Source organism: Cupressus sempervirens, chromosome 1 (assembly GCF_028749045.1).
Source record: "Cupressus sempervirens isolate cs-2001-9-10 chromosome 1, ASM2874904v1, whole genome shotgun sequence".
NCBI lineage: Eukaryota > Viridiplantae > Streptophyta > Pinopsida > Cupressales > Cupressaceae > Cupressus > Cupressus sempervirens.
This window is the reverse complement of record NC_143118.1, coordinates 877,817,587-877,889,675: the sequence shown is the minus strand read 5'-3', so window position 1 is coordinate 877,889,675 and position 72,089 is coordinate 877,817,587. Positions and strand designations below refer to the sequence as shown.

Below are 72,089 nucleotides of genomic sequence, written 5' to 3'. Positions count from 1 at the left end.
TGCATGATGTTACTAATGTGTGTGATGCATGATGTGATGTTTTTATATGAAGTATAATGATATGCATGATGGTACTGATGTTTGTGATACAGGATGTGATGTTTTAAATGGATGTAATGATGTTTTAAATGGATGTAATGATGTTGGTATTATGTGTAGCAATGCATGTATTTTATGATATGAAAGATGTAATAAATATGAAAATGGATATGATGATAATGCATGTAATAAAAATTAATGTAAGAAGATAATGATAATGCAAATAATAACTAAAAAAAGGAACCTATGAAGATGCGAATGATAACTAAAATGAATCTAAAAAGACTAGGGTAATGCAAATGATAACTAAAAATGAACCTAAGAAGACTATGTTAACTCAATGGATAACTAAAAATGAATCTAAAAAGACTAGGGTAATGCAAATGATAACTAAAAATGAACCTAGGAATACTATGATAATGATAACTAAGAAGACTATGATAATGCAAATCAACCTAAGAAGACTATGATAATGCAAATAAACCTCAAAAGACTATGATAATGCAAATGATAACTAAAATGAGCCTAAGAGGACTATGATAATGCAATAGATAATGAAAAATGAACCTAAGAGGACTATGATAATGTAAATGAACCTAAGAAGGCTATGATAATGAAAATGAACCTAAAAAGGCTATGATAATGTAAATGGTAGTGAAAATGAATCTAAAAAAATATTATGACAATGCATGAAGTTAATGGGTGCAACATAGATCCAAGCATAATAATAGGGAAATGAATGTGGGAGTAGGGGGATGGGTAGGATAGACCTATAGTATATCACTAATTGACAGTAGCTTTGGATAGTGAGGAAAAACAATGTGCACAACTTTGAACATAGTTTGAAATGGGATCTAAGGAGAGATGATGGGTGAGGGGATTGGGAGGAAAGGAAGGGGTGATAGTTTGAGATTGGACCCTTGTAGTGAGGTGGAATGGGGGGGGTAGAAAAACAAGAACTTCAAAATCTTCAGGGATAGGAACTGTAAGATAGGTAGGATGGATGCATACAATAAGATAGGTTTTTGTAGGATATGGACCTAAAAGAGAAAATGGGTTATGTACGAGGAGACTATACAAGAAAGGATTGAATCTGGGATGTACAATAAACTATTTGAGATATTTACATGGATCACTATGCAAAATATTAGAGTGATGGAACATTTAGTATGACAGGTTAGCGGTTTTATTTATTACGAAAAAAGCTCAAGATGAGGAGATAGCATGAAACAAGATATAGTACACTATTTTACAATACAACGGGTATGATACACGAATATGGCACAAGAGAGAGGATATATGTGATATAAAACATGTGATAGGATACATGGATATGATAAATGTGGGGAGTTCCATGATATAATACACTGCTTTGATTCAACTTCCAAGCTCAGGAATGGGGATGGGGATAGTAATGGTGCGGTGATGGGATTGTTCCTAGAACACTTTGGGAAGATGGGAAGATAGACGATGAAATATGGGGAGAGATGGTGAGCGGATGTAGATAATTGATAGATAATGGGAAGACCAAGTACACATAGCACCTATTTGCTAGGTTTTCACCAAGGTACCTATCCAAGGCACTTGAATTGCCAAGTTTTTACCATTGAACGCCTATTTCTCTTTACTATTTTATTTTGATTTTTTGGATGTTTTCATGAATTTTTTTTTGTTCTTTTTGCAAGATTAATAGGATACACTAAGGGCCATGGGCATAGAACTTATTGAGGTGAATGATGTTGGTGGGATCATTCAGTGTTTCATATTCAAGTGTTGATAGCTAATATGCTCCTGAGCCAAAAGAGGTTGTGGTAACATATATGCCAAGCCATGTGGGCTCAAACTTGCCCTTATTTTCTTGATCTTCTTGGACTTTCATATTTTCTTTGAGGACCATGTCACCTACTTGAAATTTCCATGGGTGAACCTTCTTGTTGAATTTGTACTTGAGGCGATTCTAATAGACTATGAGATGGTCATACGCCTATTGCCTTTTTTCATGAAGTAGATTTAGCTATGTGAGTTTGGCAACTCTGTAATCCTCATCTGAAATCTATCCTCATAAAGAGATGTGCAAGGATGGGAGTTCAACCTCAATAGGAAAGACGAATTTTGCACCATAGACCAAGGAGTATGGAGTTTTTCCTTTGGATGTGTGGAATGAGGTGCAATAAGCCCATAATGTTGGGTTGATTTGCAGATGCCAATCATGGCCGAAATCATTGATAACTTTCTTGAGGATTTTGAGTAGGTTTTTGTTATTTACCTTAGCCTGACAGTTACCTCGTGGAAAGTATGGGCTGGAAAAATGGTGATGAATGTGGTAGGAGGTACACAACTCTTCCATATTGAGGTTTTCAAATTTACTACCATGGTCTATAAAAATAGTAGCATGGATATCGAAGTGGCATATAATGTGATAGAGGATGAATTTAGATACTTGAACTCCTATGGTAGTGACAAGTGGGACTTCCTCCACCCACTTGGTGAAATAATTTGTTATCATGATTATCCATTTATGACCTTCTAAAGATAGAGGTGAAATAACACCAACAAGGTTGAATTCCCAGCATACAAGCAACCATGGTGGCATAATTGGTTGAAGATCTTAATCTGCAGCTCGTATTAAATTTACATGTTGCTAACAAGGTAGACATTTTGACAAACTCACAAGTATCATGTTCAATGGTAGGCCGATAGTATCCAACTCTAAGTATTTGTCTACTTAAGACTATACCACTCGTGTGAGTACCACAAATTCTGGTGTGTACCTCTTTGGGAGCCATTGCATCCTCATTTTGGTCTAAACAATGAGAGAGAGTATCATGATAACCTCAAAGATATAGGGTGTTAGATATGATACTATAGCAGGATGCTCTATTAATGAGGCTTTGGTGTTGGGTTCATGTGAGATGGGGAGATATGATATCATTTTTTAGATAAGTGTGAATTTTGTGGTACAATAGGGATTGGGGACCAACCAAGATGCATACCCATGTCAATTCATCATTCTTGTATGCGGGATTGTGTAGTTGCTCAACTAAGAACTCATACTATGTAGCTTCCTGAGGGATCTCCAAGAATGAACTAAAAGTGGTCATGGTATCTGCAGACCTTGGTACCTATGTAAAATGGATCTAAGTGAAATATTGCTTTAATTGATCAACCAATTCTTTGTAAGGTTTGAGTTTGTCATCCTTTGTTTGGTACTCATCAAGGAATTTCTTGATAATCAATTATGAATCTCTGAAGAGTTGTAAATTTGTGATGTTCCATTCAACTGCTATCTTGAGCCCTGCAATAAGAGATTCATACTTCGATATGTTGTTTGTGTGCTGAAACAAAAGTTTAAAAGACTTAGGAATGTAGTCATCTTGAGGGGTGACCAACAAAATTCTTGCTCTAGAGCCATGGGATGTATAAGATCCATAAAAGTATAACTTCCATGATGGTTGTTCTCCTATCATGTAGAGTTTTTCATCTAGAAACTCCATAATTAGAGGGTGATCAATGACTAAGGGTGCATCAACCAAGTGATCTATGATAGCTTATCCTTTGATTGTCTTTATATCAACATATTGAAGGTAAAATTCACTAAGGAGCATGACCCATTTTGCTAGGTGCACTAAGTGTTGTGTGTGATAACATGTATTTCAAAGGATCAATCTTGGAAATGAGTTGCACACTATGACTCAACATGTAATGGTGGAGCTTCTGAGTGGAAAAAACCATAGCTAAACAAGCTTTTTTCCATAGGCATGCAATTAAGCTCATAACCAACTAGAGTGTGGTTGATGTAGTAGATGGCTCATTCATTCCCTTTATCATCAAGTTATGCATATAAGTGTGCCTATTACTATTGGGGTAGCTATTATACACAATATCAATAGTCTCCCGGCAACTGGTAGAACCAAGATGGGTGGGTTGGCCAAATATTGCTTGATCTGCTTGAAGTCTCACTGACATATAGGATCCCATCTGAAACTTTGATACTTTTTTAGCAAATGTGTAAATGATTGGCATTTATCTGCTAGCTGTGAGATGAACCGTCTTACTAATTGCAACTTTCCTTAGAGGGAGCGAAGCTATTGCAATGTTTTAGGAGGAGACATATCCATGATGGATTTGACCTTCTGGGGGTTGATTTCAATATTGTGCCTTGATGCAATAAAACCTAGGAGCTTGCCATATGTGACACCAAAGACACATTTCTTGGGGTTGAGCATGAGACAATACTTGGCCAACTGATCAAACACTTCTTCAAGGTGAGATAGGTGATCAAGGGCATTAATAGATTTGACCGATATGTCATCCACATAGTCTTCAAGGGTTTTATGGATGAGGTTATGGAAGATGACCATCATAGCTTGCTGATAGGTTTTCCCTACATTCATTAAACCAAATGGCATCATGCTATAAAAAAAGGTTTCTCAAGGGGTACTCAATGTTGTCTTATGTTGATCTTCTTCTGCTATCTATATTTACCTAGAGAAACCATCCATGAAAGATAATAGCTTGTGGCTTTCTGTGAGATCAACAATCATATAGATATTTGGTAAAGAGAAATCATCTTTGGGACAAGCTTTATTGAGGTCCCTGAAATTAGGGAAAATGTTTATATCACCAAAGGGCTTGGTGACAGGTACCATTTTAGAGATCCAATCTGAATAATCAATTGGACGGATGATATTTGCATCCAACATCTTTTCTAACTTCGCTTTGACCAATAGAGAAACCTTGGGATGCATCTTTCCAAGTTTTTACTTGACTAGTTTGACCTTTGGGTCCACAACCAAATGGTGTACCACTAGCTTCAGATCTAGCCCTAGTGTGTCTTGATAAGACCATGCAAATTGACCAATATTTTTGCAAAGTACCTCAATGAGAAGGTATACTTGTTCTGGTGGTAAGGATGTTGCAATGTATGTGATCCTTGGTGTCTCTATTAGACTAATGTTGATCAGTCTAGTGTCCTTTGTTAGGATTGATGATATTGTAGGCCTATGATCTTATGGGGGAAGGATGAAATTTCCATCCTCAAGTGCCTTAGAGAGGTTCTCACTGTTAGATACATCCTTTATTTGTATTTCATTTTTTGAATGATTTGTTAGTTCTCTAGAAGAATTTTCACTATGGTATGCCTTTTTTTTTCTTTTTTTTTTCTTTTTTTCTTTCTTTTGATCATTTATGTGACTAGAAATTTCATCCTCCCCAAAGTAATCTATAGGGTCTAATTTGTAGATGTAAGCTAATTGTGGTGGTGGCTTTTTGTGTGGTTTCTCAGCTCTAATGAATCTAAGGAGTGCATGCTCCATAGAGAATTCATCAACGTGGAATACACTTGGTTGGCCCCAATTAATGAGTACAGGATGAGTGACGGGCATGTCTATGAGGTTGATGGATAGTTCACAGAGCATAGAGGTTCCTAAGATAAGTTCATCAAGGAAAATATTGTCATAGGCTTTCTTTTCAACTTCATTAGCGATGTCTTCGACTTCTACAAGGTTGTTTTGGATGTTTAAAAAGACATGACCATCTTTAGTGGCGCCCCTAGTTACAGGGAGTCCATAGTAGAGCCCTTTCTTCTTCTCTTCTTTCTATGCCTTTACTAGTTTTCTAATGCCTAACTTTTCACGACCTAAGCCACCTCCTTGATAATCCCACTATTTGGTAGCAAGGTGATGTGAGTTTGGATATTTTTGTTTGAAGTAGTCAAGGAGCTCTTTACCCTTTGGAGGTGGGTCTTTGTATAACCATGTACTAATATTAGGGTTTGTTTCCTCTCTATTAAGGATCTTGTTGGCAACAAATGTGGTAGTCCCAAGTTGTGTCTACCTTTGGCCCTTGATAGGTCAGGCACCCCTGAGTATGTGGGTCAAGAGGTAGAGCACCGATAGAAAAGACATATGAAAGAATATATTCACCACAACCTTGGTAGTTGATCTTAATAGTGGAGAATGTGGAGGCTAAGATGGTGTCAAGATTGTGGCAAGTACCAAAGGGGCTAGCCATGGTGTTGCCAATATCGATTTTAGGGCAATGGTTGTCATATGATGCTTCTACCACAATGCAATAAGCAAAGGGTTCAGGATTAGTGTGGATGGTTATCTCAATGCCATGATGTAGAAATTTGATGCACTAATAATAAGTGGAGAGGATGACCTTCATAGCATGAATCTATGGTTGGACAAGGAGGATGTTGAAGGGTTAGTTAAGGTCAACTATGTGATAGATTATTTCTTGAAGTGGTTGTGCCAAATTTGATTGGAAACAAGATGGCTCCTTTGGTGGTCTGCTCCAAGTTGTCATAGGCTTTAATAGTGATGACTTTGTTTATGATATTTGCCTCAGTATATCTTGCTTGTTTGATGAAGTTTAACGTACATAGATTCAAGGTTGATCCATTATCTATCATGACCCTTTTGACGGCAAAGTCAAAAATCATGATAGCTATGTAGAGTGGAAGGATATGGTCTAGCTCAACAGCTGGGATGTCAGTGGTTTTGAAGGATAATGTGCATGATGTGGAGAGATGGCCTACCAAGTTAAAAAATTTGTGGCATTGATATCAATAGGGACACCAGACTCATGAAGAAAATTGTCAAGGATTTCCTTGTAAAGTGGACTAGTGCATAGGAGATCCTGAATAGAGATTTGGGTTGGCACATTTCCAAGGTGTTCTAGGATATTATACTGTGGTCCTATTGGGGTAGGCATAGATGGTTCGACTATGTTGAGTTGAGTTCATCTTGTGGTAACTGTACATTGGTTATCTAGGCCTTTAATATTAATCACATTTACATAAGGCTCTATCTGAGATATGTTGCCGATCAAATTACCATAGTCTAAGAATGTTGATGTATAGTTCTACAATTTATCATGGTTATCACCTTGTTTGTTCTAAACATTATTTGGTTTGTTAGTGTTGTTGGTAGTGGTATTGTTTATAGGAGCCCTGCCTATTTTTTTTTGTGTGGGGGAAATGCATTTTGGTAAATCAATAATCTAGCATTCAGAGAGACTTGTGCCCCCATTGTGATCTACTTTTGGTCGACAAGATCTTGCACATAGTTTTTAAGTTGCATACACTTGAGGGTGGGATGCCCTTTAACACAGTGAAATTTGCAAAACTCAATTTCATTATACCAGGATGCCCTTGATTGATTGTGATCTAAAGGTTTCATTTGTGGATGTTGGATAAGATTGTTTTTGGCCAAATTTTTTTAAATGACATCAAGGGGCTCCCCCAAAGAGTTGTATACTTGGGACTTCCTTTGGAAGTGCGGCTTTGGCTCAGCCATGATAGTAATGACATTGGTTTGATTTTGAGGATTGGGTGTTTGCACATTGTGTTGATTGTGTTGTGGTGTAGGTTGTTGGTGGGATTGTTGGTATGCACTATGTTGATAGGTTGACTATTGTTATTGTTGGGGTATTTGTTGATAAATAGTGGTGCATTGGATGCTTTTCCGACTACATGAACTTCTTGGGTGTCTGTGGCACCATCGATGACTATGTTCTTGTCCTTGTTCCAATAATGTAGTTTGTCATGGTATTACCCCCATTCTTGAGTGTTTTCTTTGTAAATCTTGATAATTCCATTCTTGATAAGTCCTTTCTCAAGGCCTATAACCTTTTATTTGATATCTTTGTATATTTGGAGGCAATTCATTATCATAGGATGGGTGAGACTGGGATGAGCATTATCGATAAACATTTTGACAAGGTGCTACTCTAGGATAGTACAAGAGATCCGAGTTGTCAGGGTTTTCCATCTTTGCAAGTAATCAGGAAGGCTTTCACCCCCTTTTTGTTTGGTGTGGACTAAAACAACCACAAATAACTCATTCTACTCTAGGTGAGAATATTAGGCCACAAAGGCTTCTGATAGTTCAACAAAGATTTTAATTGTGCTATAGGATATTTGATAGAACCATTTGATAGCGGGGCCTCCTAAGCTTTTAGGAAAGAGGCACATAAGAAACACATCATTATAAGCCACTTCTTGGCAGTACATGTAAAATTCTTTAACATATGTGACTAAATCTCCTTTTCCCTTGAATTTATCAAATTTAGGGACCTCAAAATGTTTTGGAAAGGGTGTCCTTATCATCATTCTATCGAATGGTTATGGACAAAAAGTTTCAAATTCAAAATTCTTGGATTTTGTTTCATCTTTGGGTGCTTTTAGGGCACTTTTCATCTCATCTTGCTTAGGGTTGATAGGTATTAATGCTAGTGCCCCCAATTCTAGTGCCCAGGGTATGTATTAGATTGGATGGGTGAATATGAACAGTTTTGATGGGCATATTGTGGCAGGTAGAATGTGGATTGAACTACAGTTTGGATGGGATTTATTGGTTGTTGGGGTGGCGATTGGATGTACTATTGCATCTATTGGGTAATCTGTTGGTACTATTGTTACTACTAGGGTGGAGAGGTATGGGATTGTTTCCTAGATGGACGATTCTATATGGGTGCTTGGACATACTGCTATTGCGGTGGTTGTTGTTGGAGAGGTAGTGGTGGAAATGTTGGTGCTATGTTTTGAGGTTGCACACTTTGTCCAACATATGTTGATTGCACTCCTACCTGAGAAGGCAATTGGGTGCTAGCGAGTGCAAAATGGTTGGTGTAAGGAATTATCCCTATTGTTGGTTGTTGTTGTTGTAGTGGGATTGTTTGGCTACTTTCTAAGGGTGGCATAGAAAAGTAGTTGGTGATGGGCAGTAATAGATGAATTGGTGGTGGTAATGGTTGATGTGCTTGGAAAGTTGGCATGAATGAAGTACTAAGTGGGAAGCTTGTGGTCAACCCTTGTGTTTGTCCAAAACTCCAAGGACCAAGTTGAAATGGAGTAGTGGTGTTTGGCATGGATGTAAATGGATTAGGAGTGACAAAAGGTGGGTTAATAGGTCCAACTAGTCGCATCCCTATAGTAAAATGTGATGTTGACTGGGCACTTGTTTGGAATATGTTGGGTGTACCACTAGTGGGTATGTACAAAGTGGAAGAAACAATTTGGGAGGCAGAGGGTTCTATAATATTGAATGGAATGGATGTGAATTATGAAGTAGTGGTAGCAGTAGTGCTGGGAGTAGTTGCAGATGTGGGTTGTGTGATGGTGGGTTGCTGAAGTGTTGTGTGGACTAGAGATTGTGTGATGGTGGGTTTACTATTTTGGGGAATAGGAGCACCAAGTTGGGTTATGGTAGTTGCAGATGTGGGTTGTGTGATGGTGGGTTGCTGAAGTGTTGTGTGGACTAGAGATTGTGTGATGGTGGGTTTACTATTTTGGGGAATAGGAGCACCAAGTTGGGTTGTGTGATGGTGGGTTTACTATTTAGGTCCATGGGTTATGGTTGTACCATTTGATGTCCTCCTTTTGGTATGAAAAAGGGGTCATTAGAATCATATGGACCAATTAGTGGTGGTAGTCTGCCAAATAAGGGATGGGCAGGATTAGATATGTTCAAAGGCAGTGGTCTACTAAAGCCAAAGACACCAACATTGACTCTTAGGAAGTTTTTCATGATGGTTTCCCTATTCCTATCTATGATGGCATTGATAATGGTTGTGTGTCCTGGTTAATTCATAAAGGTGACTATGTCTAGTGAGGGGCCTAAATCTTCTGGATTGTGTGGCGATGGATCATGTGTGATTGCAAATACCATTGGGTATGGTTGTGTGCTAGCTGAACTACTACTAAGACTAGGATCCATGTCTTTCTTCTTCCTTTTGTTCTTAGCAAGACGTGTGGTAGGTGGCATGAAATGATGATGTTCCAAAGGATGAAATGCAAAATGGTAGGACAATGCTCGTGCAAGTATATGTGGGTGGATGTTTTGCTTAAATTTCCAAGGATATAACAACTATGATGTAGGGATTTTCTAGGATATAAAAGATGTATGATAGATGTGTAGGGAGGGTCTTACTCATAATGATATGATACCTAGGAAGCCTAAAGGAGGAGTGATGTGATGTCAAAGTAAAAGAGGAGATTTTTTCCCTATGTGTAAGCTCGAGATGTGATGGTGATGTCAACTCTAAGATAGACATGTGACCTTTCAAAAGACAAATGATGATTAAGTGTGGAGCCCAATCTTTTTCTCAAGGTGATGAGGGACACAAATGACAAAGATAGATTACCCTGAACAATGCTTAGTTAAGGAATAACCAATATAGTGTGATGGATGTAGGATGTAGGGTAGACAATTCTCAACAAAGTGACATCAAATGCTTAAGTATGATGGACATGGTGGAGAACTTTGGTCTATGATTCTGATTTGGATGGGGTTGGATTTCTAAAAAAATATGAGCTAAAGATGATGAATCTATAAAATGCCTAAGGAGGATAAAAACTTATATGATGCCCTAAAGGGACAAATCTGTGATATGATATAAGTGCAAACGTGTGTTTGGAAGAAGAGGAACCTAATCAAAGTGGGTGTAGCTAGTGCAGTAGATGAGGCTTTGATTGACTCCATGTCTTAAGGTCAAGTTTTGAACTTTATGGTCCCACTTAGTTTGTAGAGAAACTTCAATACCTTCTCTCTCAATTTGATCTAGTTTAGCAAGTCTTGAATTGGGTGTGTGTTTCTTGTGTTCTACTCCTATCTCTCTATAAAATGTTGTTTGTGGAAGTTTGACTTTTGTGAAATTGAGTTTTAGTTGGTTTGACATGAGGTTTTTAACTAGATTTATCTCAACTTTGGGTTAAGATAGTGACTACACTAAGTATACCTTTTACTTTAGGTTGGACAACATGAATCTTCTGGATAATAAATGGGTCGAAGTAGATAAGAAATGATTTTGATCAAAGGATGGTATAATTACTTTTATTTTAAAAGAGTAAAGAGGTGAAGTAAAACCAACTAGACTTAGGGTTGTTATGAATAGACTTGCTAACAACCATTTTGAAACAACAAGGATAAGACTCATTCGATAAATGGATATGGTGTATTGTGAGAAAACAATCTCTCAAAGGACAAAGTAACTTTGAGAGAGACAACAAGTGATCTCTTTAGAAAAAGGATTTGATAGTAACCAATGTGTATGTTTTACTAATGTTTTTCATGAGTCTTATCACAAGTAAAACAATTCAAACACACTTTTATCCCTAAGGTCAATTTGGTTTCAATGTGTTACTCATTAGGCCTGTTGAGCGGAGCCCATCTTGATTTTTTTGGATCTAGTGCGATATTTCCCTCTAATCAAAGAGGTGAGTCAATACAAGAGTTTATTGACAAACTTACATGTCAATTATCCTTCAAGGTATGACAATAGAAGCCCCACTTTTGCAGGGACAATGACTCTTAGAGATGAAACCTAAGTAGCCTTATGCCTCTACCAGGGAAAACACATATGTTAGGTAACTTCATAGAAGCCTTATATTCTCTTACACCATGAGTAACACACAAAGGATAAAAAGGGTAGCTACTAATTTGGTTCGTAATTAGATTTTTGGAGTTAGCCAATCAGTTGTTACGTACGTGATTCACTTAAGAAGCTATTCCGGACATGCTGAAATTGTGGGAAATTTCTCCCACCTCAAGCTACCCATAGAAACGCATTGCCTGAACTTGTGTAATGGAGCAAGAAAGTTTACTCATCTTCTCATTTATATATCAGTGAGAGGATTTTACCAGTTTGAGCTTCTATCCAAAGGGGATATGCTTCCTAGAGGATGATGAACTCACTAAAAGAACTCCTAGGTTGTTGCAGATGATCTTGCTAACAACTTTGGGTACATGTGTCACATATTTAAATGGTTCTATTTTGCAAGAAAAAGAGAACTCGAAGATGTGCTAAAAGGCACGAGCTTAATACACATAAGGCACTTGGTTCATTCTATTTTTGACACTTTTAGTTTTTTCCTATCTATGACTTAAAAGAACTTGTGGTTAGCATGAAAGGTTCATTCCAATTAGACAGTGATGGTCAACACAAGAAATCGAGTAAACATAAGAAATTAGGCGTGTGAAAACTTTGAAAAGAATGGGAATAAGAACAATTTTCCTTTAAGTTATTCAAGATTAATTGGTGAAAAAAGAAAATAAATGTGGGTTGTGAAAAAATAGTTACAAAATGATCTTACTAGAGAGTGATCCCGCAACTATTGTAAGTGTTCACACCGATAAGTTTAACTGCACATTTGAGGGCAGAACTTCAACAAGGTTTTCTATGACTAGCCTTTTGTGCACAGTGATCTTGCATGTATTTTAAGTGAATCCACTAGCATGTACAAGTGATCTCATGGGGAGAATGAAGGTAGGAATAAAGAAAGGGGACTCAAATTATCATGTGGTAGATAGGACAAGTTTAGAAAGTGATCCCGCCTTTGCAGGTTTGTGATCCTACAAAGATTTTCCTTCAAACTCATAGTCACAAGTTTGCAAAAATAAAATGTTTTTAGGTTTGGGTGTGTGAAAATGGATGAGATGGTTGGGAGCATGTTGCTTGTATTGGGATTGATAAACCTACAAACAATGTTAAAAACCTAACACGCAAAGCAAGAGGCACAATATGTCAGTTTTTAGATTAATGAACATAAGTGCAAACACATGTTTATGGAGTTTGAAAGGGATTACTTATGATATTCTTACATGATAGGGATTACTTTGCTAAACACATGTTTATGGAGTTTGAAAGAGAGGATAAAGTATTACCAGTCTAGTTATGGTCAACAAGTTTGTCTACTAACTAGGATGGTCTTAGTTTCACCTTGTTTGAAACTAAGTTTTCTTTTTCTCTTAGAAGAAGAATTCTACCATTTGTTACAAATTTTCCACATCTCCTTGGAGCATTCTTAACCATCAATGGGGAGACATACACTTCTATCCTTACACAACTATTATTAGGGTTTTTAGTTTTCCAGGAAGACTTTTGGTACTACCCAAATATGTTCCATTAAGGATTGGGTTCCTTGAAGTAATGAGGCTAATTGACATGCTCCAAGAGAGTGATTTCCTAGCTAAAGCTCAAAAATGAACTTTCTTTCTTGATTTTTTTTAAAAAGCACCATTTTGTAATGTAAAAGGGGGATAGAATGAGCTAGTCCAATTGCTTAGGCCCTATTCGATGGGTGTTAGCTCCAAAAAGTTGAATAATATGGAAGGGTTTTATGAGATGTTGATTAATGGAATAAAGGTTGCATCAAGGGGTAAACATGAATTTGGTTTTCCCAAAGATATCATCAAAAATGATGAAGAGATGGGATCCCAGAAGAAAAAGAAAAGATATTGGCATGCCATTAAAGATCTATGGGATGGAATTAAGAAGACAAAGCCTAACTATGACCCATTTCCAGATGCAAAGACATGGGACCAAAAACTAAGAATTATCTTTAATAATTTCTCAGAAGTATATGACATAATGAATGAGAAGCTGGGTGGATTCAAAGTATCCATGGTTACCTTTGTGGAGGATGAAGGAGGTTTAGATTTTTTATTAAAGGCTTTTGATATGATTCCACAGAAAGAAAGGGGTCAAAAAAGGAAAAGGGAAGAGGAAGGAGATCAAGAAAGAGACACATCCAAAAGATAGAAAAGTGACATTGAGTTGATGGTCTATTAGAGAAGGAAATTAACCAAAGGTAGGGGTACATACAAGTCATCTAACAAGAGAAAGAAGTTGAAGATTTCGATAGAAGAACCCCTTTCCCTTAATCTCCAAAACCACCTATCCTACTTTCACCATTAGGAAGACATCATGACTTTGTAGTTGAAGAAAAGGGAGCCTCTAGTAGTGTAATGACTTCCCTAGCCATAGATCAAAAATCAAAGGAAAAGATTCTTGAAGAAGAGTACGAAGAAGAAAAATTATATTTACATACCAGAAGAATTGTTAATAGGGGCTCCCCTCCAAGTGCCAAGAGAACTAGTTTCCAATATTGCCACAAAGGAGATAAAGGAACTTTTCCCCATAGATGTAAGAATAGAGGCATGCAAAGAATTTGTTGAAGATGATGAATTCATTAAGTCAGTAGCCTTCAAATAGTTGTTATGCCAATATTATAGAACTAAAAGCCTACAAAAGGTGGATGTGTAGAAGGCACAAAAACCCAGGGTTGACTCTAAGGAAATTGTATAGGGAAATTGAGATGGAAATGATGACTAAATTTGAGGCAATCACTATAGGAGAAGCGAGGAAGATTGTAAAGGATTCGGGGGTCATTTTACTCCCAAATTTGAGCATAGTAGATGTCATAGCCTTTGACTCAATTATACAAGAAATGAGGTCTAAAAGACTAAATGTTAGAGAAGGTGATAGGCCTTGTAGAGGAACATATTACAATGAGTGTATGCAGTAATATCCTAGTGTGTAAAGAACATTAAAATTAGTCTAACATTCACAAACTAAAATAATACAACAAACATACAAGAGGAAAAAGGAGACACATTAGAGGGATGCAAAAAAAGTATGGTAAGCTCCCCAAGTGCAACCTTGATGCTTAGATATGTCCACAATGACGATTGGATGTATGCTCAGATATGCTCAAGCTTCAAGATGGATAGTAGCTTTCAAAAGGGTAAAACATGGTGTGTAGGGTGAGTGGGAATTCCTACATAATAATGGTGTGATTCAATGATTTATTCTTCAAAGGGGAATTATGAGTTTGCTTGAAAGTTGATGATAATTGTGAGAGGGGAAGGGTCCAAATAATAGGCCAAGGATGTAGGGATGGAGGGCCAAGATGCAAAGATGGAGGGCCAAGATGAGGGAAGGCTAGGATTGAAGGAAGGGGAAGCACATGGATTGTGATTTCTCAAATCCATAGCCTTCTGACAAGTGTCACAAGGGGATTGGATGAGAGAAGAAGGTCAAAATGGGTGGTCAAAGGGAGTTATGATGGGGAAGGAGTGTGGAAGAGGGATGTAAGAGGCTTTAAAGAGCCATTAATGCTTTGTAATATCATTAAACTCTCTTAGATAAGAATGTAAGAGGGATGGGATGAGAGTTTGACTTTGGTTTGGGTTAGGAAGTCTTAACCCTTGCTCAAAGTTGTGCACATATTTAGGAAGGGGATTAGTTCTAGCTTAGGAGGGGATTAGGATGCAAGAGGGTTAGCATTAATGAGATAGGTTAATTAGTTGGCTAAGCAAGGTTAGCATAGGTGAATGTGTTGGATTTGCATAATGATAGGGTTTAGGAATAGTTAGGGATTGGGGGTTAATTTATTAAATGATTTATTTAATAAAAGGGGATGTGGGATTAAATTGAATAGGTATGGTGCAATTTATTTACTTTAATAGAAGGATAGAGATTTAATTAATAATTTGACTTAGGGTTGTCATATGATTTTATCAAATTGGACTATAGTTAATTAAATTAATTAATTAACTAGGGGATGATGATTAATTAACTAAATATTAAATGCTTAATCAATAATTTCCTAGGAGATGACTAAATAAGATTACTTAAATGATGTAACCAGATTTAGGTGTCTATAGTGAGGATCTAGGTGCCTTAGTAACATGGTCATTCTATGATCCTTCTATAGGAAAAAAAATTATTGATGAAAATAATGATGTCAAAGGCAAAATAGTTTTACATAGAGTTGAAGATGCTAAGCTTTCTAAAGCAACATGTGGCATGGGTGAATATGCATCATATGTTCATAGTGTTGCTAAAAGAAAAGAAAAGAAATATGAATACTACAAGAGAGATTTAATCATATGGTTGTTGCTTATGAAAACCAATCCAAAATAGATACTAGCTTGCAAACTTGAAGTAGTGTATTGGAGTAAAATGTAGCACAACTAGAAGTATCTCAATAAACGAATGAAGAAAATGCAAGCACTTAAGAGAAATTGAGTATAATTCCATTTACTCCTACAAGTGCCATAGTGCCTCTGCAACAAATTCCACTAGATGGAGACAAAGTTGTTGATTCTTTGATCAAAGAACTGGTGTATTTGCAATTAAAGCTTGAAAATAACAAAAGTGACTTTGACTATAGTAAGGAGCGTATTGTTAGAACTAATCTGATGTACTTGTATGATAAATAAATTCAAGGATGTTCAAATTCTACCAAGTGTGTGAGTTGTTATATTTGGCTATCAAGAAGTTAGAAGATGATAGGACATTTATAAAACCCACCGATCAAAAATGGGTCAGTAGGATAGAAAAAATGAAGCAAATTGATTTATGTATGAAAGTAGACCCCAATGCTCCACAAAATGCCATGCTTATAGGTAAAATTGTCAAGTCACTCAAGAATTTCTTAGTTTTACCTGACTATGTTGAAAATAAAATGATGGAGTTCAAATAACTTGGAGAATTTTGAAGATACATTGGTGCCACCAATTTTAAAGGAAGATAAAAATGCAAAGGAATTTGTTGAATGGAGAAATGATGCTATTACCAAGGTGAATGACATGTTAAAAATCATAGAAAAAGATATGAATATGGCACTTTTTCAAGAGTGCATTTCAAAATTAGTAAATTCCTGGGTGTTTTATGAAAACTTTGAAAAGGAAGTTACACAAGTCACAGTGAAATATAATCCATATAAACAGGTGGCAGATCATATTCTTAAGCATGAGTGGCCAACTAAAGAAGAGTATGAGGAATAAGTTAAAAGGTACATTCCAATTGATGATTCAAATGATGATGCCCCACTATAAGAGTAGAAACAAACAAAGATATTCTCTTTTGAAAGAGATAGATAGTTTGGAAAAGGAGGCAAATAATTACGTGACCCATAAAGTGTTACATCATGTTGCTACGAAATAAACTACTCGCACTTCTTCTGATGAGTCACATGTTTTGTTATAACTAGATTATTTTGTCAAAATAAATGTTGACATGTGTTTTTTCCTTCCAACCTAAAGCTTGTTGCAATCCTTATTTTATAAAAGGATTTCCAAGGCTTGGAAAAGAGGTCCGAAAAAATCTATTGGGCTAAGTTTCTTTTTTGCAGTCGGTCCATTATACTGCTGTCAAGTTTCATATACTTATTAATGGAGAACCTAGGAAATATAGGGATTCAAAATCTATTTTGAGTTATTTTCTAGAAATAACATTGGGAAAGTAAACTCTAAGAGGAGGGGAGTATGAATCAGTGCTTCAAAAATTTAAGCAATCACTTAACTCCTGCAATCAAGGAAACTTGTCATTCTAATTGAATATTCTTCAAATCTCCACCATTCATCTTATTTGATCTTGATTGTTGATTGATGTTGATATTCTATAAAAGGAACCTTCTTCCTCTCATTTCAAGAGGATGCATTTGTTGAGTAATAAAGGTCTATCATTTTGAATACTCAAATACTCATGCATACAAAGATCTTCATTGTAACTCATTTTCTTTCTCATTTAGATTACAATGCATAAATTTAGAATAGTTTTTCTTATCTCATTCTTAGCTTAATTTGCATAATCATCTAGACTAATTCATATGTATTTGTATAAAGAAAATCTAAAAAAATATAGACTAATCTGCATACATTCTAGCTTAAATCTATATTCATATAGCTTTTAAATCCTTCATTCTAGTTGGCCTGGTTATTGAACTCTCAATTTTGAGAGCACATAGTAAAACCATGTCTAGTTAGAAGGCAACAGATTGCCTTGTGCAGACATTCAGGATGAATAACCTCATGTTCATTCCTGGATGTACCTGAGAAATAATGATCATGTTGAAGTGTGTGCTTGAATTAGAAACCCATATTTAACGCTCACTTTTCTGGTGCCCACCGTGGGGCAGCAAAATAAATTTTCTGGCCTCATTTACCTTTTTTTTCAACATTCTGCATTCAATTCTCGTACATTTTAGAGAAATTTTGCCTAGAAATTTTTTTTCTTGCATGAGAATTCAATTTTCTCGCATGGTCCCGTGTACTTGCTCGCATAGAGAAATGCATATGCTCGCTTGAAGAAGTCATTCTCTCGCACGAAACAAAGAGAATTCTCGCATAGCTCTGTGCAAAGATTCATGCAAGCCTGGATATCAATATTTTCAAATTTTTGCATTCTAACATTCAAATTTTACTATTTCTTACTAACCTTTATTTTTTGAAGCATTCTTTTACGATTTCTGGAACAACATTACAATGGTTTGCAGGACGCATGTCAAAGATACCTTGAAACAAACACGCAAACTTACTAACTGTTTGATTGTAGGAAACTTGTCAAAGATCACTTGTCGAAGACATTTCAAACCCACAAAACATTCTATCTTCTTTTACATGCTTTAATTCACATGGTTTAATTAGGCCTTGTGAACTTTTCTAGGGCTATAGACAAAGAGATAGGGGATTATGCTCTTTACTATTTGGAAGTGATGCCCAAGAGTAAATCAGAAACCTAGACCCCTTTAGAAGACCACACCCTTCGAAGGAAAGGAAGGTAGTGATTCTCCCAAGTGAATCTTATAGTGAGGGGATTATGCTCTTTTCCCTTTAGGAAAATTAGAGACCTAGAAGCTTCTAAACAAGTTGGGATTGATAAGCTATCTCGGTGATGAATATGTCTAGCATGTTTTGGTGAAGTGAAGAGGTAGAGGAGTACGCTTTTTCCCCTTTGGGAAAATCACAAATTTGGACCCTTGAAGCCAAACCAAGTTTGAGTCAACCTTTAGCAGACCTATTCGAGTGATCCAACCTCTGGGAATGACCTAAGTGAGCACACACAACAAATGGTAAATTTTATTCAACTCTAGGTAGTCATCATAGAAATGGCAACATTAAAGTCACAAAAATTTATAGAAATTGGAAATTAATTAACAAATGCAGCTATTAAATCAATAATTAGTATCACAACCATTGAAACATGTTTAGATATTGAGTCCTCTCTCATATATCTATTTGTTGTTGAAGATGTTGTGGTGATTTTGTTATTTGTTGCATCTTACCCATAGATATTTTAAAACATTATTCATTCTTAATCATAGCACCATGTTGTTGAAATGCCTTGGTTCATGCTTTTATTCTATTTTGTTTCTTTCATTGAAACTCACGAGTACCTTATAATCCATTTGAGAAGAATATTATTTCTTCTTTTTTTCACATATTTCATTATTATTGCACACCTTCTACACTATATGAATACAGGGATTCAACCCTACCTTTTCATGATAAATCTAGGGATTTTACTTTGTGTGATGTGTTGTACAGTACTATTCTCCTTTTATGTGAATAAATTCTCTAACATTTATCTTTTATTAGCATCTTTTGTTGAGAATCCTAATGGTGTACTTATTGATTATGTATTATCTATTGATGACATTTAACCTAGTGATGTTCTTTATAATGGTTTTATTTCATCTATAACTAGTAATGTACATTTATATGATCGAGATTTTTCTTTATATTCTCATGATCTAGTTGATAAATCTTTGAGTATCCTTTTTGCACAGTCATTGGTCTAACCTTCTTTTAGGTTGTTTTGGACACCTTGACAAAAATCATGATGGCATGACTTTAAAACCTTGGTTATAAATAGAGGATTTTCCAAGTAAGTTGCCATAAGAAATTGGGCATGGTTTACATAAGATCAAAGTTAGGGTGGTCAACTATTAAGTCCTCTCCTCTGAGGTAATAATATAGGCAATTACCAGTCATAATAATAGATCTAAGAAAAAATCACAACTACAGGGTGGGAGGGTACAAGCTCGGTAGAAAGAAATGCAAGCTCAAACACTAGCATAGAAGCTCAAATGAGAGTTACTCTAAATCTTAGCAAAATCTATAATAAAAATTACAAGAATAAAAATTTATCATTGCAAAATTTTTGATGTATGTAAAGGGTCAAAACTTTTAAGAGGGTCAAATGCAAGGTTCAACACTTTATGAGAAAATAAAGTTACCTATATGTAAAATATATAGTAAATAATTGCATATCACACAATAATAAATATTTTGCATTGGATATTAAAATTGACATTTGAAACTCTTACTTGATCAAGTCTATAAATGTGACAAAATAATAAATATTAATGTGTAATTTAGACTTAGAGATGAAAACATTAATGTTAGATAACAATTATATTTTGATTCCACATATGAAATGAACAAAATAAGAAAATATGAATTATGCATTTTTTAGAGATTTTTATAACTTTGGTTTAAACTTGTGCTTGTATAAATGATATCTACATATAGATTTGAGTTTGACTTGCATGGATAAGCTTTGATAGCATGATTGAACCTAATGCCCACAAACCTTCAATCCTAGATTCTATTGATTTTTATTCCCCATAAAATTTTGGCATTGTCGACGAAGAGCTTTAGGAGCTGCTAAGTGGAATTGTGTCCATATGGCAAGACCTAAGTAATTTGATTCAATAGTTTTTCTTTTCTAAAACAAGAAAGACAACATGTAAGGAATGTGTACATGGTATTTTTCTAATATTAGTAACTTGGAATTTGAGGAAAAAATGTAGAAGGGTGATGCAAAGACCCATTATAAAATATTGATTCAACCTTCATATATCACTCATTCTATCACTTGTACATGATCTTATTTACAGAGGAGTTTTGTTCCACTAGGTTTTCTCCTTTTTTGTTTGTGAGAGGTTTCATAATATTTGTTGTGTACACATGTACCTAACATGGCCTAGTTGTTGCAACCCATGTTGGATTCCCCTAAGTTACACTTAAATGGGGGGGGGGGGGGGGGGGTGGGCGGGGGGGGGGGGGGGGGGGGGGGTCGTCTCTTGTGAATGAGGTTATTTCATACCTAGTCATTAGTGTAAACCTATTAACATATAGAGTTTCTAGGATCTAAGTTAGTTGTTCTTATATATAAGGTGTCATTTATAAAAGTTGGTTATCATAGAGCCATTTCCCATTATTTCATTTTAGTCATTTAGGCATTTAATATTTGTATCAAGGGTAGTTGTAGATACTCCATTGCGCCTTTCCTATATAAGTAAGGTATCTCAATATACAATATATATTCTTGATGCATTATCTTTTGATTCCATCTTTTGTAATATTTTATTGATTAGATATTTTGGGGTGTTTAGGAGTCACCTGGATACTCCTACATGCGATAGTTTTGATGTGTTTGACAAAGGGATAATATAATTGAAATATACTAATGTGATATAGTGTTTTGATAAGTGAAGGAATGATTAAAGGAGCAACTAAACTAAACAAGTACATCCATCTTGATATTTTGTACCTCACAACTCAGACCCCACTTGATTAGTTGACCAAGTGCAACCCCACCCCCCCACCACACACCCCCCCCCCCTCGTTTCTTTAATTCTTCATCCTTTTTCTCTTTGTTTCTTTTTTCCCTTTTTTTCTATTTGTTTTGTGTCTTTGTAGGATTTAGGAGTTTGAAGGATCAATTTCAAAGATTCCATATCCTCAAACCTCAAATTTTTTAGGGACACCAACATCTACAATCCTTAAAAAGTCTCATGGATTCCAACATTCCCCACCCTTTAAAGTTTTGGGGATGTAAATATACTTGACCTAAGTTGCAAAGTTTTGGGGATGAAAACAACCCTTACTCTCAACTGTTTTGGGGATTCCAACATCCCCGACCCTTGCATGTTCAAGGAACGACAACATTCCTAACCCCCAAAAGTTTTGGGGTCAATGTTAGCATCTAGAATCCTCAAAGTAAATGATTGATCTCATAAAAGGAAATTTAAACTTGATACTTTCTACAACCAATTAGATCTTAGGGCAATAAAATATGAGCTATTCTTTAGAATGTGATGGTGTGTTTAGGTTGTTTACTTTTTTCCTTTCTTAGTTTGCTTCCTTTTCTTAATTAGTTAGTATAATAAAACTTTTAAATGGTTTACTAAATCCCTGCCATTGTTCTAAATGATAAATAAAGACCCCAAGCATTAACAATATTGCTGAGAGGGTAAATTATTTCAATGTTGCTTGACCCAAGCTTTTTGCACATTTCTAAATTCATAGAGATGGATTTTTGATATTTGTTTTATGGATTTTAGGTGGGTTAGTAAGAGAAAGATGTAAGAACGAAAGCGCCCCCATTTTTTGCCACTTTCAACAAAGTATGAGCATGAAACATCTTCCTAGATTCTTGATAATGTGACTCCATATTTTCCCCAAGGCAATACAACACATGGATCCTTAGTTTGTTATTAGAAGAACTCAAGAAAACCCTTAAAAAGGTGAATTTGGGTGAGTGAGTTTTAGCTACTCAAATTGGAGCCCCATTCCATTATTTTAAGTCACATTTTGGCATGAATAAGAGTCATTTTGAGTTCTAAACTCAATAAACTATTTGTCTATCCATTATGTAATAGTTCAGGGATAGTTTTAAAACTATCATTTTAAATTTATTTAGATCCACAAGAGTTACAAGAAACTCTAGTACATATTTGGTAATTCAACAATGTAAACTTTAAATTGAGATTTATGATATAATGAGAGTTGAGATATTCTAATTTGAACACATAATATATTTGGTGTTGCAAACTCAACTTGTATAGTTGTTGACTTTGTAAATTTAAAAGAGCTTTAGATTTAAGAGCCACATGTGGGTTCATGGAATTTTACTTTAAAACACTTGATTACATTTGGTTTTAACTCCTACAAGTTTCCTTGTGGTGATAGATCGTCTAATTTGATTAAAACTTATTTCATGTTCTAAAAGATAAGTTTATCATTCTCATGTACATAGATGTTATGACTACAAGTTGATGATCTTAGAGAAATTTTATGTTGTCATACATTTTGATGATTGCATTTTTATTTTATGAATTGTAGATTCTCAATTCACATAATCACAATTATTTAATCCTCCCTTCTATATACAAGTTTAAATTTCCAATAGTTGATGTCCTCAAGTGTTGTTAGTTCTTGAATTTTCTTTGAAATCTCTTAATCTTTTTACATTTTTTTAAAAGAATACAGAGTTAATGTAGTTATTAGTGGATTTGGAATTCATTTGTTGTCTTGTAGGTGTTCCATATCCCAAATTATGAAAATCTTCCTAAAAAACAATGAATATAAATATGTTAAACTTATTTTTAGTCATAATTTGTCAAACAAAAAAATACCCACCTTACAACTCTCACATAATCTTCATTACTTTATGCAATGTGGTTATGACTTGGCCATCCAAAAACTTGAGAGTAACCAAGTTCACTCTTTCGAGAGAGGGGTTTAAATTTGCAAATTCCTATCATTGCAGTGTGTAAACATTACTATCAATAGATCTTAGATGAAATTTCTAGATGGTGAAATGGCTTAGGTGTGATCTATCCTTTTATAATCACTTAAATATACACTTTAATTCTCTTTAACTTGCAAGAGTTGTCACACAATGAATATTCACAAATGAGTAACCTTGTATTTGAAATATGTGTCTCATATTTGATTTGAGGATGAAAATGACACTAATAAAAGTCTAAAGAAGTGTTTACTTATGTTTTTGATAGTATGTGGAAAATGGAGTTAGTAATGTATCAAATCAATCAAAATCATGTCCTACAAATAATTAGAACATCCACAAAAAGTGACATAAAACAATACACACTTTTCACCATTACATTTATACATAAAAATAATTCATTCCAAACATATTACTTAAACTAGTTACTAAGAAGTGATAAAACATTACAAAATCAATGCAACATCAATCTTTGATATTTGAAAGTTAATAATTAATTTATTTAGTACTTAAATTTTGAAAAGTTAAATATTTATTAGTGATATCTAAATATTAAATCAAGTGGTTATTCTTACTCGCATCTTTATTTATTGATTAAGTTCAACTTAAATATACTATATTCCCAATGCAAAATCAATCTTTCATTAATCAAAAGTGGGGGAGGGATCTCCTCTTCGATATTGAGTTAGCTAGCCTTTTGTGTTGGATTGGTCAAGTGCGAGAGTCCAATCCTCTCTCCAAATAAGGTTGATCAAACCAACCTCTCTCTAATCAAATGTGAGCACCTTCTTTTGTTAATCAAGCAATACAATCATATTACTATTCCTTCCTTAAAGAAACTTGTTAAAAAAAAGTGTGTTATGATAATACTCTCAGCATTAAATGAAAGTGCTTAATATATTTTGTTCTATGAAAAAACAAGAGGACACATTTGCATCATGTTCCTTCCATAATGCTTTTTATTGAATTTGGAACTCTTGCAAATTACAATAATAGCATTAGAATCTTGACATTTTTTAACAACAGTAACTTAGAGTTCTTTGAATAATAATTGTTGTAATATTATATTAAATCTTCTAACAAATTGTATTAATAAAGTTTAATCTCGAAGCATCTATATTTAGCAAAATTATAATATATTGCTTAGTTGATCAAGATTGTAACAATAATCATTTATGCATATAACAAAAATAAGATATGTATGGCAATGAGTTTGTAAAAAATATGGTATTTGAAGTTAGAATTAACACTTAATGTACAATGATGTTTAATCACTATACTAAAATTAAATAATATCTATTATAATAATAACTATATAATTATCATAGCTATACAAGTATTATTGTTGAGAAATTAAATATAATATTTATAAATATCATCATAATTATACATGTAATCATAGAATTATATAATAATAATAAAAGACATATAATAATAACTTTTTATAATATTAGGTATTGATAACATTAGTTATGATTCATAGTAATTATTCTACTATTTATCATAACGACTATATATTAATAAGCAATTTTTAAAAGCCTAGTAAAAATTTAACATGACTAGTAATAGTGGCTTCAAATAGCCTCTAGTTCCATGTGAAATTCTTTTGACTTGAACCTCTGAACATATGAGGCTACAAATGGTAGATCTCATCCCCACACTTAACCTATTTAAACTCAACGAAGGCACATGGTGCAAGCAAAGTGACCCAATAGAAATTTGAGCATTGATGGTCAATTCACCAATGAAGTGTTTAAATTGTGACACTACATATCAAAATACTACTTAATAATATGTATATATCACTCAATTATATTTAATTAATCTATAATAAGTATATTATGATTATTTCATAAATATATAAAACTTCTATTATTTTATTATATGTTCTATGATTATCTACCAAAGTTACTTATTATATAATATTATATAAGAGAGTATAACCTTACCATTCTCTAAATGAGTGAATTAAAGCTATACATTAAAACTTTTTAATTGTTTGTTATTTACAAGTGTATTCATTTTTAAATTATTATTATTATTTTTTAACAAAATACAAAAGCCTATATATATTAATATTAGAAGTAGGAAATTACATAGAGAAGGAGACACATAAGCCATATAGTTTGAACTGAAAATATGACAAACCCTAAATACATACTAGAAATGAACTACAACCACATGAGTTACAAAATGACATGGAAAAAGATAAAAAAAGCCAATACCCATGACTCGAAACCTTAGACCTAGAAGAGATACTGAAAATATCATAAAACTAAGACCACTAGACTCCCAATTTGCAATGGAAAAAGATCAACAGGATCAAACATTGTCACTGTGATCATGGAAACAATCAGGACAATGCCCTCTAGTGAATCCACAATGCCCTCAATGATGGTCACGTTCATGAGAAACAATAAGAAGATTCAAATGTCTAGTGTGTCCACGATCCTGTGGTCTAGCTCTATCCTGGCTTGACAATGACGTATCAATGTGTTCATGTTGGCATTAAAAGAAACAAGGTGTTGGTATTTCCATGAATTTTGTTTAAAAATTCTTGACCAATTTCATTAGAGTGCTCATTAAGGACACATGTAACAAATATGAAATCCATCTTCTCTAGCATCACTTTGATGGAATTATAAAATAGGTCATGTGGGCACCCTTCTGAGAAACTATCCTACTTTAGAACACCACCAATCAAAGTGTTGCATGACCATATATTATAGTTCTCCAAGCTTGACTAAAGCACACAATATGAGATAACACCCTGTTGGAGAACCTTGCAAGCCAGTGCTATGAGATCCTTCTCTAACAATAAATTATCTAGCATGTTCGACATAAAGACTAAAACCACTTGATTAGGATAAATAAGGCACTGAGTGAGCAGAGACAATATATGCTCACCGAAGAGAATCCAAATGTTTTTGCAATGGACTTGACAATCCATGCAGGATATGGTGTTGAATGCTTCATTTGTTAGCTTACTAAATATTCCCCTTTGACCATGCATGTAACAAACTAAGCCCTGTAACTCAAAGGCAAGTAATCCATTGTTCGCTACATATACTAGGAACAAGTTTGGGCAGTGTTGTCATGGCAATTTTTATATTATTATTATAAACAACAGAGTGAATTTATCGCACATTTCATTGTCAAAAGAAATGACACAAAACTAGTCACTATTAAGCATTGTAAATGCAAATGAAACAAAAATACAAACATTAATAAAGCCATCCAATATTTTTTAATTCTTGCTTATTGGTAGATGTTTTGACTTTTACAAAGGTGACATCATGCACACTATTAATAAAAATAATTTGTGTATTTTAAAATAAATTTGGAAAACATTAAGTTTAGAAATTTTGGTGAACATATTTTAATTTACACGTCTTTTGGTTGATGCTTTGTCATTTAATTGAATGCATTAGTATCTTAAATTATGATTTATAAATGACAATTGTATATAAGGCATTTTAAATGACACAAAGACAAGAAAAGATGTGATCAATATTACTAATTAATATCCTTAATATCTTATCACCAATTAATAATGCTTATGTCTTTACAACTCTTTTGAATATACCTCAAGTAATGGATCCAAGTGACAATATGCACACAATTAATTAAAAACAATTTGTGTATTTTAAAATAAATTTGAAAAAAAGTTAAGTTTAGAAAATATGGTGAACATAATTTTAATTGTAATTGAACGCATTAGTATCTTAAATAATGATTTATAAATGATAATTATATATACGACATTTTGAATGACACCAAGATAAGAAAATATCTAATCAATATTACTAATTAATATTCTTAATATCTTATCACCAATCAATATTACTTATGTCTTTAAATCTTTTGAATATACTTCAAATAATAGATAAGACTAACCTCTATTTGTAATATTGTAATTTCTAGCCAAATTGAATGACTCGGTATTTTATAAAGTCAAATTAAATGTTCTAAAATTTTATAAACGGAAGTTTACAAAACCCATTTATTCTTATGAAAGATTACAACAATATCACTATTTGACTTAATTTAAAAAACTCATGCTTTTATTCCTCCAATTTTTAATTAAATAAATATATTTATAAGAAAAATATATATTTAAGCCAGTAATGTTCAAGATCATTAACCCACCTGAAACATCCTTGAATGTGCTGTGGAAGAACAGAGGAAAATGGGTCCAAGGATCCGTCTATTTCATGCAAGATAACGCTGACTAAATTTAGAGTGCTTTCCGCCATTGTTCGTAGAAAACGTCTGGAATCGGGAAACAGGAAATAGGAAAGATACCAGGCAACATTTCCAGCTTAAAAATTTGCTTTTAAAAAACTTGCTGTCAGAGTATGTTCCAGTAAGCAAAACCTCCCTAAGGACGGAATTCTTCAACACGTTGAACCACAACCCTACGATAGATCAGTAATAGAAAATTGAACCCAGTGGCTATTTTTTGGGGGTCGGTTATTAGGTTCAATAAATAGATGGCTTGCAGAATACATGTACTATAAAACTCTGTAAATAATGTTATTTTACTCTCTTACTCTCTCAACCTTACCTTTTTTAACAAATTTCAAAGAAAACAAGCTGAATTCAGTGTAATTTACCTGAAGGTTGTGATAAGCTTATGCGAAATAAATCATCCCCACATCGCAAAAACGTTGCTTGAAACGCGCACTATTGCTTTTACTTATCTCTCCTCCTGAATAAATAGAGCAAATCAGATAGAGTTGACTTGTTCGTATAGATGGAGAACTATCTGAATGAAAACTTTGGTGGAGTGAAGCCCAAAAATTCGTCCGAAGAGGCTCTGAGAAGATGGAGGAAGTTATGTTCAGTAGTGAAAAACCCAAAAAGAAGATTTCGCTTCACTGCGAATCTGTCAAAGAGATCCGAAGCAGAGGCTATGAAAAAGACAAATCACGTGAGTAACCTCTCATCTTACTCTTATCTCCTCGTTCTTGTGTGTTTTGATTTATATCGGTTTGTGCATTTGTTAGTATCTGATCTGGATCAAACAAATATTGTAGATTACCATTTGAGGATGCCTAAAATATTTAGATTATTTCAAACATAACACAATATAACAAGAAGGTTTATGATAACAAAAATATTTACATTCAGCAGGAAACAAATAAAATATCCATATTACTAATTTGGTCAGAAGCGAGCACCGCATCCATTTTAATTTTTTGGTTAGAACTCTAGTAGCTGAATGTTTTCCTGATTCTCACTCATTCAAAAGCGAAAACGAAATATCAAGTTTCAATACTGGAAATACACCCAAACAGTTAGAGACTTATAACCTACGAATACCAATGATATAAATGTTTCCGATGAGTAGCTGGAAGGAAATGCAATTATAATCTCGAGTACATTTTGATAAAGTTATCATAGATACGGTGAACACTGTTACAACTTTTTCTGGATCACGCACCTTTGTCTAAAAAGCAGCATGAACTTGTAGCCTAATACGAAACCACTTAAAACGATTGCTGTGCAGGAACTATAAAAAGAACAGAAACAAATGGAACCAGTGGGCATGCACGTTAAGACTGCCCTTATTTATGAAATATATAATTAGGGAAAAGAAGCAAGGAGGTAGAATCTCTGTTTGTGTGTTTCTGGGATTATTGTGCAAGAACGTTGTCCACTGTGAAAGTTACAAAGATGTAAGACAGCACTTGTCATCGTTTTAGAGCTGGATAATTGGATTGGACCTCCTGTTAGCAGCCCTATCTAATGTGTCTCATTCTCCTTTTGTGCTCTGTTCCCATATGTGCATTTGGCCCCAATTTGATAAAATCTCAAAATTTGTTTAAGCCCTCGCCTAGTTCCTGTCATCTGTTCCACAAGTAGAAATGGTCAAGCACAAGTGTGCAAATTCTTGTTGTCGGGATGTTGTAGTTTGCAAACCCTTTAAAGCCCCAACAACGTAAAGTGTTAGAGATTAGTATGTTGCAGAATCCTCAAATTTGCAAACTCACCAAAATACTGACAAGAAACAGCCAAACTTGAAAGGTTGGCAAGTTCACAAGTTCTCGAACTAGTTGTCAAGGTTCCAAAAGGGCCCAATTCCATGATATAGAAAGAAGCCATTGATTAAATTTGAAATGTCGGCAAGACTGTGAACTCCCAAAAATGTCAACAGAAGATAGAATGTGTTCAGAAAGTCGATGGATTTGTAGGTTCATGACTTGTTGAACCTCCAATATGGTACGTGGAAGATCCACTATGAAGAAAATGAAGACAAGGAAGAGATGATGTTGGTAGGTCCACGATTCTCTGAACCTTCCAACAGAATTCGAAAGGTGTCAAGTTCCCTGAAGATGGCCAAAATGTAAAAAAGAAAAATTGAAGACAAGAGATTAGCAAGTCCAACATCCTTGAATTCATCAATAAGGCTCAACAATGCACAATGTTGTTGATGAAGACAACATTTCAAGAAGTTACTAGGTTCATGAACTCCTCAAAATCATGACCAAGGCTCAAGATACACATTGATTGCCCCTCTCTCCCTATCTCCCATACTTCCCCTTGCCCTCTCCCTGCATTACCTTTCTCCTCATAGGACAATGGGCTTGTGGGTGGACCTTGGCACCAAATCCCGTCCTCGTGATATTCTACTCCTTGCATCCTCTCTACACTTCGTGCCTTTCCTTCCCCACTAGGTGTGGAACATTGTGTGCAATCAGGACTTGGAACCTAGTTCCAAGATGGTTGTTTGCCCTAGTGCCCTGATCATTGTCATCTCTTTCCTCCCAGAATTTGTAACTCCTTTATACTCGGACCTTCGAGATGATAGGGACTTGGAACCTAGTTCCAATAGCCTCATTCCTTAAATTGACCCACTCCCCATTATCTTTCTCTACTTGCAACTTCTTCACTCTTGATACTAGGCTCTTTTGTAGTTTTGGTCCTTTATTCTTCCTTGCCTTCTTGGCCCCTAATTTATTTTCTCTTTTCACCCCTAGTGCTTGATGTCCATATCCCCACAGATTCTAAACTCTTGGGGTAACTTTAACCCTCAAACTTCTAAGCACCACTATGGCCCAAGAAATCCTTGCTCGACACACTACTTCACCTACCCCTCTCCCACTGTAGGACATTTCATCTAACAGGAGTGATGGTACTATTGTTAATGAGCATCTCTTTACTTATAGAAGTCTTTCCCCATGTGCTAGCACATCATGAACTAGTTCACCATTAAAGGCAAAGGATGGCTGCAGATCAGAGAAAAAAATTCCTCTATCCTTTATAAGTATAGCTGGACATCTTTAACTGCAATTTTAGGTGCATTCTAGGGAGAGGCTACACCTGACAGACATGGAGATGCCCTGTTGTGTACTAGTTGAAGGGTTTTTATATTTAATGGAGTTTAATGCCCATCTTCTAGGGCTGTGGCTTTTTGGGATGTTTCTTTCATTTGGGGGACTCCTGACCTTAGGCAGTTTTGCAAGGTATTTTAAGGCCTAAAATTCATCTACAAAAGGGGAGTGGAAAACTGAACATAGCATTTACAGAGCCAGCAGCAAGCAAACCTCATGAGAATCTGTAGAGTTTCAATTTCAGTTATCGGTATCACATTTTTGGTATTGTCTTGATGTGGGTTCATTCAAAATTCATAACTAACTCCATGTAACCTCTGAAGAATAAATATAAAGTGATTGATTAATGCCCATCTTCTAGGGCTGCGGCTTTTTGGGATGTTTCTTTCATTTGGGGGACTCCTGACCTTAGGCAGTTTTGCAAAGTATTTTAAGGCCTAAAATTTCATCTACAAAAGGGGAGTGGAAAACTGAAGATAGCATTTACAGAGCCAGCAGCAAGCAAACCTCATGAGAATCCGTAGAGTTTCAATTTCAGTTATTGGTATCACATTTTTGGTATTGTATTGCTGTGGGTTCATTCAAAATTCGTAACTAACTCCATGTAACCTCTGAAGAACAAATATAAAGTGATTGATTAATGATATATTTCCTAGGCCGCATCTGTAGACATAATATTGAACTTTAAGCCTATCATCTGTGGCTGTCCGTTAACATAACACAATGGCACAGTTAATGCTGTATCTTTCAACAATGGGTACAGGTTTGGTTGCAGTTGATCAGTGTGGAGGTTCTTTATCTTTAAGTGATGGTGTCATCTTTTCATCGCCATGTTTATTAAGATCATATGGGAACATGCTGGGACATGAATCTGGAGTTATTTTTAATACTGATTTGTTTGCCGAAAGGTTCATTGCATGCAAAATACCCTCAAGTTTTCAGTGATTTGTCTTTACACATGCAAAATACCTTGTATTGTTTATGTAAGGTGCCAAGAGTCCTTGGTTCTGCAAGTTTATCTGATTGATTCACAGTTACAAAGAAGATAGGCAGAACATCAAAGCTAGTAGTAATAATCTTTTAACATTTTGTCTTGAAAAGATGCATAGCACATAAAAAACTAAAATTTATGTTGGGCAATCAATGCCCCAAGTTGAGTGGATTGATCCCCTCCCAAAAATAGCACTACTTTGTATTTTCTGTTGACTATAGCATGCCGTAATTAAGAAGTAGATAAAGATAGTCTTTATCTTTTTTACAAAGTACACGTATAAATGGCTGTCATGACTTTGAGTGAGTAAATGATATTTTTCCAGTCATGTGTCCTTATCTTTTTTTCATTAACCAAAAAGGAAGACTGATATGTCTTCATTCAGAATTATGATAGTGGAGAATTTAGATTGTAACTGTAAAAGCATAAAAAGTTGCATTGGGTTTCATAAAATGTTTGGTAGAATATTTCTAGCTTGCTGTTCTTACTGATAGAGAACATCTCAGCTTGGCCTATCTAGCTAAATATTGAAGATATGTTCCATTTATGTTTGAAAATAGATGAATGATACAGCTTCTCGCTTGATAATTTTGTTATTTGCAATTTTGCATTAATAATTCGACTTTTTGATCAATCTTTTTGCAGCAAAATAAAAATTGTACATTAGTTCTCTGTTGATTTGTGGACAATTTCCAAATGTTTAAGGATTGTACCTTTTGCAGCAAAATAAAATCATTCATATTTGCATGGATTTCTTTGAATGGAATCCAGAATATTCTCAAAGGAACTGTTCTGTTAAAAATATTGTTATTTCATTCCCTTTTTGGCTTTTATGTTTAGCTATTGATAAACAACATGCCTGATATTTTTATGTAAAAATGCAATGCTTTAGAAAATTCAATTATGAATTAATCATGAGGATAAAATTTAAATATATAAGAGAGTGATTTCTCTTTGATATCATTTTGTTTGTAACAGGAGAAGATAAAGGTGGCTCTTTTAGTTTCAAAGGCTGCACTTCAGTTTATTGATGGTAAGTCTGTTATCAATTTATGACATGTCCACACAATTCATCTTTCATATGGAGTACTTGCTGATTTCATATAGTTTTTCTTATGATTGGAAAGCTGGCCTTTCGGGTCCCACTGATTATGAAGTGCCAGAGGAGTTCAAAGCATGTGGTTTTGGCGTCTCTGCTGATGAGTTAGCATCCATCGTAGAAGACCATAATCTAAAAAAGTTAAGAGTCCATGGTGGAGTTGAAGGGATTTCTAATAAGCTTTCTACATCAGTTAATGATGGAATTAATGCTGACAAAGAAAGCCTGAAGCACAGACAGAATCTATATGGTGTCAACAGGTTTGTTGAGAAACCACTTCGAGGATTTTGGGTATATGTATGGGAGGCATTACAAGACACAACTCTTATGATTCTTGCAGTCTGTGCAGCAGTGTCTTTGGGCGTTGGAATTTCTACAGAGGGATGGCCTAAAGGAGCCTATGATGGTCTTGGCATTGTTCTCAGCATTGTTCTAGTCGTATTTGTAACTGCAATCAGTGATTATCGACAATCTTTGCAGTTCAAGGATCTAGATAGAGAGAAGAAGAAGATCTCAATACAGGTTACACGAAATGGCTATAGACAGAAAATTTCAATATATGACCTCGTTGTTGGGGATTTAGTACATTTATCAATTGGCGACCAAGTGCCAGCAGATGGGCTATTTGTATCTGGCTTTTCATTGCTAATAAATGAGTCAAGCCTAACAGGTGAGAGTGAACCTGTAACCGTGAACAAAGACAAGCCATTTTTCTTATCAGGAACAAAGGTCCAAGATGGTTCTGGCAAGATGTTGGTGACAACAGTTGGCATGAGAACTGGATGGGGTAAATTGATGGCAACCCTGAGTGAAGGTGGTGAAGATGAGACACCACTTCAGGTCAAGCTTAATGGTGTAGCAACAATTATTGGAAAGATTGGATTATTTTTTGCCATTATTACATTCTTGGTGCTGACAAAGGGATTAGTTGACAGGAAGATTATCAGTGGGCAATATGCAAGCTGGTCTGGAGACGACTTTATTGAGATCTTAGAATTCTTTGCAATAGCTGTCACAATTGTTGTGGTTGCAGTACCAGAGGGACTGCCTTTGGCAGTAACCTTAAGCCTTGCTTTTGCCATGAAAAAGATGATGCACGATCGATCACTGGTGCGTCATCTTGCAGCATGTGAGACAATGGGATCTTCAACATGCATTTGTAGTGATAAAACTGGAACTTTAACAACAAATCATATGACTGTTGTTAAGCTATTTATTTGTGGCGATGTCAAGGAAATTCAAAATGCTGAGCAGGCTAAAAAAGTTAGAAAGGAAACATCTGAGCATGTTTCGAAAATGCTAATGCAGTCAATATTCCAAAATACAAGTGGTGAGGTTGTCATTGACAGGGATGGAAGACGGGAATGCATAGGTTCACCAACGGAGGCTGCCCTTTTGGAATTCAGCTTATTGTTGGGTGGAGATTTTGGTGCATTGCGCAAGGAATCTACAATTATCAAAGTTGAACCATTCAATTCTCAGAGAAAAACAATGGCTGTTCTGCTAGAGCTTCCTGGGGGAAAATATCAATGTCACTGTAAGGGTGCTGCAGAAATTATCTTGAATATGTGTGACAAGGTTCTAGATTCAACTGGCCAAGCTGTTCCACTTGATGAATCAACTATGAACTGTCTGATGAATGTTATTGAGGGTTTTGCTTGTGAGGCTTTACGAACACTGTGCCTTGCTTACATGGATGTGGGAGATAATTTCAACCCCCAGAATCCTCTTCCAGGACATGGTTATACATTTATAGCTATTGTTGGTATCAAAGATCCAGTTCGTCCTGGTGTCAAGGAAGCTGTTCAAATCTGTAAAGCTGCTGGGATCACCGTACGAATGGTTACTGGAGATAATATTAACACAGCAAAGGCAATTGCCAGAGAGTGTGGCATTTTGACTGATGATGGTTTGGCAATTGAAGGTTCTGATTTTCGTGAAAAGAGCTTAGAGGAGATGAGAACGTTAATTCCAAAAATTCAGGTAACAGGTTCTTGAAGTTGCTTTTACTGCAGCATATTGAAATGAATAATTTGAAAAGCAATGAATCAATTTATTGCAGGTTATGGCTAGATCATCTCCATTAGACAAGCACACTTTGGTGAAACACCTGCGTACAATGCTTGGTGAAGTTGTTGCAGTTACTGGTGATGGTACAAATGATGCACCAGCTTTGCATGAAGCTGATATAGGGCTTGCCATGGGCATTGCAGGCACTGAGGTTCGAAAATTTTGGGTTATTTGTGCATTTCGTTAATATGCCTATATTAGTGATTGAATGTATCTAGAAACATGTTGGCATGTCTTTCATAATTACTTTAATAGCAAATAAAGAAAATGCAACTGTTGCAAGTGCTTTGCTCCTAGTTTTTCATTTTTAATCACTGAGGTGCTTCTGTTCTTGATTTTTTTTCATTGTAAACTTGATTTTGTGGACAGCCATATTTGCTTCAGAAAGAAAATAGTTGTTAGAACTTAGTTTAATCTATCCTTGTCCTGAAATTGATGACCGTCATGTATTGAAAGTTAAATCAAGGGACCGATATCCTGTAGAACCAAGGTATTGTACTATGCAATAATTTTAGTGGTCTGTTTCTCAATGTAAAACCCAAATTGCTTTTACTGATATTTGAAAGTTTGAAGTACATGTTATGCTAATTTGTATCCATAATGAAAAATAGATGGTGAGACCATAGTTGGAAAATTCGGCAAAAGCAAAAACTCTCCAAGGCCCTGAAGAAAAAAAACAATAAAAACTCTGCAAAAACTCAACAAAAGACTTGGTAACTTTAAAAGTTGATAAAATTTAATTAGAATTGTTTTTTGCTCAAAATTCAATGAGCATATGGATCCGACGAGTCAGTAAACAAGTACACAAAATAAACAAGATGAGTCTAGATATATCAAATTGATTAAAATGCAAATTGGGTAGAAAATGGTATCCTCATGTGGAATGCTAATGGCTAGTAGCTTGATAGTCTGAAGCTAATAAACTAAAATAGTAAACTGTTTTTTGTAAAACAAAAAGGAAATACATTGTCAAAGTAGTTTACATCTTCCTCTTCCTAGCTCTAGTAAAAACTAGGGGAGAGGTAGAATTGGAGGGTCTAGTCCTAGGAGTCTGCTATGGCTGTGCCTTGCTCAACACAACTGGTTGTAGTTCGACCTCCATCTTGGATGTAGATGTTGTTGGCACTGGCAATGACTCCTCATCCTCAACAACGTCACCCTCCTCGACGTCATCCCTGTGTGAATCCGAATTCATCCTCTCCATAGCTTGCCTCTCCAAATTATAGATGTCATCCTTTGTAAACAATGAAGGCTGTTCTTGTGATGTTCAATCATTGTAAGAATTTATCATTGAATTCAATTGGATTAGTTGGTGTTTCCTCTACCTTTCTTGTGCGCAATTGACGATTGTAGATGTTGATGTTTGGTAGCTTCTATCGGATAAACCTATATATAATTATATATGAGATATAATTTCTATATGTAAGTTTATTGTTATTCTGAGGTCACTGCCATTTGGAAAACACATACTAAATATTATGGCAGTTCTTAGTACATTTGCAGCGATCTCAGAAAACTAACATGGTATCAGAGCCTAGTTGCAAATGTAAGGAAGGATAGAAAAGATTGAAGAATAGTAATTGAACAATAAGCCAGGGATGTCAAAGTTGTATGAAATGTTTTATCAATTGGATTTATTAAATGTTTATTATATTAATTATCAAATTAACGAATAGACATGTTCCATTCATGGGACATGCCTCTTCATGGCCTATTCTCAATTTAAATAAGAGGTCGCTGCCATTTGTAAAACACATACTAAATATTATGGCGGTGCTTAGTACATATGCAGTGATCCCAAAAAACTAACAATTGAGACGTTTCTGAGCTAACTTATTTCTTTTCTTCACATGGATGGCTTTGAAAAAACTATAGTTGCTCTCACAATTGGATGAACTACAAGGCTGAGGCTGACATAAGATTTGAAGGGGAAATTTTTGGAGATTTGGAATTTTCCACCTCAATTTCACCACCAAACGTCTCTAAAATAAAATATTGAAGAGTTATAAAGCAAAGTGAAAACACATTTGATCAAATTATCAATAATTTTAATTTTTAATTTGTAAATTTGAAATTCGCAGCTTGTAAGATACATGTGAAAGACTCCAAATATTATACTTGGGATTTGATAGTTTCTTCCTTTCATGGCCATATCTAAAGAGAATAGCTTATTGGTCGCTTCTTAGTAATTTTCCAATTCAGCCACATTGAGGTCTCTCACCTCAAGCTTGGGTGTCATTCTTTGAATGCGTATAGTGAGGTCCTCCATGACCTCTCCATTGAGATCCGAGTAGGAATCCAAGAAGAAAAAAGGGGGTTGAGGAACTATCTTGCTGCATGAATGGGTTGGCCAAACTGATTTTTCCACATCCTATCAATAATTTTCCACATGGGATCAAATTTGAGGATTCCTCCTTGCAGTAATTTTTGATAGACTCTTTGACCTTGGCCATGGTCTCATAATGATGCTCTATTGGGTTTAATCCCCCTTTACTAAGTGGAGAACTTTAATCAAGGGCCCAGACATCTACAACTGGAAAACACAAAAAGATTAATCATTGAAGTTTCAAATTAAAAACAAAAAGCTTGAATTAAAAATAATAATTAAATGTTCAAGTTTTGAAGTCACCTTCATAATCTTTGTAGCTCTTTGTTCAAACAGATTGTCAAAGACTATGCATGCAACACCTTCCTCTTCAAGCTTCTGCGAATGACTTGACTCTAGCCATACTTGACTCACAAACATTTGTTTAAAGACACTAATGAACCAAGAATGGTTTGCAACTAGTGTAATACAGGGACTCACACTCCCCTCCCAAACCTCGGAGTACCTGTCCCCGAGACATCCCCGCACCGGGTACTTGAGTACCTAAGTACTTCCACCTCCGCCATTCTGCAACCATGCCGCTATTGGGATGGGTACTTGAATTTATATCTTAATTTTGATTTTTGAATGTTACTATTTGTAACAAACAGATTTTCATAACAAAATAAAGAAGAACTAATATCTGGTTTCACATAGAAATGAAAGAGTTTACTTCAATCAACTTTCAAAACAAAACATCTTAAATCCTTTTCATGAGACATTAATTGATTTAACTACTAATGATTAACTGAGATAACGATTCAACCGGAAATAACTGGAATAACGATTAAATGAAGTAATTGAGATAACGTTTAACTGAAGTAACTGAAATAACAATTAACTAAAGTAACTGAAATAACGATTAACTGAAGTAACTGAAATAACGATTAACTGAAGTAACTGAAATAACGATTAATTGAAGTAATTGAAATAATGATTTCCTATCTTCCCTTGCAATTAGTAAATTAAATACATGATCAATTACAAGAGGAATATAAATGCATATTAGGAATGGAAAGAAGAAACATACAAGAAGCAACTGACGACTCTTTAACTAATTTTGCAAGCCTCAGCTTTCGGTAAGAGGAGAAGCATTGACTTAGGCTTAACCTCTCAACCTCGGACCATATCCATCCCCACACAATCTTTTGAAAAGAAAGGCCCTCCCTCCCTCAAGATCGGGCCTGAGGTATCACTAGTCCAGCCACCTAAGCATTTCTAGTGTTTAGAATGTTCGCACAATTATGGACGGACGTGTCTGAATAACTGACTCTACTGACATCAAGTGATCTTATGAAGGCAAACATGCCCTTTAACGACCTTGGCCAAGGTTTTTGGATGGGTTCTATTACCCAATCAGGCTCGATTTGACAACAGGAGAACAATAAGTATGAAAATGCATGAGCTATTAAATGATTTCCCTTTTTAAAATAATATATTATTGTTATATCATTTCTGATTTTGTTTCCATGTTATTGCAGATTTCTTCATCACCTCTTCCCCTCTTCCTTGGCCATTTAGCGGGTGAGTCCTAGGTGTTTAAATTTTAGAGTAAACCAACTCAATCTGCTGATCCTCAACTAGTGTATGATTAATTACATATTCTGTATATCTCAGCTTTTATGGCTTGAGGAAACAATCTTAAGACTTGCAAAAGTACAATTTGGTTCTGACTTTTGCAATAAAAGAAAGATTTTTGGATTTAACATGACAATTTGTCTTTACTCAATATGGAAAGATTAGTCTCTTGTATGTTACAGTGGAGACTTCTCATGGACGTACTTCCTTCTGCTATAATTTATAATGCAAAAATAAAAGAATGAAGATGTATCACTTAGAAAAGAAGTGACCACTTAACTTGGTCTAATGTAATACAGAAACGTGAGCCTTGGCTTGATGTTTAATAGCCGACTTCCTCAGAAAAACAATCTGTATGCAATATTAGAATGTGTTCAATTTCTGCCTTCAACAAGGGTGTAGAAAAAAAGAGCAAAGCTGTGGAAAGAAATGCAGGATTAAAATCGTGAGGAGGCAAAATACATATCCGACTTCTCTCGGTTTCCAATATATGTAGGGGCATTCGATTACTCAAAGGCTTCCAAGAAGCCGTAACTCTTAAAGCAATGTTTTGTCTTTTTAGATGCCGATATAATATGCCAAGTGTGCATTTTGGTTTCAAGTAAAGAATTGAATAATTATGGAAAAGAATTTGAAGGTTATAAATCTAAGATAATTTGTAATATATTTATCTACTTGCACGTAGATGTATTTATAAGATGACATCATATTGTATGTTTTATCCAAGGTTGTATCTTATGTATATATAAATACATGCTTTATTGGAAGATTATTTTATCTTCTTGTACATGCATTTAAATGTACGTATTAGATAGAATCTTGTATAAAAATGATATAATGGTGTCACCTTTATTTCTATATCTATGTGCACGTACATAAATATGTGTTACAATGAAATGACGAAAATGTCAACCATAGTCCGATAAAGGTATGTTTTAATTAAGTTAAAATTATTAATGTTTTAAATGTTTATCTTAATAGCTCGTGTGTTCAAATGATTGTACCTTGCTATACAAGTCGCTAGTTCCTTTCCATGATAGTTAGAGGTCATACTTGTCGACCAGATAAGTGGACTAAGATAGTACCCCATTTCGTTGATCCTGTTTCACAATGCTTCTCCCTTTCATCTTCTTCTGCAATCACCTGTGCAACATTTTCCATGATAATAACAAGTTCCATGATAAATCCATAATAACACTTAACGTAGATATTAACAAGGAATTTAATTATTAATCATAATCCTGAAACCAAGCAACTGCTAACTACTATCATCATCATATGATAAATAATGGATAACGACCATCATCATTAAACAGTTAAACAAATAATGAATACAATGGATATATTTAACTACCCTTTTCACATGATTATGAAATAAAATCCATTCAATTCAATGGCTATAATAAACTAAATTAGGTCAAAATTTGGGATGTAACACTATTGGGTATGGAATATGTTACTATGTTGAATGTTCGATAGTTCTAGTTCATGTTGCAATTTTGCTATGTTCAAGTATTTTAATTTGGTATGTTCTAAAACATGATTTCATAACTAGCATTTTAAATTTTATATGTATACTATATAGCACCCCTCCCTGCCCTATACTCCCCTTGCTGCCATCCCTTGGCCATCCCCCGCTATCTCGAAAATGAGGCCCATTTTCCTCACGTCTTGGAAGCTCGTGTCGACATCCTACTGTCCCGATGTACACCAGTACTAGTGTTACATTGTTTGCAATGTTAAGAGAACTACTACAAACCTCTTGATGCTTGATCTTACCAACTCTTTTCCTTGGTTGTGTGCTCTCATTAACAGAAGAACTCAAGGGTGATTGTAGATGTATTTTGTGATCCTTCTTGTATTCTCTATTACTGTTGTTACCCAATCTAATTTGCCCATTTTTCCCAAAAGAAGGTCAAGGACATGTGCTACACAAGGTGTCCAAAATAGTGTACTGAGTTTCTCTTGGAGGATGTCACCCACTGACACATACTACATTATCAGATATTATTTGCACAAATTTTAACCCCCAATTCCATGTTTATTCGCTTCAACATTAATGCTGAAGTTTCAATAGTTCTCACCTTGTTGGAGGCATCCGCTAATTTCAAGAACACATTATTCTTGCAAGCAACCAAAAAATTAATGATAGTGTAGTTTTTACCATTTGTCCAACCATTAAAAAGAACAATGCAACCATATTTTTTCAATTCCTTTCTCTACACTTCCACCACTTTTCTTGCCCTATCAATTGCATTTGTGAGCATCGTACAAGTAGAAAGTGAAATTAAGTACACAACTTTGATTAACAATTTAAATTCAATAAAAATACTAATATTATAAATAAAATAAAAAATCATAAATTTAGTCTAAATTTAAAACTCAATATAAGTTGTCAAAACTGAAAGTAGAACATTACTTTTAAAAGTTTTCTCCTACTTATTAAAAGTAAACATTAAAAAATAATTTTTTTTTGGGCTAACCTCCCACACAAGTCTTCATAAGAAGGTGCCTTGAGGCCTTTTTCCAAAACTGTCAATGTGGTAATCAAATTAAGCTAAAAGGATTGTTTGACACATTGAAAGGGATGTTATTGAAGTACCAAAAATCAACACATGCCATGTTTGTACGCTTATGCACCTCCTTATTCCACTTAGTTGCCTTCAATGATGGTTGTGTGCTAGGATTTTGTGCACAAAATAATCAACCTATAGATTGCGGTATTGGTGATGGTGCTGTACTAGAAGTAGCTGAAGTAATGACCAATGAGGTGGTGGATTTGCAGATACATGGGCCCCAAAGAGAGCCCAGTATGCCCTGAAGTGCTACTGCTACAAGGTTGATTGGAGCACCATGAGATTCTTCTATGGACGTTCTTATGTCTAGTTTTGCTCTTGCCCTTTGCAATTATTTTCTTCTACAAATGCAATTAAGGCATAAATTTCTCTTTTAATTTCCTTTGTGGCCGTACAACCCAAAGCATCTTGCTTTGTGATGCTTGCAAGGTGGTATTTGAGGCAGGTAATGTCTCCATGAAATTGTTTTCCACATTTAAGGAAAATTACCGACTTAGGTTGCGGTCCTTTAAAAACATATTTACAAGCCTTATCTCCAGCACCTTTAGGACGGGTGCCTACATGCCCAGGGCATGCATCTACTGAGGTAGACCTTGAAGTTGAAGCAGTTGTAAAACATTCTTTATTTGCCACTATAAATAAACTGACACACACAAACTGAAACCGCAAGTTAATATTCTAATGAAATTTTTTAGCAGGCAAACTAAATTTGTTAAATAAATTTAGATATAGTTGAAACTTGAAAAAAACAAAAAGAGGTGTTAACATTTGAAGTTGAGATTCTTGTGAAAGTAGTTAAAAAATCAGTAAAAATTTGTTAAAAGGGGTGTTAAATCTTGTTCATTGGATTCTAAAGCAATTTACTTAGGAAAGGCCATTATTGATTTTCTATATACCTAGATGCAACAAAAAAGTAATAAAATGTTCTAAAAAAACATAGGAAAATATCAAAAGATTAACCTGGGAATCCTTTTTTTCTTCGAAATCTATTTCAAATCAACTAAAAATGCTGCAAATGACCTTAGAGAAGCTTGGGAAGCTGTTTTTTTTCTTGAGTAGCAAAAGACAGCAAATAAAATGCAAATGAATTGAACTTTTTACTGTTGCAGCTCTTTTTTCTGAGTGCAGCCAATTTTTTAAGTCAGGATTCACAGAGTTTTTTTTGGGAAAACTTGCCAAAAACTTGGCAAGTTTTTTGTCAAGTTTACTTGCTGTTGTGAAAAACTAAAACTCAGTTTTTCACAACTCACTGAGTTTTTCGCAAGAACTGCAACTATGCTCTACATTAACGGCTTTGTAAAGGGAACTCTAAAGTGTGCGTTTGTATTTTGTAGGATGGTATATTCTCTTCTTCTAGTCACTCTGGGCATTAGGTTAAAAGAAGTAACTTTTCTCACCATAATGACATTTTTGTGCCCACAACCAGATACTGTATAAAATAAATTTACAGGCTAAATGATACGTTTCTGTGCTTTCATTGTATGATCCTTAGCCACTGTGGCAGTATAATAACAACATATTTGAGCACCTAGTGTGATGAAATGTTATTTTTTTATATTGTTTCAGTCCTCTAACTACTTCAACAGCCACTGCTGTCTGATTTGTGTTTGGAATTCAACCAATGTTTTTATTGTGTCTATAGTTTGGCAATTAGGTACAAGTTACAACCATGTACCTAAGTACATTCAGGTTATAAAAGTGTTATATGATACATTGATGCAATGATATGATATGATATGTCTTCCCCTCTCTTTTTATTTGTTTATTATTTTTTGCAGCATATCTATTAACCCATCTTTTGCTAAGATTGGCGTGTCCCCTGGTCCTCCTGGTATCTGGATCATTTTGTGAGTTGAAATATTAGAAAAAAAATAGTAGAAGAAAGTGGCATCTTTCCTCTCCCGGTAGGGGATCTAACCTTTGCACTGCTTCTAGTTGCAATCAAAAGCGAAAAGGATCAAGTCTTCACCAGTGAGGTAGAGAAATAAAAAACACCATTTTGTGCTACTTATCCACAACAATGTAACTAAGGTGTCAGGTCAAATAATCCTAGCTATATCAAGAACCATTTTGCTGACTCTAGTCTTTAGTTTTTGTCTTTTGCTATGTTTGTGGTTTGAGAAGAAATGCCATGTAAAACACATGTTAATTTTGGGAAAGTTTCTGTTGGAATGGAGCATTATTGGTTTTGGTCAAATTTTGTGTCTGAAAGTTCTTGTGGAATGAATTTTGGTTGAGGATGATTTTGGATGTACATTTATTCTGCTTGTAGTACCAATAGGGTCCTTGTCAATAGTTTGTTGGACATGTTGGGTGGATATTTTGCAACCGACAGTTTTGTTAAAATCCAATTGCAAAATGGGTAGACCAGCCACATCATATGAGACAAAGTCTCTCCTACTTTTAAGGGAAGGCTACCCCTTCTCATTGTTTTTTGGATCAACTCAAGGTAAGCAAAAAGTTGAGATATTGTGAAAGGGCTGTTATAGACAGTCTTTCCTCTTATCTTTCAGGAAAGTATCCACTTACTTGCATAGCAAGTAATGGGCAAGATGAAATCTCTAACTACACTTCTATCCAATAGCTGTAAATGGTGATATTGATACCAAACACCAACTCAAAGGTTAGTTGAAAGCGTACCAATTCGGCTCTAAGCCATGTTTTAATCTATTCTATAAGAATAACCTCTACCATTGGGGCGCAAAGGCTTTCAAAAGTAGGGAATTCTAACTATTTTTGTGAATTGAGATGACAATACAAGCTACAATCAAAGCTTCTAGTCTATGTATCATCACAACCACTCCCAGTCAAAGCTTCAGCTCCAATTGTTTCTCAACTCGTTATGCTCAATTATTTAAACATACAACAATAACATGAATCAAAGATAATAGATAAAAAATATAGTCAAAACTTCCAATTTGCACTATCACATTTACTCTCAATCAAAGTTTCAGCCCCAATTGTTTCTTTGTATTCACTTTTCTTCAAAATAGTACTACACAATCAAAGTTATGATTTAGCACAACTTTATCAGAGCTTTCTTGCATACAATAAAAGATGATTTTTACAATGAGGGGGGCACTCCTTATATAGGGAAAGGAGTGAGAGAAAGGAGGAAAAAGTGGGAGCAACTCAACCACCTTGACCTGGTAAAACTCGGTGAGAAGAATTATTGGGTTACATGTCATGAGGACATGCAATTGAATTACATGCAATTCATCTTTTGCAACTACAAAGTTGAAAAAACTTGAAAAATATAATGAAGTTGATTCTGAATGAATCCATCTTGTAGATTATCAACCGTTTGTATTTGGTAATGAAAACATGGATGATCACTGGATTGGAAGTCCTTGTATTCCGTGCTACTGCACTCTCTTTGATGATTTACCAATTATTAATTGAAAACTCGATGTAATCAAGCTTTTCCTCATTCCACAGTAGTGAATTATTCTCTGTCAGATTTGTACATTCGAGGGTTTCTGACACTTTGAAAACCTTCTCAATGATGTCCGGATGTAAACCCGAAACAACTTTCCCATCAACATCTTCAATTGATTTCTCTCTCTCTCTAAAGTGCTTTGGCACATTCCCACACAAACTTAGGTTCTAGGGCCGGCATTGGGAAAGTGGAGACCACATGAATGCTGCTTCTTTTGATTTGAAGTACGCCTTCTTGACAGGATGTCTTTGTTTTTTGAAGAAATTCTGACATATCTTGAAGAATGCGCCGCAACATGAAGATGAAAACATCTTCCAATGAGATTGGTTCCATGAAAATATTTTGGGATTTGAGTTACAATGATGGATCCATGAGGGGTGGGTGTTCGAAATATGGATTAGATACTTATTGAGCACCTTTGATGGCTGGAAATGAACGAAACATGTATTTTGAGCAAAAATGGCCATAATCGGATTTAAGATGGTGGATTGCATGTGGGCAAAATGAGGCTTTTTCTTTGGGTGACCAAGAATGCAAGTTGGAAGCATATGGATATGTGAAAAATGAGAGTTTTGACATTTTAAAATGTGAGTTTCACTCAAATTGGGTTCTCTAGATGTCATTGCATGTGGTAAAAACTCCTCATTTTACATGATGTAAAACACGCAATCAGGTTCGGAGGATGTAATAGCATGTGTTGGAGAATGGATGAAGTATGGATTGGCATGGAAGGTGAAAACATTTATATATACTTGCATTCTTGGATGGGAATCCACAACTTTCTTCAAAAAAGAAATCAAAACAAGCAACAAACAAACAAGAAAAACTAAGAACAAAGCAAAAACATACCTCTTGCTATTGACTCAGACATGACAAACTTCAAGATATCCCTTTACATTTAATTTTTTTTGTTTTTGGAGTTTGGAAGAGTTTTTACGTTTGCAAATGAGAGGATATCAAACTGATTTAAAAATATAACGCAAAAGACATGGGCTGCATTCAAACAAATGGACAAAAACAAGCCAAAGGATGCAATATTGTAGCAAAACAAGTAAGAAATACAAACAAAGTTGAAACCTTCTACTTGGGGCACAATGAGCCAAAAATGAAGGAAAGAGAAGTTCAGATGAAAAAGTCTTCTCCAAAATTGGGCCCTCCATTTGCAAATGCATGCAACAACTAAGAGCCTTTGACAAAGGCAAAGTTGCAAATCGTGATCTCCAAGGTCAAATGCATGGATGTTTTTTAGTGTAGATGCCAAAACGTGGTCTTCAATATCCTTTACTTGCAAAACATTTTGGCAAAATAAATGTCCTTGAGTGTTTTTGGAGAAAAATGTTGCCCTAAAAATGCATTTACATGAGTCATTTTCGCTTAAAATAGTAAAAAATGTGGACTTCAAATGCAAATGCATTGGCAAAAATAGATGTGTTTGGGCGTTTTTGGAGAAAAACATGCCCTTTTGCTTCCTTTACACGTAATGTGTGGGAATGTAATGAGAAAAAACACCGTTTGAATGGTGTTTGCATGCATCGAAATGCCAAATTGCACTCTATGGATGTATTTATATGTATTATTTCTTCCTCAAACTCAAACATTTTTGCTTGGAGAGAACAATCGGACCCTTAGAATGCAAACACATGTTTAAAATGTGCATGTATTTGAGTTTCAAGTGCTAATCTCACTCTTGAGGAGCCATTACATGTAACACCCAAAATATAGAAGGCACTTTTCATGCAAATCAGACTCTTGGGAGGGCATTACATATTTAAAATAACATGGAAATGGCATGCTTTGGTGTAAATCGAACTCTAGGAGTGCAAATGCATGTGACATTTTGTATGTAAAAGGGTCTTTCATGTAAATCAGACTCTTGGAAGCCTTTTGCATATTTAAAATGACTTGCTTTTTCATTTGCCTTAGTCGATCTTTCTCTTCAAGTGCAAAATCGCACTCTTGGAGTGCACTTACATATGTTATTTTTGGCTTCAAGTGCAAATCACACTCTCTAGGTGTGATTGCATGTTTTAACATATGCTTTGACTTCTCATGCATTTGGGTTGGACAAGCCAAAATTGGACTTTAGAGACGCATTTGCATGCAAGAAGAAAAGCACATTCTCTAGATGCATTTGCATGTGACACATTTCAAAAATGACATGTTATTGAGTTGCACAACTAAAACTTCCAATTTAGCACATGTCTAAGTGATTATTGAGTAAATATCACTTAAAATGGGTCAAATAGAATATTTGCACTATATTAGTTTACATATTGTGTAAATATTTATTTAAAAGCAACATTGTTACTTAGATGTTTTAAACAAAACATTAAATTAGACTATATAGTGCATTATAGTCCCTTACCTGAAAAATTAAAAAACAACTCAATGTGAAAATATAACATAAAGTGCACTATAGTCACTTAAATCATGTAAGCGCAAAATCAAAAGTGATAAAAGAACTTAAAAACATAACATACAGTAATTTTAAGTTATATTTTTCAAAAAGTGAAACTCAGCATTAGAATATAACATCCATATTTTAAATATGCGATTGAGCGTGGAGAGTCCACTTTTTGGGCACTTAAATGGTCATATGTTTTGACTAATAAGTTCGATTAAGCCCTAAGATATATCGAATCGAAGGGAATATTGAAAGCAAGAGATTGAATGAAACAAAATAGTCTAAAGCTATGTTCCCCGGGGACGCGTACCTGGCCTAAAACCCGGCGTTTCGGGGATAGGGACGTCCCAGGGACGGGTGGACGGGTAGGGGACGTCTCCCAGCCGTCTCCAAAAAGTGAAAAAATGTAGGGGACGTCTCGGAAACTTGGGGACGGCAAAGGGAAAAAAGGGGGACGGCTGGCTGTCCCCCTTTTTTGTTTGCATAAAATTAAAATATTTTAACATAAAAAAATATTTTTAAGCCTCCAACTTGGTCGGCCAGGTTGGCCTCACCCCTCCAAATGCTCTAAAAAGTAGTAGAGGCAGAATAGGAGCAGTAGGCTGCTTCATTTTTCTATGTTTTGTTTTTTATGTTGAACATGAACATGATTATGATACATTGATACTTATTACTTTATGTCAGCCCTCTACCCTTTGGGTGTATAGCTTTGGGCATATTTTGATTTTGATTTTCAGAGTTATAATGTTTATCATTATGACATTATGATTTTGACAATTGTTAATGTTCATTGTTTAGTGTTCACTGATATTGATATGCATTTTGACAATTGGGTACTAAAATTGGATATTATTTCCTAGATGGCATTCAAATGTTGTATGTTATGGTTCTATAATGTTTAAATGACATGCTCATATGAGTGACATGTATATTTGCAAATTTCAATGTATATTTTAAAATATATATATATATAGCCGTCCCTGTTTGGCATCCCCCCCCGTGCCCAAAATCGCCAAAAAAATTTGCCGTCTCGGAAACCTGTCCCGCTGTCCCCCGCCATCCCCGTACCGGAAACTTGGGGGAACATAGGTCTAAAGCAAACTAAACAAACACTGGAAAACACAAATAAGGACTTTGAAGGCTTCAAAAATCAAGTATAGGCTAATGAAATGGACTTGACGAAAGCCTTCAGTAAAACGATTCACTATATGAATTGGGAATGATTGGTTGATCAATGTTAACCGATTACATAGTGAATTATCTCAAATATATGCGAAACTTAGTTGAAAAAGTTTTGTACCGTTACCTCTATTTTGTGATGACAGAATGGAGGACAACAGCATGCCTTGTTGATTGTGACCTTGTGGATAGGAAATGATGTTTTCTTGATTGACAAGTATATGTACCTATGTCACTATGAATACCACAAAGAATCATGTGAATTGATATATTGCCTATAATTCTTATATGTAATCTCTCTTTTTTGATATGCTCTACATTATTATCCATCATTATCCATTCCCTTTGTACATGTCATGGTACTGGTTGGTTACATGTGATATTAGGTTGCACGGAGTAACTGAATAGTTCAGATTTTTTATACAAATGAAAAACAGCAACATCAGGTTGTATTGTTGTACATCTATGAGCAACATTGAAAACTCCATTTTTTGGAGCTTCTCTTGCTGTTCGGCCAAAAAGAAAAGCAGTGAAATTGTTAAACCCTTTTTGGAGACTTTCTAATTTTATCATTTTGGTTCCATGAAAGCTTCATCTTAAATTTTAATCACTCAATTTAACCATAGTCAATTCTTGGATGAACCTTAAAGGATTTTTCAGAACCTCATATTTTATTAAGAGGTTTGAACTTTGAACCTATTGGACCAATCAGGGCAACGCCAGGTCAGCTCATTGGCCATGAAATCAACTCTTATTTTTGTCATGCTTTTCTGTTTTCCAGCCCCCATGCTTTAAAACCAGTCATTTATTATTTTTCATGATGGAAATAGTGAATATTGGTAGTGTAGATGCCTTGGATCAGAAGGCACCAATTGTCATTATAAATCCTTGTGGTTCCATGGCCTAGACTATGGAGGCACCAGAGTTAGTGCCACTCTTTAAATATTGTACGATGAAGCTATTCAAAAATTTAAATGCATTTTTTGGCTGGGTAGATGGAGTCTTACAGGCCCACAGCTCTGTTTTTTGGGAGCTAAAAAGGGTTCCTTGTTCCTTGTCCCCATATGAAAATGTGGGCTCACTTTATTATGGCCATACTATTGTGAGGAGCTCCGCCTAACGGTTCTCAGGTGGTATACAAACCCATGAGGCTTTGCTGCTGCAGTTGTTTCCCCTTGCTACTCAGTCACGGACACTGGGAAAAATTTGAAATACACTGAACATTGGGCATTGAAATATTTTTAACTCATTTTATTTATTTTCATAATTTGTGTTTGAGACTTAACAAATCTGTTAGAAATTCTGAATTTTACCAAAACATTCACGTTGTTAAACCCAGTAAACTTGTTGAACCTAGTTACCATCGACATAGCAAGCAGAGAATTAATTATATATGCAAATAAAGATTGTTCTCATAACAGTTGATTCTGAATTATTAGTTAACTGATCCTAAAGTTGAATAACTTTTCATATTGAATAATATGACAGCAACAACAGCACTGTGAAATTGGTCATCACAAAGAATTAGAGTAGCATTCCGGTAATCACTGGATATTTTCCTTGTAAATCTGTCATTCCCAGAATCTAGAACATGGAAGTTTGGAACAACCCTTTGCCAAAATTCTTGTCTGAGCAACTTCTTGCACTCCGAGACCTTAAAGTGGTGGTTTTCTCCATGGCAGATGATAAGTTTGCCGGGTGTGATGGGTTTCCTTGTGAATTTGACAAACACCTCTGGGAGTATATTGGTCCCGATCTGCACAAAGTTTATCTTGAAGCCTATCATTCTAAAAGCCTAGGAGCTATTATCAACAAAGGAAACAGTAAATTCATACCTAAAGCTGGAGATCCTGAGGATATTTGTAGTTGGCAGCTCATTACCCTTCTGAATGTGTCATATAAGATTACTGTTAAGGTAATTTCTCTTAAAATTTGCCACCTCCTACCTTTAATTGTGCGGCCTAAGAAAACTGGCTTTATCAAGTCCAAATATATTCTTGACAACATCATTGCTGTCTGGGAAGGTATGGAATGGACTGGCAAGTCCAAGCAGCCGGCTGTTTTTTTGAAAATAGATTTTGCAAAAGCCTATGACTGGATTGAATGGCCTTTCATTTTGGCTATGCTCCAGGCTCTTGGTATTGGTCCCAATTTCTGCAGTCGGTGGATCTTTGGAGATGCTAATGCTTGCATTACCATCAATAACTCCCAATTTGACACCTTTGGGCTTTTCCTTTCCATTAGGCAAGGTTGCCCTCTAGCTCCGGTGCTTTATGTTCTTGTTGCTAAAGGGTTTGGCTATTTGCTAGCCCACTCCGTGTCTTCAGGTTTGGTTCGTGGCATTTCTTTACTAGAATCCTCTTCCTAGTTGGTCAATGGTCATTTTGCTGATGATTCCTTTCTCACTCTTTTGGAGGATGAAGAAAACATCAATAATGCCTTAAAGTGCCTCTGGCTCTGCTATTCAATGGCATAAAATGCTCTGTTGTCGCCAGTCTTTTTTGCCAGCGCCACCTTGGCTTAACCAATTTGAATGGAAACGGGTCACTCACGAGGAGATTCTCCACTTTCTAGGCATTCTTTTTGCTTTTCAAGCATCGCCAGTGGATCTGTGGAATGCTGTGCTTGCCAAGATTACTAAGAAGCTGGATTATTGGCTTACGAAACTACTTTCTCTTGCGGGCAAATTCCAGATTTGCTCTGAAGTTCTTGCAACAACGCATGTCTGTTATTCTTCTTGTTGGGCTCCATCAAAATCCTCCTATCAGAAATTAGAGCGTTTGCTCCGTGATTTTCTTTGGGCTTCTAGTTCCGATCATCATGGCTTTCATAGAGTTGCTTGGGATTTTTGTTATCTCCCAAAAGAATCTGGAGGGCTTGGTTGTTGGAATGTGTAATTTCCCCTCAAATGAAATGTAAAAGCATAGTAGAAGATTCTAGAAATTCTTGGATTACCGAATAGGGTTAGGTCAAGTTAATATTTAAATTTGTAAAGTTCTAGAAATCATTTATGTGTAGATATTTCTGAAAAAGTCCATTTGTTCTATGTCGGTCAATTTAGATGTTTCTAGAAATGATCTAAGACCTCTATAAATAGAGGCATCATGTAATCTGACTGACATGGACAAAATTGTTAATGAAATATATTATTGTCACATCACATTGAGTATTTTTCAGTTTTAGTTTATTTTGTCCATCCACCTTCCACAAGGTGTATTCTTCTTGGGTTTCTACAATTTGTATCAGAGTTGTTCTGGGTTTCTACAAGTGGTATCAGAGCCAGTGTAAGAAAATTCTGTCACCATTTGTGACAGACGAATTAGAGTCAAGTTGATTGGGAGTATCCTGTCATTATTTTTTGACAAAAGTAGCTAATCAATGGATAGCTGAAGAAGGAAGGAATTTGTTTGTCACCATCTGTGATAGCAAAGAGATTTTTTATTTTGAGCAAGGTTATTTGGAGAACCCTGTCACCATTTGTGACAGATGAAGCTATCAAGGGGTAGCTGAAAGAAGACATGAATTTGATCAAGGTTATTAGTGAATCCTGTCACTGACATTTGTGACAGATGAGGCAAAATTATCAGTGGATCTTGTGAAAAGAGGAAATCGTTAGGCAACCAATTGCTATCAAATTAAAGGCCGTAGCCTTGGAAGACACTATTCATGCATATAGGAAAATAGCATTTTGGCATCATGCAAAAAAAAGAATTTAGATTTGTATGCAACAACATTTGAGGTTGAAATTAGGGGGGAGTGTTGGAATGTGTAATTTCCCCTCAAATGAAATGTAAAAGTATAATAGAGGATTCTAGAAATTCCTGGATTACCGAATAGGGTTAGGTCAAGTTAATATTTAAATTTGTAAAGTTCTAAAAATCATTTATATTTAGATATTTCTAGAAATGTCTATTTGTTCTGTGGGTCAATTCAAATGTTTCCAAAAATTCTCTAAGACCTCTATAAATAGAGGCATCATGTAATGTAATTGACATGGACAAAATGGTTAATGAAATATATTAGTGTTGTAGCACATTGAGTATTTTTCAGTTTTAGATTATTTTGTCCATCCACCTTCCACAAGGTGTATTCTTGGGTTTCTACAATTTGTATTAGAGTTGTTTTGGGTTTCTACATTGGCCTTCTCTCCACACATAAGCAAGGCCTTGCTCTGTGTGCCAAATGGATCATTCGTGCCATCATTGGAGATGAAGCTTGGAAGATTTTGGTTTGGCATTGCATTTCTTTTGGGTTTCCTGTCAACAGGCCTGCACAGAAGGGGATTGGCTTTCACACCCTTCTCATCATGTGAGAACCCATGCTCATACAAGGCTCTTTTGTTATCAAAAGCATATGGAAAGCTTGGGAAGCTGTCAAGCCTTGGCTTCGCTGGTCTGGTGATGAGTTCCTATGATGGGCTCTCTTTGAACCAACATAACATTTGGTGGTCTCCCCTGTTTGCCATCCAGGGAATTCCCCTTGCCAAGACTCAAGGTGCTAGTGCTTTGCATTTTTTCAAATGAGACATCAAGACTCCTAAAGATCTTTTCTCTAGGGTTTTCATCTAAGTTGCCGATTTGGGTTCGGGGACGGATTCGGGTTCGTGGGTTCAGGCAATTTTTTTTTTCCCCATTTGAGTTCGTGGGTGGGTTTGTGAGTATATATATATGCAAAAAATAATAAAAACTCACATAGTTGTAAAAGTAAAACTAAGTCATTCCGTCGTATGAATATATCAATGTTACTTGATTATTGATCAATGCCAAATGTCAAAGATAAATATTAAATACTCACTCATTAATCTATGCTAATGTTGTAAATAAAATCATACATTGAATTACTAAAATGCAAAATGGAATTTCAAAGCATAGACTACTTCATCAGATTGATAGATAATAAATTATGACTTAATAAAGTTTGAAACTGTGAAACATGGTGATAAATCATAAATGACTCAATGAGTCAATGACAAATGTTTAAACATAGTTTGTCAAAGATACAAATGCCCTTCAAGGGTCAAATGGGTCATCAAAATATGAGGGATCAATGGCTTCATCCTCATCTATATCATTGACATTTTCCTCATCATTGGAATCCAAACTGGTTCCACTAGCCCCAGATGTAGCCACATCCTCGTCCTCGTCCTCCTCAACATCTAGCAAGGCAATTCTAGATATATCTTGGACAGTCATATCCAAGTCAGAAGTCTCAGGTAGTACATCTCACAACTTCTTTGGTCCCTTCTTATATCTTGGATCCTTGCTGATAGGAGGCGCCAGTTGTTGTGAATAAATACCAAGTCCTTTGCTTTCTTTGAACCCAACCAGTTATGCTTCACTGAGTGGATAAAGGAGTATGTACTCCAATTCCGCTTAGCAGCAGAAGAGCTCGCAACCTAGAGAGACAACCAACAAATTTAAAAAAATTAGCTAAGTAATTTTACAATACAATAGGAATTTAAGAGTGCTAATTCGACAAGCTAAGTGGCCATAAGAAAAGGAAAAAAATTTAAATACATACTTGTGACAAGATCTTAATGGCAAGAGGTTGGAGGTACATGTAACTTTCCCCATGTAAGTACCACCATCCAATGACATCCAATCTACTCTGGTCATTGATTGCATCAGGTTCTGCATTTTTGCCTGAGACAAAATCAACAAACTCTCTCCTAACATTTGATGCCACATTAGGATCACTAAAGAGCCTGTTAAGTGCCCTCTTATACCCAGCAGCAACTTCAGGATCTCTATATGGTGCCACTCTACCAGGAATAGCAAGTATCTCACTACTATAATATCTAGGAGAAAGTGCATATGCCAGGAGGTGTAAAGGTGCAGTCATCTTGTTCCAACGATGTAGAACAATTTTCTCCACCTTAGTGTACAAGGTATTAGGATCCTGCTCTCTCCGCTGAATGACCTGGAATGTCAAATGATGTACATGTAAGTTATCTTGATGTAGTGTTAATAACTTAATTAAAATCAAAAATCAAAATCTCTCAATAAACAAGGATAAAGTATTGTATAAAAATTTAAACTTACTGATTTCATTCTTTCTAGCATGGAGTCCATGGCATCATATATGTTCCCCAAACAAGGCTCATCAATGTCGGCATATCGAAGCATAGACATGATGGGCTCGGTGAGTTCTAATGCATATTCCACCCTATTCCAAAAATCATCACTCACGATCAAATCCTTTACAGTTTTGGCCTTTTCTGTATGAGCTTGCTTCCATCCACCCCATTTTTTGCTAATAACCATTTGACCCAATGCCTTTTTCACCCTCACAAGTCATCTAAGGACGATTGCGTGTGAAGCAAACCTTGTTTCAGCAACCTATTAGCATGTTAATTCAAATTGTAAGTTAATATGATAAGTTGATAACACAAAAATTTAAGAATATGTATTAAATTTTGTACAGTATGACACAAAAATTTAAGAATATGTATTAAATTTTGTACAGTATGACACAAAAATTAAAATGATAAATGAAGCTAAATAAAGTTTAAAATTTACCTTCAATAATTCCAAGCGGGAGAAAGTTCTGAAAATTGCTTGTGACATATGGTGGTTTGTCACAAACATTTCAATTTGCTCACCCTCATACACATTTTTCATCCATTCAATTTGGCTGCCCATTGTTTTCATCACCAAGTTCAAGGCGTGGACATTGCATGGTGTCCAAAAGATATGCTCATATCGTGCTTCTACCAAAGCACCTACAGCCTTACAAACTTTAGCATAGTCTGTTATTAGTTGGACAACATTGTCAGCTCCCATAGACTCTATGGTTTTAATGAGAAGTTGGGCAATAAAATTTGCATCCTTTACTTGCCCTTCACAATCAATCGCCTTCAAAAACATTGCCCCCTTGGGGCAAACAGCAATCGCATTTATTAATGGATGGTTTTTGCAATCTTTCCATCCATCAGAGACAATGCTCACCCCCGTTTGGATCCAAGAATCTCTTATTGGTTTGAGGAGGTTTTCTATATTCTTTCTCTCCATATGCAATTTGGTGGTTCTCAACTTTTCATATCCAGGGGATCGGTAACCATGAGGTGCATCATTTATTGCTTTCACCATCTCTCTCCAATAAGGGGATCTCACTAGATTGAATGAAACACCATTTGTAATGAGGCAACGGCCAATCTTTATGTCAACAATTTCTCTCTTGTCATTTTCAAATGCTGTATCTAATGGGCCTCTCTTGCAGGATGCAGGTGTTTCTATTTCATCTTCATCCACAGATGGGGTAGGTAGGAAGGGATGTGGTCTACTGATTGTTTGAGAGGGTGGTGTTGGTGGTTTTTGCTTTGACTTATCTTTTTTTGCCTTTGACACTAACCTATCAGCCTCTTGTTGTTCTTTTAAAATGCCTGCTATTTGAGGAGCCGGCAACCCTTTTTTACCTCCGTCTAGGGGTCCCTCACACATGGAAATCCCTTGACCTGGTGGACCTATCAAATGATGTTTAACCCGGTAATAGGAGCTTCTATATTGGTTTTGGCAAAATTGCATTTCCATATATACCCTCCCCCACTAGCACATTGCTCAATTCTTGTTGTATACTTCCACAAAGGAGAGCCTTTATCAATTTTAAATCTTTGGGATCCCACCCCACACACTGAACCCTGACTACTCATTCTTGGATTCTTGCAATCTATAAAAAAAATATAAAAAAATATTTCAAAACTTGATAAAAATTTAGAACAAAAAAAAAAAAAAACCTAAAAACAAATTATGAAAGAAGCAAAAGAAAGGATCAAATGCATACTTGGAACACTCAACACTGATTATTTGAAGGATTTGAGACTCCACAGACAATCTCTACAACCTTCTCTTCAAACTTGCAAAATGGCGACACCAAAATGACAAAGCAAATGAGAGATTAGATGAATGAAATGCATCTAATAGGCCTTACTTTAAGGTTTGACAAAAAGAAAATTAAAAAAAAATTAAAAAAACAAAATTTTAATGCTTTTTTGGGCCACTTTTTGGCCCCACCTGCCGTGGGTTTGCCCGGATTCACCTGGGTCTGTGACGGGTTCGGGACCCGGGCGGACCTGCAGGCCAAAACACGGACCCTACCCAGACCCGTCGCGGACCCGGGCTCGAATCTAGACTCGGATGAATCCAGACCCAGACCCAAGCTTTAGGGTCCGAATCCAGCAACTTAGGTTTCCACGAGTCTCAGATCTTGGGAAGATATGCAAGTCTAGTACATCTTGCCCGTTCAGATTGGCAGACTTTTGACTTATTGCTTTCTGCAATTCCAGGGCACTTAATTCATAAAGTGGGTATTCAGTCTGTTAGACCTTGGTGGACTGATTGGAAGTGGTATCCTGTCACTCCTTTCACCATTTACAAATTAAGTCTGGGTTATAGATGGCTTTCTCCCCATCTGCCGATGGTGGATACGCTCAATCAGAGATGGCATCTGCAATCTTCTCTTTCTCAATGGAGCAAGCGCTTTGACACTATTTGGAGTGCTATTACAAAACCCAAGATTACCCATTTTGCTTGGTGCCTGGCTTATCAAGGTCTTCCTCTTGGGCCTCCGGATCCTAGGCGTCCATTTTGTGGCCAACCAGAGTCTTTCCTGCATACTTTTTGGTTTTGTAGACGTGCTCAAAATTATTGGCACTGGATTTATGATTTTTTAAAGCCGTTTCGGCTTGATCCCTTTTCTTGGCACATGGTTATTTCGGGTGATTCCCCCAGGATCCATAAAAAATTTACTTTGATTTGGCATACCTTTAGGATGGAGATTTTGTTCACTCTGTGGAAAGATAGAAATGCTGTTATTTTCACTCATAGTTTTCTTTATATTAATATTGCTTTGTACACTAAGGTGTGCATTTGTAATAATGTAATGATGCACATTCAAGTGCAAGCAAACAAGGTGGCCTTGGAGATGGCCCACCTTCAAGAGCTTCTTAATCACTAGGGCAATGCCCCTTGTATTGTTGCTAGGGTACCTCCAGATGCTTCAGTTGATACCTTGATGCCTAGAGGTTGCCACCAGAGGTGCAACTCTTTAGGCCGCCGCTCGCACACTCCGCGTTCATAGGCTTCCTGCCACCGCTCTTCTAGTTGTGGCGATGGTGGATGGAGGCACTGCTCGGTTTCCCCACCCTGTGATTGCAGTGGTTGGTCCCCGGCTCCTCCTGGCACTCAGCGAGTGGTTTTTGGGAAATGGCCTTTTCGCTTGGAACTGGCTATTTCACCTCCATAGCTTGATACAAAGGATGCTGACCCGACCATCGATGTTGCTGATGCTGCTGTTGATAGCTGGACTGTTCCCAACCCGCCTCCCAATCCCCAAGATGATTGGGGATTTCATGATTAGGATGAACCACCTCCCTCAGCAGGCATTGCTATAGTCGCCTGAGGGTTGCTTTATAGGTTTTTTTTTGATGAATAGTTGTTGATTTCGGCTTCGGCCGTGTGAACTTTTGCGGGGTGATCTTGTATCCCCCATCCCTTTTTTGTGAAATGTAATCTTAGCATATTATTTATTAATAGAAAAGGACTATTCATCAAGAATAAAAATAAAAAGTTTCTTGCTAATATATTTTTACACGTCTACTTATTACATTTTATTGTTAAATTAGGAATATTACCCAAGTTTGGAATGGAAAGTTTGGGCTGTGTCATGTTAATGTGCTTCAAAAACAAGCAACCAAATTATTGTGTTTCTTTTGTATAATTAGTTGAACTGCCTCTCTAATATTAGACTGGTTACATTGTTGTTTGTTTCTAACTTCTTTAATTTGGAAGAGAATTCATTCTTCTGGAGGCAACTACACAGTTACTATTGTCTGAAAAACATTATCTTCTCTACCTTATGGTGAACTATTATATATATTATATATTACCAAATTTGATCTTAATGCTCATGTTCAATTCTCCTATATGGATTTTAATCTTGAGACCACTTTAATATATAGGAGGTTTATCAAACTCCAATGCAAGACATATTGTAAATTGTTTTGCTTCTCTTTACTATCATACTTTGTGAAGAGTATATTTGTTATAAATTATGTATTTGTTATTCATGTTGCAATTTTCAATGCAGGTGGCAAAGGAAAGTGCAGATGTGATTATTCTTGATGATAATTTTTCCACAATTGTGACAGTTGCCAAGTGGGGACGTTCAGTTTACATAAACATCCAAAAATTTGTACAATTCCAGTTAACAGTTAATGTGGTTGCCCTAGTTGTTAATTTTTCATCAGCATGTGTTACAGGTACGCATATACTCATATGCATTTAGTTACAATTTTAGTTATGCAAGAATTGAATTTCAGAAAGCTGGTAACATACTGTAGATAGTAAATTAGGACATCAGTTTGTCAATTTAACAATTGCCATGGTTGTCCTAATTGTTAATGTTTCTAAGCATGATTCCTAGGTAAGTATGGATATTGTTTTCCTGTTTTAGTTATGCAATATTTGGCTTTCTGCATGCTATCTAGTTTACAGAGATCATAAATTAGGTTGTCCATAGATGTCTACTATTTGAGCAGTCTGATTTATTGCATCTCACATCTATGGTATTTAATCAACAGGTACAACTCCGTTGACTGCAGTTCAGCTGCTTTGGGTCAATTTAATCATGGATACTCTTGGAGCATTGGCATTGGCAACCGAGCCTCCCCATGATGACTTGATGAAAAGACAACCTGTGGGAAGAGGTCAAAGCTTTATCAGCAATGTTATGTGGAGGAATATTTTTGGCCAGGTTGTCTATCAGCTCTCTGTAATATGGACATTGCAAGTGCAAGGGAAAGAGCTATTCAAGCTGGATGGTCCAAATGAAGATTTAGTTCTAAACACATTAATATTCAATTCATTTGTATTCTGCCAGGCAATCTCTCTCTCTCTCTCTCTCTCTCTCTCTCTCTCTCTCTCTCTAGTTCTGAACACATTGATATTCAATTCATTTGTATTCTGCCAGGCAATCTCTCTCTCTCTCTCTCTCTCTCTCTCTCTCTTTTCCATTTCCCTCTTTCTCACTCTCCAATTTTGTTTGTTTTTAAATTTTTTTTAGGACTTGTTAGAAACACAAGTTGTTTTTAGTTTTAGACTTCAAGTTAATCCACTCTTAAGTCCCATTTTATTTCTTTGACAATATGCTGATGCTTGTAATCACACAAATATTATCTATTAGGGAACTGAAGTGCCAGGTTGAATCTGCAAACTGGCTAGTTTGTATTTATCACTTCCATTGGTTGGGCTTTGACCTTCATTCTTTACTGAAAATTGACTTGTTGACTAATTTGACATGAACAATAACTTGAGGATAACTTCTTTTCTGGAACAGTAGAACATTCCCGCCTGGTTTAAGTGGATGCACAATATGGATATGAATTATATTCTAGATACATTTTTGGAATTTGCAGGTATTTATTCCTATAAGCTATAGCATTTATTTTGGTGTATTTTGAAGTCTGCAAACCATAGTTAATATATTCAGAAGCTAAGAGTAAGTTCCAGAGTCCAGTTGTCTGGGAATGAAATTGTTCTCTTCCTTCCCAAAAATCTCTCCCATGTTGGACCAGCAGTAGGAAATTTATATTCCAAGATTTCTTGCTTAAAAGAAGCAACTCACGGAGTATGGGGCATCTCATTCCTGGAAAAAATGAGATACTTTTCTATGTTTCTCAAAACTAACTAGTTGAAGACTTTGGCACATCAATATCACTATCATTAATATGTAATATTCATAAAAGGATATCCAAAAATATGAATATTATTGAAAGGAAAGATAATTTCTATTTTGAGAATATTGGTAAATTAACTCCATCTAATTTATTTATAACTTTGAATAATGATAAATTCAATGCTTATGCAAATCAGAGTATTTGGAAATGTCATTCTCACCCTAGGAAAATTTAAGTGGACTTGGTCCTCATAACTATGGCAAATCTAGGAGGAAACAGTTCTTATTCAGAACACATGTAAAACATGCACAACAAAGCAACTCAAGCTTCAGTCAAGAAAATTCCAAGTGTACTTTGTATCTCCAATTGAACATACTTTGTGTGCCCTTTCTCCAATGCCCATAGCCCTCCAAAACCACCTTCTAGCTTGAGTGATCTCATTCTCTTTCCAATCCTTTAAATTCTTGTATAATCTCTTAATACCGGAAACTAATAAAAATATTGTTATTGTTCTCCCTTTTAACTAAAGTGTGATATTATATCTCCTTTTTAATTCTAAAGGGTTATGTCATAGGAAAAAAACTTGCTTTTCACTTTGCACAAATAGTGCTAGAACATTTTTCCCCCATAATTTAAAAATCACATAATCAATAAATGATAATGGCTATGAATATATTCATTCTACATCCAATATGTGTCATGATCACTACGTATCTAATTTATTTTTACTTCATCTATATTTTGTTTTAAAACTTATAGATCTTCATCGAATTCTTTTTGGTTTCATTTTAATTCACAAGCAAGCTTAAAAGAAGCACTTTGCTAATCAGAATCATAATGAGATCTATATATTTATATATCATGAATTTACATCTGAAGAGCTAATGCTATTCTATATGTATGATCTCTTATCTTTCAACTTTTGTAATTTTGCTTGTTCATGTAACCCCATTTTTGTAATATAGATGTTTTTATCGTTTATGTTTAACTAAGGATGTAAACATAAAATTTATAGAAGTATATGTAAAATTTACCAAAGTATTATCATGTGATTGAATAGCATTATGTAGTGAATGACTTGCACATCCCATACTATGTAGTCATGCGTTATCAAATAATAGGTATTGATAATACATTCCAAGATAATAATTTTGCATTTTGATTCCATGAATATCCTCTTTTCCTATACCAATTAGGATTGAATGGAGATAGGTACATGGAGATAGGTACACACCTACCATTAAATAAAGTTCATATTATTTCACACTTGTCATTCAAACAAAGCTTCAAAATAAGGATTTATATGCTCAAATCAGCAAATGGAAGAGTGCTAGCTTCTATTATATAGATATTAAATAATATCAGTCATAGATATCAAAAGCATGAGTACCTTATCATAAAGATGATTACATTGAGCGACATGATATGATATTCAATACGACCAATACAATATTAAAAAGTGTATATATTTTTTTAAACAAACATTATTTTTTTGGTTGTATAGGGGACGCTTGACTGTCCTCTAGAGGGGTTGAGGGACTCGTTCTTGTCCCCCTATCTCCTTAGGGGACACCGGGACGCCCCCCATCTTTGCGAGAACGACTGCAGACTGGTGGCAGCATTCGAAATGTTGGAACGACATCCCCGCGTCTCGGAGACATTGGGGTTCTTTGGGGGGAATGCGTCCCTGTGTTACTATGACAAATATAATTGAAAATTAAATAAATATACACATGCAAACCTTCGTGTAATAAATAAATATACACATGAAAACCTCCGTGTAGTCAAATGTCTTCAATAAATCTGCACAACCACGAAAGAGGAAAAATGTTTGGGTTGTTTAGAGACCTTCCTCATTCAAGTCCCTATTTTGGTGTTTCCACTTCCACAATAGCCAAATAGATAAATAGATCAAAATACAAATAAACAAAATGATAAGTGATTTAAAAGATAAGGGATGTGATAAATCCAAGAATGCTTAAAACATAAGTTAGAAAGATATTACCAAATATGCTTGAAAAAGCCAAGATAGCTATGGATATTGAAGTGAGAGATTGTTTTAGAAAGTTGTACAGAATTGTACAAGCTACATAGAGAGAGGGAGGGAGAGAGCTGTGAAAGTCAAGAGAACACAAGAGATTGCAAGAAAGAACCAAGAGAGAGTGCATGTAGTGAAAAGAGTAGATTTAAAAGTGAGAAGAGGAGGGAATGAAAGAGTTCCCAAGTCGTTTTAGAATATTGCAAGTCATTTCCACTAACCTAGGTGGGTGACCAGTAGTGACAGACTTAGAACTGATATTTGACTCTGAGATGTCATGGAACGTTGCATGATGCACTAATGGCTAGACAAATCATTCTCAAAAGTGATGGGAGGGAAGGAGAGAGCTGTGAAAGTCGAGAACACGAGATTGCAAGAAAGAACCAAGAGAGTGCATGTAGTGAAAAGAATAGATTTAAAAGTGAGAAGAGGGAACAAAAGAGTTCCCAAGTCGTTTTAGAATATTGGAAGTTGTTTCCACTGACCTAGGTAGGTGACCAGTAGTGACACACTTAGAACTGATATTTGAACTCTAAGATGTCTTGCAATGCTGCATGACGCACTAATGGCTAGCCAAATCATTCTCAAAAGTGATGGGAGACAAAAGAAACATGTGGTTAATGTAAAACTGATGCAAGGTGGTTATTGGAAAGGACCCTGGGCATCCTGAGATGGTAAAGGCTAATGCAATGCCTGAATTGGACTTAGTCAAAGGCTAGGGGAGCAAACATTGAAGCTGCTTTGAAAGTGTAGGTGAAATTGCAAAGAGCTATGCAAGTTTTTGACTCTTTACTAAATAATACTTCATAAAACACATGTTCAAGGTTTTTGTGTTGATCAAATATAATAAAAAAGTACAACAAACCAAATATGGTATAAAGAATCTCACGAAGCATGTTAGGAACAAAAGTGCAATAGTTAACAATTACCATCCACAAACTTTAGAAAAAGCTCCCAAATTTGTATTTGAAATCTAATTCTTGTTTAACTTTTGTGAGGTGTACTTATTTTTTAAAACTCTATTTTATTTTTACTTCTTGTAGAACGTTGTATGATTTTAGCTGACCCATTCCAATTGAATATTATTTACCAATTTTATTATGAAAATGATTTTGAAACATGTGGGGTATGGGTCGACAATGTAAATTAAAATAAAGTACTATTCTACACTATTTCCTGAGGACTCACCTCTTGTTGAGGATGAGGAGAATGTGATCCTGGTTTGTATCCCCTCTCTAGTCACCAATGTGATCATTGAGTCCCTTATGTGCCCGATATCTATGTTTGAATTAGAAGAGGCTTTGGGATGCATATGGGTAAAGCTCTAGGCTTGGATGGATTTCCAATAGAATTTTTTCAAGAACTCTGGGATATTGTTAATTTGGATTTTCTGGAAGTAGTCCACTAATCATATGGTAGTAAACAAATGCTTAGGGCCTTGAGTTCTACTTTCCTTGTTCTTATATCTAAAAAGGAAGGTACTTATCAGTTGTGGATTTTTTAGGCCCATTGCTTTGTACAATGTGGTCTACAAAATTATTACTAAATTGATTGTTGAAAGGCTCAACCTTGGCTCCCTACTTTGATCTCATATGAGCAAAGGGGTTTTGTGGTTTGAAGACAAATTTGGATGGGGTTGTAGTTGCTTCTAAATCCATTTACTCTATGGTGGTTTCTAAGGAGGAATCTATGTTCATCAAACTGGATATGGCTAAAGCTTATGGTAGAGTTTAATGCTGCTTTTTGCATTAAATTCTCATAGGCTTGAATCCTCTGCCTTGTTTGTTTATTATTATGGCTGAGGGCCTAAGCAAATTTATTTAGTCTCAGGTTTCCAAGGACCTGATTTAGGGTTGGATTTGGTGTAACAGGCTGCCTAAGCTTTTTCATCTTTAGTTTGTGAATGGTATTGCTCTTAGGGGGATTGGTCGCCTTCATGAAGCGAAATCCTTCAAGTAGACAACGAATATTTTTTAGCTTCTTCAAGTCTGAAAGTCAATGAGCCAAAATCTTCAATCTATTTTTTTAACACTGTAAAACCTATCTAGAGGAGGGATGCTAATGTTTTGAGGTTTTAGATTGGGTCTCTCCCCTTGCTTTATTTTGGTATTCCTCTTGTCGTTGGTAAGCAACCTAGGCCATTTTGATAGTACTTGCTTGATAAGTTGCATTAGAAGGCTAATAAATAATAATTGGACTATTTAGTGGTTTCTTTTGTTGCTAGAGTGACTTTTTCAATCGGTGTTTCAAGCTCTTCCTATTGACAAAAGTTTTGTTAAGCAACTTTTGTGTATTTTCTTAAGGAATTTGATGCTCTCTCATGCTGATTTATATGGAGTGGTAATTTGCAGATTTCTAGGTGGAGCCTAGTTAAGTGGAAGTCTGTGTGTCTGCCAAAGAAGGGGGTTTTGGTCTTTGTTTTCCTATCTTGAATGGGCAGACTCTTGCAGCCAAATTATGTGTTGGTGTACCAATGAGAATCAACTTTGAGTTCATATTCTCATGAAGTGTCTGCCAAAGAAGGGGGTTTTGGTCTTTGTTTTCCTATCTTGAATGGGCAGATTCTTGCAGCCAAATTATGTGTTGGTGTACCAATGAGAATCAACTTTGAGTTCCTATTCTCATGAAGTATTTAAAAGTTGTTATCTTTTTGGATGTTTGGTGCTATCCTCTGGAGGGAAGGGGCTCTATGATTTGGCACACTCTAATAAGGGGAGCTCAGCTGGTTAAGAGTGGTCTATTTTGGATCTGCAATACAAGCTCTAAAGTTCTTTCTTGGATGGTCTTGTGATGGTAATCCTCCTTTCTTTTCCATGCATTTGCACCTACAACCTCTTTGCGATAGCTTTACTATAGTAAGGTGGGATATGTTTGTGCATTATAAGACCACATGGAAGTTAGGCTTGGTTGTGGGTTATAGATGGAAGGATTCTTGTGAATAGCCGCTAGGTGGTTTGGAGGAGGTTCGGTTCGAGTTGACTCTAGTTCCTTGCTTCTTGGGAGTCCTTCGATGTGTATCTTGCATACTCGATTTCTCATATTTTCTTCCTGTTCTCCTTTGCTAAGGAGATTTGGCACTTTTTGTGGGCTGTTTGGGATTAGGCCTGCTAGCACGTCTCCTTGTTGGCTGGGTTTTGGGCCCATTGGGAAGCCCTTGTTAGAACCTCTTTTTTTTAGGTGGCAGATGCTCTTGGACCTACGTTTATCATCTAGCATGTTTGGTTGGAAAGGAATCATAGGATTTTTCATGATGCTAGGATGATTGTTCAACATGTGTAGTGGACAATTATTCATTCTCTTTGTGAGACTATCTTGGCAAAGCATGATTTGGTTGGAGGGGTGGATCTCGGGGATGTTATCTGCAATTGTCTCAATTTTCCTCTTTAGTGGTTGCTTCAATATATGTTGGACAAGTCATGAGAAATAGGTGCACATATCCTTTGCGAAGGATCACTCGTGAGGGTTGTTGGATCCCTCCTTGGGGTCCTTAGGGAGTTTTACAAATTAATATTGATGGTTCATCATGGGGGAATCCTGGGCATGTTGACATTGGCAGGGTTGGCTGTGATAATCGGTTAATTTCAGTGTAACACGAGGACTCGCACCCCTCTCCCAAACCTCGAAGTACCCATCCTTGGGACGTCCCTGCATCGGGTACTTGAGTACCCAAGTACCCCCACCTTTTCCATTTTGCAACCATGCCGCCATTGGGATGGGTACTTGAATTTCTATTTGAATTTTGATTTTTGAGTTTTACTATTGGGTATGTAGTATGTTCTATGTTGAATGGTCAATGGTTCTAGTTGATGTTACAATTTTGCTATGTTCAAGTATTTTAATTTACTATGTTATATTGAAACATCATTTTATAAAAAGCATTTCGTGTTTTATATGTATACTATACAACACGCTCCCTGCCTCGTCCTCCCCTTGCCGCCATCCCCTAACCGTCCCCCCACTGTCCCAAAAAATGAGGCCCATTTTCCCCCAATCCCGGTGTTTCGATGTCCCCACGTCCCCCATTTGCTATGTTCAAGTATTTTAATTTAGTATGTTATATTGAAACATCATTTTATAACAAGCATTTGGTGTTCTATATGTATACTATACAACACGCTCCTTGCCTCGTCCTCCCCTTGCCGCCATCCCCTAACCGTCCCCCCACTGTCCCGAAAAATGAGGCCCATTTTCCCCCAATCCCGGTGTTTCGATGTCCCCACGTCCTTGCATCGGGTACTTGAGTACCCAAGTACCCCCACCTTTTCCATTCTGCAACCATGCCGCCATTGGGATGGGTACTTGAATTTCTATTTGAATTTTGATTTTTGAGTTTTACTATTGGGTATGTAGTATGTTCTATGTTGAATGGTCAATTGTTCTAGTTGATGTTGCAATTTTGCTATGTTCAAGTATTTTAATTTAGTATGTTATATTGAAACATCATTTTATAACAAGCATTTCGTGTTCTATATGTATTCTATACAACACGCTCCCTGCCTCGTCCTCCCCTTGCCGCCATCCCCTAACCGTCCCCCCACCGTCCCGAAAAATGAGGCCCATTTTCCCCCAATCCCGGTGTTTTGATGTCCCCACGTCCCCCAATACTGGGGTCACACTGGTTATTTTTTCTGTTTATAAGGGCCTTCATATGAATAATTTAATGGAGGCTCTTGCCATTTTGTGTGCTATAGAATTTAGTTGTGTTCTTGGTTGGAAAAGGATTATTTGAGAATCCAATTTTCAGGTGGTGGTAACTTTGCTAACTAGGCACCGGCTAGATGATGTTAGTTGACACTTAGCTTTGGTTATTAACTTATTTGATAGATCCTCCAATTGCGTGGCTCCTTGGAATCTGTTACTGTTAGACACATTCCTAGGGAGTGGAATGGTGCAGCAAGTTATTTGGCCAAATGGGCTTCTGATCCAATGCAGGCTTGGAATTTAGTGGATAGGGGGGCAATTATCTCTAGATGTGTCATGTGTTGGATCATTTAGTGGAAAGTGACAAGATTATTATTGCTCTTTCTTTGATGGGCAGCCTATTCTCATTTATGATTGAATAAATGTTTAATACTCTTATAGTTAAAAAAAAGCAATGTGTTGGTTTTAAATAGACATAATGGGCATATCGGATTCAATAACAAATTTGAAAAAGTCTTAGTTGCTCAGGCCATATATATATAATCTGGTCAATGATTTTGTTGAATAGATTTTTTTACAAAAATCAAGATTTAGAGTATTCAACTCATAAAGAATTTTGGAGATAGAAAGGCCTAATCATTAGGCTTTGGTACTGAAATATAATGCTACTTTAAAGGTTGTAAGGTTTTCTCAAAACTAACTAGAAAATTAGATAGATTTAATATGTCATGACATCAGATCTGTCAATATCATTATCCAAGTTTAAAGATTGTTAAGGTCTGAAAACTAAATAGTTTGACAATTTCACACATTGATATCACCATTACTAATATATAGTATATACAAAAATATATTCAACAATATGAATATTATTAAAAGGAAACAAAAGCATCTTTTGAAAGTAAAATAAAATTAACTCCATTACATTTATTTGTAATTTTTGATGGCTCTGAATAATAATAAATTTGGTATTTATTTGGATCAAACATTTGGAAAGAAATGATCACTCACCCTAGAAAGATTTTAGTGGTCCCGGCACTCATAGTTGTTAAAGAGGAAAAATGACAATTTAGCTGAAGTGTATATTACCTACAGGGATTTCCCTACCTTCAATTAGGATTGTGCTGGTTTATTACCGTTTAATAGAATAACTATCGTTAGGAAGAGAAAAATAAATAGACTTATTTAATTAGTTAAATAAAAGGAAAAGTTTGAAAAAAACATCAATTACTAAAAACTGAAAAGTTACATACAGAGTTGGGAAAAAGTGGAAGAAAGGAATTTGGTTCCAAATGAAGAAGCTGACGGCCTAGGATGCCACTGCATTATGTGGAGTTTGCATGTCATGACATTGTCTGTATGATCCAAAAAATCAATATACTGCATTACCCTACCCTTTTGATTATGCAAAATGATATGTACAAGTTGCCAACCTTGAGCTCAGACCTTAGATGGTCTTAAGTAGCTTCATAGCCCATGCCTCAACTGTCCAAACTAACCCACAACCTCTTCTCACTTTCGTTGCTCAATCATGTCAATTTGCAATGTTGTCATTGACAACTTTTTTGCAATTTTGCAATTTTGATCACACCACCTCATATTTCATCCAAATGAGTGCAGTTTGACTTGATTAGCATATCTAAGGTTATCTAACACACTTTTACATCATTTCACACATTTTAGGTCCATTTCACCTATTGACCCAATTTGACTCTTAGTTGACAATTTTTTGCATACCTTGATAACTTTTGACATACACACTAAAATTGACTTCACAAACACTCCACACTCTAGGATTCATCTTGAGTCCTTATTCACTGGTGACTTGGCTAAGGTCACTACAAGTGAAAAATAGTTTAGGGTTTAGCCTAAAACCCTAGGTGCTCCTGCACTAGAAGGTTTTCAATATTTCAAAGTAGTCTAGCTAAAGTATTGGCTATGATTCATTGTTAGCATCAACTAAGCCTTCTCTGACGTTTATGATCTATTACTAGTATCAATAAATTTGATAAAGCAATCATCTCCATATAGCTTCTAGACTACGGGTGATATCCCTTGTGTAACATAAAATTTTGTGTATCCCCGTTTACTGGTAATGATTCATTAATCATTAATACAATCTTGTTGAATCTTAATTGTTTGTGATAGTCATTGGATTGAAGATCCATTTAAATAAACCTTTGTTAAATCATATTTATGTGAGCCAAAACATCTTATGTTGTTTCCTTTACATGACTGGTAGAGTATTTGCTACTGGTTTCAGAAACCTATGAGGTCCAGAGAGGAACTATTGTGTTTTATAATTTTATTTTAGATTAATGCTTTTGAGTCTTGACTGGAGCCATGAATTGGAGTGGGTTTTGAAACGAGCCTAAAAGCTTTTTCAAAAAGATGGACGAGGAACATGGGTAAATGCCAGCAAAGGAATGGGCCTAAAGAGTACCCCAAAAAACAAATATCAAGCCACAGGGACATTAAAACTATAGTAGGATGTGAAACAAACAATCAACAAAGTGTGAATCCAAACCTCACCGAAGGGATCTAAAGAGGAGCAGGGCCAAAATGAATTGCTCTGCCTTTTCTGATGTACCAGTCTTATCCGAAGGATTCTCAACCACAACTTTAGGTATCTTTCGCATGGGGATCCTTTATCCTTGCGGGCATGAACCCCCTCTATGGTTTCCAGGACCTTCCCTCTCTACAGAAACTTGATGGCACGCCTCTACTGGGATCTTGTCCTTAAGGGCATTCTTTACTTCTTGCCTCATGTTAGAGTGCTTTTTTCATGATGAAGGTCTTAGCACATCAAGGAGAAGTGCCCAGCTTTGTTGTAATGGAATCACACGAGTGAAGATGTCTCATAATGCATTTTCTAGTCCCAGACAAATAATTTGGAGCACAAATTGATATGGTTTGGCAAATAAGTTTCAACACCAACACAAAATTTGGCAAAAATGGAACTTTTTTGAGATTTTGTAGGATTGTTAATGGCAACATAGTGAAGTTAGCATTAGTGATGGCTTGATTGATACCCCAGAATTCAATGGGAGCTTAAGGAGCCTAACCCCCATGTTAACCTTTGGTAGCATCAAAGCCAGTAGCCCATCCTTCTGACTGAAGATATACCTTACCAAGGAACCAAGGACCTCCCTATAGGACTTGTGAGCAATTCTCCATAGATGTGAAGGAGGATAAAATGAATCTGTTTAGCACGGCTGCAACATGAAGTTGATCTGAAAAATTCCAGCATTTGGATGGCTAGCTATGGGTGACATCTATGTTTGGTTGAGAAGCAAAGAATCTCCCAATAAAGGGCAACTGCATACTAGCAGAAGCTTTATCCACCAAAACATCTAGAATCCTATAAGAGACACAAGGAATGTCCTCAGCAAGGGATTCATAACCACAGAAAAGAACATGAATAGGATATGAAGAAACAGTGTACACCTTTGTGGACTTCTGAACGCTTGAGCTCCAAAGCATTGCCAAGACTAGGAGGCATGGATAAATTTGAGTCCCACATAAGAGGAATCGTAATGAGAAATGCAGCATTAAAATTTTATGATCTTAGGGCACCATAATAACTGTGACAATCCCTTTACTGCAATCTTGCATATATGCCACTTGTAGAGAAGACACTCATAACACATCTAACCAAAACAATTGCCAAACAAGAAACCATCCCTTTCAACTTGAGTAATCAGGAAGCAAATGTGGGTCACCTTTTGTATAAGAAACCCCTCACATAGGCCAATGTTTGAATAGAGAGAAGGATCAATGGCTGCCATCCCCTTTGATAGAGCCAAACTATTGCCAAGACAAGGTGGTATGATATCAAAGTCCTGCACAAGAGGAACTGAAATAGGATTTGAAATTATCGAAGTTATGAGTGTAGGGAGCATCAGCAACAGTCCCATCATTACATTTCTGCTTGATATCTATGTTGTGTGCAGGAGAAATTACATGTGACACAGCACTACCAGTGCTCATGTTAAACAGGAACCCATCCCCAATGTTTGCTTGAGCACCTATACAGTTAGGAGGGAAACAAAGGCCACCGCTTGGCAAAGGAACTCCTTACACAAGCTGGAATTTGAAATGAAATAAGGTTCATCTGACTCTGGCACGAGCCTAGGAACCTCAAGGGAGACAAAAAAATGCTCAACAACCAAGCCTGCAGTATGAGGTCCAGCATCAGTCCATCCTTGTCAACATTGTCCCAGAAAACATTGTCATCCTCATTCTTCGGATTTGCATCTACATCTCCATTGTGCCCATTGGATTTGAAATCATTACGCTGCTTTTATTCTCATGTAACAACACAACAAATGCTTTGAAGCTAGATGAATGATAGGATTAGAAGCTAAATGATAGCGAGGAAATGCTGTTACTTTAAGAATATTTGTTACCAGTGTGCATAAAGGCTTAGATAGTGAGCCAAATACAAATAGGGCCCTTGTCTAGATACCTGAACAGAGTTAAATATTCCAAGTGAATTTATATGCACATTTTATTTCATTCTTCAATTTTTGGGGCATAAAAAGTTAGGCCTTAAACGTTGAGTACTAAATAGTGTCAAAGTAATTTACATCTTGAATTGATCTTTTAAATCACGTTTGCACAAATGAAATATGAGAGTTATTTTATCCAGAATGAATCTTTTGAATCACATTTGCACAAATGAAATATTTCAAATTTCAACATTTTAGCAGGCTACAGATTCCTCACAATTTGTTTGGAAGGTATAGAATTTGAATTCTTATCTCATGCTGTGCTAATTTTAGATATTATTTCTTGCCTGTGTGCAGGTATTTAATGAAATAAGTTCGAGAGAAATGGAGAATATAAATGTTTTCCATGACATCCTAAGAAATTGGGTTTTCATTGCTGTATTGTCATCCACGGTTTTGTTTCAAGTGATGATTATTGAATTTTTGGGTTCTTTGGCAAACACAACTCCACTCAGTTGGAACCAATGGTTGGGTAGCATACTAATAGGTGTTTTCAGCATGCCAGTAGCAATGCTAGTTAAAAAGATCCCTGTTTCTTTAAATCAACAGTTGGGATCAAAATTGAAATCAGAGTAGAGATAATTTTGGTACTAAGTCTTGTTCAGTTGCTATTGTCATCCCAGTTTTGTATCAAGCACAGTAAACTCGTATCTGATGCTCTAGCAAAGAAAATGCTGAATTTGCTAAGGGGATAATGTGGAAGACAGTGGTGGTGTAACTGATGTACTTTTACAATTTTATTGTAACAATCCCACTATTATGCCTGAAGTCTTTGACTCAGAAAAATGATTGGCATATTTTACAGCTGTTTTTAAATTTTGCATTTATATATCTTTGATGGAAAGTCATAGCGATGCCTTGGTACTATTTGTCAAGTGCATAATATGATACATCTGATATTTGTTTTTCGATTCCAAGTTTCTAGTTTGGCGACTCAGAAGAGCATTTTTATTGCTATGCCACCACTAATTATAATATATGAAAATGGTGGAGACAGCGTGTTAAAAGCCGATTTGGTTTGGACAGTACTTTAGCATTGTCA

General features: G+C 35.7%; 1 protein-coding gene across 1 annotated transcript; it reads left to right on the top strand.

Annotated features, from left to right (window-relative positions):
* The first annotated feature begins 27,278 nt into the window (after positions 1–27,278).
* LOC149580621 (calcium-transporting ATPase 10, plasma membrane-type-like) lies at positions 27,279–71,863 on the top strand. Its single transcript, XM_089792469.1, has 7 exons — positions 27,279–28,081; positions 32,455–32,509; positions 32,604–34,558; positions 34,638–34,796; positions 58,270–58,441; positions 58,763–59,061; positions 71,345–71,863. Exons 1-7 carry the CDS (start codon positions 27,905–27,907, stop codon positions 71,621–71,623), a joined length of 3,096 nt encoding a protein of 1,031 aa, XP_089648595.1. The 5' UTR covers positions 27,279–27,904; the 3' UTR covers positions 71,624–71,863.
* The last annotated feature ends 226 nt before the right edge of the window (positions 71,864–72,089 follow it).

Coding starts and splice junctions, on each gene's coding strand:
- LOC149580621 (XM_089792469.1), top strand. CDS start 27,905: ATGGAGAACTATCTGAATGAAAACTTTGGTGGAGTGAAGCCCAAAAAT. Junction 28,082..32,454: donor CTATGAAAAAGACAAATCAC/GTGAGTAACCTC, acceptor TGTTTGTAACAG/GAGAAGATAAAGGTGGCTCT. Junction 59,062..71,344: donor ATTCATTTGTATTCTGCCAG/GCAATCTCTCTC, acceptor GCCTGTGTGCAG/GTATTTAATGAAATAAGTTC.